The following is a 72,089-nucleotide window of genomic DNA, read 5'->3' as shown; positions in this document are numbered from 1 at the left end:
ATCGGAAGGATAGGCTTACATCTTGGCAGACAACACAGTCCACTCCTTTCGATTAGCACCAACAGGGCAGCCCAGCGCAGCTTCCTCTCTCTGACCGATGAATCAACAGCAACCGTGTTTTCACCATCTTTAAGTAAGTCATATATTAGAGCTCTTAAAAACTGTAAAGAAGCCATTTTGAATCTCAGTCAACCATATAAATAGCATTATGGTTCTCTTATGAAAGAGTCATTAACAGTAATATAAATCTGCACACCTTGAGACACTCAAGAGACGTTACTCCATGCGTTATCGTAATGTCTGATGCTCACAAAAGTCACACCAAAACCTTTCCTTCACTTTCCGGTTAAATACTTAGAACGAACCCTCAATTCTTCCGTCCGAAGTTTCATTTGATGCAGATCTCCGTGCTAGTCTACTCTCTGCGAGCCTTTTCACCTCTCAGTTTTTACAATCTCCCCCCCCCCCCCCCCCAAGGTAACACAAAGACGATTTCTTGAAGCCTCAGGATGTGTCCCATCAATCTATCCTTTATTTTAATCGAGTTGTACCATATATATTTATTCTCGTTAGTTCGCTGCAGTACCTTTTCCTTAGTTACTCGATCCACCCAAGTATTCTACATTACATTTATACCTTAAGAATTAGTTGCCTTGTTCCACCAATTTGTTCTTTCACAAAGGTTAACGGGATTGTATTACAAGTTTTATCGAATAAAACTCTCTCATAGGTAACACAGTCGTCTGCAATACGCCTGAGTTTGCAACAAATACTATCAGCTCATAATGGTCCTATCACACTCTCATAGCGCTTATAGGAAATGACTTCTCTATCTGTCGTTAATTTCCATTTAGAATTAAATGCTGTCAAGAAATTCCGTCGGTCTGAATTCTGAAAAGATGTCCCGTGCAAACGTATCTACTTTAGCAGCCGCCCTGTGGTATTAAAGTAGGTTGTCACAAGTCGAGAAAAACACAACCCATCTCGTTGCTAACTATAAATCTAAGTGTGAGCCATATCAGGACTCTCAATGAAAAAAATGCCCTTGTTTGTTCCGCAAACTAAATAGCGCATTCCACTCTCTATTTTTGGTTTATTTTGCTGATGAGTCTATAAACAAAGGGTCCACCTCTGCACTGTGGTGAATACGCTGTAGGATTTCTGGAGCAAAAGTGCTGTGTGTCACCGACGTACGTTTTTCGTGGACTGCTTCTCCTGGATCAGATATAAGCTCTACGGGCAACTGTATTGCGTGGGTCGTAAATACTGCCGTGCACTCTGAGTCAGATGTTGATCCAGTTGTTGATTGACAGCTGTTGGTCGATATGATACCGATTTACGATGTACATTTTCTGTGACTCGAAATCCTCGCCAAAGCCTTGAGATATCTCAATGGAGCATGAAGTTGCAAACTCTGAGAGACTTTACGCAACTCGAAAAAGACGGAAGCGCAGTCTCGATTACTGATAAATAAAGGGTTCATTGCAGTACTTTTCATCACCTTTATCTATTCGAGCCGGCCGCTGTGGTGGAGCGGTCTAGGCCCTTCAGTCCGGAACCGCGCTGCTGCTACGGTCGCAGGTTCGAATCCTGCCTCGGGCATGGATGTGTGTGATGTCCTTAGGTTAGTTAGGTTTAAGTAGTTCTAATTCTAGGGGACTGATGACCTCAGATGTTAAGTCACATAGTGCTTAGATCCATTTGAACCATTTGTCTATTCGAAACAGGAAGAACTGTTCTGCTGCATCAAAACCAGAAGTCCTTTCTATATAGTCAGGAAATGAGCTTTGGGATCACATGCGGACACACCCCGACGCCCGCGGGACAGGATGTGGCACGTACGTCACAGTACGTGACACTGCAAGTCTTCCGAGTGTCAGCAGCCGTATCCGGCGGGGAGCGAGTAATTATTTCAGACGAGGGTAAGACAACTTGACTGCGCCTTTAAATGCGTGCAAGCTCTCAACAGAACACGACAAAGTTAAGCGGGGTTCCATGTTCAACAATGTACGACGAATAGTGTGCTTCGAAACACTAGCGCGTGCACCAGCACAGTGTTCTTTCGGCAGAGATGCTACAGATCAACATCTATCCTACTTTTCAGAGCAGACAAGCCTCCGAACCCCAGATTCTGTTAATAGTCGTGGACTTCCAACCATTTAGCGCCTAGTGGTTATTTCACTGTCGCTGTACATGTTTCCGTAGATGCTCATGACAATAGCACATGAACACCGACCAGTTTCTCCGTTTACGAGACACTCCTTCACAAGGCCTGCGTAATAATAACCTGCCCTTTGTCAGAATCGTTTATCTCAATGGAATTCGCCATCTGTGGCTAGCATCTTCGCTAGGGTGATGATATCATACAAAGAGTAGAGTATTTTCCTACATGGTTCTACATCTACATCTACATTTATACTCCGCAAGCCACCCAACGGTGTGTGGTGGAGGGCACTTTACGTGCCACTGTCATTACCTCCCTTTCCTGTTCCAGTCGCGTATGGTTCGCGGGAAGAACGACTGTCTGAAAGCCTCCGTGCGCGCTCTAATCTCTCTAATTTTACATTCGTGATCTCCTCGGGAGGTATAAGTAGGGGGAAGCAATATATTCGATACCTCATCCAGAAACGCACTCTCTCGAAACCTGGCGAGCAAGCTACACCTCGATGCAGAGCGCCTCTCTTGCAGAGTCTGCCACTTGAGTTTATTAAACATCTCCGTAACGCTATCACGGTTACCAAATAACCCTGTGACGAAACGCGCCGCTCTTCTTTGGATCTTCTCTATCTCCTCCGTCAAACCGATATGGTACGGATCCCACACTGATGAGCAATACTCAAGTATAGGTCGAACGAGTGTTTTGTAAGCCACCTCCTTTGTTGATGGACTACATTTTCTAAGCACTCTCCCAATGAATCTCAACCTAGTACCCGCCTTACCAACAATTAATTTTATATGATCATTCCACTTCAAATCGTTCCGCACGCATACTCCCAGATATTTTACAGAAATAACTGCTACCAGTGTTTGTTCCGCTATCATATAATCATACAATAAAGGATCCTTCTTTCTATGTATTCGTAATACATTACATTTGTCTATGTTAAGGGTCAGCTGCCACTCCCTGCACCAAGTGCCTATCCGCTGCAGATCTTCCTGCATTTCGCTACAATTTTCTAATGCTGCAACTTCTCTGTATACTACAGCATCATCCGCGAAAAGCCGCATGGAACTTCCGACACTATCTACTAGGTCATTTATATATATTGTGAAAAGCAATGGTCCCATAACACTCCCCTGTGGCACGCCAGAGGTTACTTTAACGTCTGTAGACGTCTCTCCATTGAGAACAACATGCTGTGTTCTGTTTGCTAAAAACTCTTCAATCCAGCCACACAGCTGGTCTGATATTCCGTAGGCTCTTACTTTGTTTATCAGGCGACAGTGAGGAACTGTATCGAACGCCTTCCGGAAGTCAAGAAAAATAGCATCTACCTGGGAGCCTGTATCTAATATTTTCTGGGTCTAATGAACAAATAAAGCGAGTTGGGTCTCACACGATCGCTGTTTCCGGAATCCATGTTGATTCCTACATAGTAGATTCTGGATTTCCAAAAACGACATGATACTCGAGCAAAAAACATGTTCTAAAATTCTACAACAGATCGACGTCAGAGATATAGGTCTATAGTTTTGCGCATCTGCTCGACGACCCTTCTTGAAGACTGGGACTACCTGTGCTCTTTTCCAATCATTTGGAACCCTCCGTTCCTCTAGAGACTTGCGGTACACGGCTGTTAGAAGGGGGGCAAGTTCTTTCGCGTACTCTGTGTAGAATCGAATTGGTATCCCGTCAGGTCCAATGGACTTTCCTCTATTGAGTGATTCCAGTTGCTTTTCTATTCCTTGGACACTTATTTCGATGTCAGCCATTTTTTCGTTTGTGCGAGGATTTAGAGAAGGAACTGCAGTGCGGTCTTCCTTTGTGAAACAGCTTTGGAAAAAGGTGTTTAGTATTTCAGCTTTACGCGTGTCATCCTCTGTTTCAATGCCATCATCATCCCGGAGTGTCTGGATATGCTGTTTCGAGCCACTTACTGATTTAACGTAAGACCAGAACTTTCTAGGATTTTCTGTCAAGTCGGTACATAGAATTTTACTTTCGAATTCATTGAACGCTTCACGCATAGCCCTCCTTACGCTAACTTTGACATCGTTTAGCTTCTGTTTGTCTGAGAGGTTTTGGCTGCGTTTAAACTTGGAGTGAAGCTCTCTTTGCTTACGCAGTAGTGTCCTAACTTTGTTGTTGTACCACGGTGGGTTTTTCCCGTCCCTCACAGTTTTACTCGACACGTACCTGTCTAAAACGCATCATTTACAGCGATATAGCCTCTACGATTCACTGAAGCAGCTATCCGGCAATAAGGGGGTGGGGGGGGGGGGGGGGCGCTTGTATTTGCAGAGAAAGGTTAACACCACTACGACGTTTCATAGTCGCAACTTGATTTTTTCGAGATGGTAATTTCAAATACACTGACATAAAGAATAGCAACACCGAAGGATAACTAATGTAGAATAATGCAACTTTGGGAAAACATTTGTACGGGGTAACATATTTAAGTGATCATCATTGGAAAATCACAGGCTAATTAAGCGTTAGGTAGGCCTTTGAAAATGTGAAATGCTGGTACATTAATAAGCGGCGAAACCGCCGTAATGTTGAGTGTAAGCATGCAAACGTGTATGCATTGTGTTGTAAGAATGCCAAATGTGAGTCTGTAGGAAGGAGTTCCATGCCCATTGCACTTGGTCAGTCAGTACATGGTCGGTTATTGCTCTTTGTGGATGACACTGGAACTCTTGTCCAATGAAGGCTCACATGTGCTCAATTGGAGAAATATCAGGTAATCGAGCAGGCCAAGGCAACATGTCGACACTCTATAGAGCATGTTGAGCAACAGCAGCAGTATGTGGGCGAACGTTATCCTGCTGGAAAACACCTCCTGGAATTCTGTTCATGAGTGGCAGCTCAACAGATCGAATCACCAGATTGACGTACAAATTTGTGGTCGGTTTCGTGGGATAACCATGAGAGTGCTTCTGACGTATACGAAACTGTAGCCGAGACTATAACTCCAGGTGTACTTCCAGTGTGTCGACCAAGCAGACACGTTGGTTACAGGCCGTTAACTGTCCTCCTTCTAACCAACACACGGCAATCACTGGCACCGAGGCAGAACCAGGTTTCATCAGAAAACACAACAGATCTCCACCCGGACATCCGATGAACTCTCGCTTGACGCCACAGATGTCGCAAATGGTGGTGCTCTGAGGCCTGTGGAATGCACGCCAGAGGGCATCTGGCTCGGAGATGTCCTCGAAGTAACAGTTTTGTAACAGTTTGTTGTGTCGTTGTGGTGCCAACTGCTGCTCAAATTGCTGATGCAGATGCAAAAGATGCACCAAAGGCATACGCCGAATGCTGTGGTTTTCCCTCTCGGTTGTGCCACACGGCTATCCGGACCCCAGTGTTTTGCGACCATACATTCTTGTGATCATCGTTTCCAGCTATGATGTATAGTGGCTACATTCCTACCAAGTCTTCTACATCTACATCTACATCCATACTCCACAAGCCACCTGACGGTGTGTGGTGGAGGGTACTTTGAGTATCTCTATCGGTTCTACCTTCTATTCCAGTCTCGTATTGTTCGTGGAAAGAAAGATTGTCGGTATGCCTCTGTGTGGGCTCTAATGTCTCTGATTTTATCCTCATGGTCTCTTCGCGAGATATACGTAGGAGGGAGCAATATACTGCATGACTCCTCGGTAAAGGTATGTTCTCGAAACTTCAACAAAAGCCCGTACCGAGCTACTGAGCGTCTCTCCTGCAGAGTCTTCCACTGGAGTTTATCTATCATCGCCGTAAAGCTTTCGCCTTACTAAATGATCCTGTAACGAAGCGCGCTGCTCTCCGTTGGATCTTCTCTATCTCTTCTATCAACCCTATCTGGTACGGATCCCACACTGGTGAGCAATATTCAAGCAGTGGGCAAACAAGTGTATTGTAACCTACTTCCTTTGTTTTCGGATTGCATTAACTTAGGATTCTTCCAATGAATCTCAGTCTGGCATCTGCTTTACGACGATCAACTTTATATGATCATTCCATTTTAAATCACTGCTAATGCCTACTCCCAGATAATTTATGGAATTAACTGCTTCCAGTTGCTGACCTGCTATATTGTGATAAAGGATCTTTCTTTCTATGTATTCGCAGCACATTACACTTGTCTACATTGAGATTCAATTGCCATTCGCTGCACTATGCGTCAATTTGTTGCAGATCCTCTTGCATTTCTGTAGAATTTTCCATTGTTACAACCTCTCGATATACCACAGCATCATCCGCAAATAGCCTCAGTGAACTTCCGATGTCATCCACAAGGTCTTTTATGTATATTGTGAATAGCAACGGTCCTACGACACTCCCCTGCCGCACACCTGAAATCACTCTTACTTCGGAAGACTTCTCTCCATTGAGAGTGACATGCTGCGTTCTGTCATCTAAGAACTCTTCAATCCAATCAAACAATTGGTCTGATAGTCCATATGCTCTTACTTTGTTCATTAAACGACTGTGGGGAACTGTGTCGAACGCCTTGCGGAAGTCAAGAAACACGGCATCTACCTGGGAACCTGTGTCTATGGCCCTGTCGAGTCTCGTGGACGAATAGCGTGAGCTGGGTTTCACACGATCGTCTTTTTCGAAACTCATGCTGATTCCTACAGAGTAGATTTCTAGTCTCCAGAAAAGTCGTTATACTCGAACATAATACGTGTTCCAAAATTCTGCAACTGTTCGACGTTAAGAGATATAGGTCTATAGTTCTGCACATCTATTCGACGTCCCTTCTTGAAAACGGGGATGACCTGTGCCCTTTTCCAATTCTTTGGAACGCTACGCTTTACCTACGGTACACCGCTGCAAGAAGGGGGTCAAGTTCCTCCGCGTACTCTGTGTAAAATCGAACTGGTATCCCATCAGGTCCAGCGGCCTTTCCTCTTTTGAGTGATTTTAATTGTTTCTCTATCCCTCTGTCGTCTATTTCGATATCTACCATTTTGTCATCTGTGCGACAATCTAGAGAAGGAATTACCGTGCAGTCTTCCTCTGTGAAACAGCTTTGGTAAACGATATTTAGTATTTCAGCCTTTAGTCTGTCATCCTCTGTTTCAGTACCATTTTGGTCACAGAGTGTCTGGACATTTTGTTTTGATCCACCTACCGCTTAGGCATAAGACCAAAATTTCCTAGGATTTTCTGTCAAGTCAGTGTCGCAGAAGGAACAGCTTCTCGTAGCCCTAATAAACGGCCTCGTTGAAACATAGTGAGGTGCTGATAACGGCGTCTCTGTTGCCTGAAAGGCATTCTTGGCTAACGTCGACTCATTACGTCCAGTCTCAAAGGTAACTAACGTTCACGACCATTACAGAGTGTATTTAAAGTAAACCTGAGTGCCGGCCGGAGTGGCCGTACGGTTCTAGGCGCTACAGTCTGGAACCGCGAGACCTCTACGGTCGCAGGTTCGAATCCTGCCTCGGGCATGGATGTGTGTGTTGTCCTTAGGTTAGTTAGGTTTAAGTAGTTCTAAGTTCTAGGGGACTGATAACCTCAGAAGTTGAGTCCCATAGTGCTCAGAGCCATTTGAACCACTTAAACCTGATTTGCATCTACAATATGGCCGTACTAGTGCCGCCCTTATGTGACTGGCGTAATATTTGAATAGATATCATCTTTCTGGTATAGAAACATGCCTATCAACTTTGTTTATCAGAGCAGGAATATTATCCAATGACTATGGCCCACCAATGGTAGCCATATGAATTTTAAACAATACTATCACTTCTCCAACACGAACCCGTGAAAACTCCCCCTGTTGTGTGCGTACTGTAAGACCTTCGGTACACACACCATCAGATTATTTGACTTGTCGCTTTAACGAAGTAGGCGAGTGTCAGCAATATGTCTCGTGGTCTTATCGTGGCGTGTTTACCTTCTGCCGTTAGGTCAGACGATAGAAATGCCACTTGCACGCTTAGAGTAGCAGATTGACGGTGACCAACTTTAAACAGAACTTGATTAATTTTCACACACATTTATTAAAATAATAAAAATCATAGATACTACGTAACTTGAGTCTGGATGCTGTTTACAATTGACAATCTATAGTTCCTTTGGTCTTGGTACGTTAATCTTATTCTCACATATCTCTGATACGTGACAAAACGTCTAGTCATTTCTCTTCATGGCTATGTACAGGAATATGATAATCTTATTAGGCGCAGGCTGAAACTTGACTTTAGACTTGTACAGACAAATGCAGACTCACTAATCGGAGGTCTGTACACTCGTTATAATACCTCGCGCGTTCAGGTATCACTGCGTGAGTGTGATCCGTGAGGAGAAAAGGTTCTACGTTAGCGGTAATCTCATTGGCTGCGTGACATATTAATACGCGGATCGGCGGAAGCAGAATTTGACAGCGCCATCTCATAGTGCGGAGACGAACGAGCGCTGCGCCTGCGCTGTTGTGCTTAGCGGGGCGCGCTCTAGTGGGAAAGTTGTGTACGCGACGACTACGCGGAACTATGTACACAACACCCCCTTTATAAGATGACGCGACACTCGTCTCTGACAGTGTTCTAGCAGTAGTGGACACCAGAAGTCCTTGAGGAAGATCCCAGCAGAGGGGTCGAAACGTCGATCATTTTAGAAGAAACATGACGCGGCCTAATAGAAGATTTTAACTTCGGTGATAACGGCCACGAAAGCCTGCAGACGTTCATAACTTTGTTTATGTCGCACATTTGTGCGATTTTTGTGTTATTTTCTTCTCCGTCGCCGTTTATGGACTACGCCCTTCCTTTTCTTTTTTTATTTTCATTTTTTTCGCTTTAGTTCTTTGCATCTGCTCGGGGCGGACATCGTAAGACAGCCATTTAAGTTCGTTGTCCCTCTGTTAACTTAGATTTTTTATTACAGAGGGCACATGACCCTCTCACCGAACACGCTGTGCTACCGTGCCGGCAGCCCTCGTATATTGCACAGTTCTGTTCTGTGTCGATAGCTTGTGTGCTGGACGTTTCAGTGCGGCGGTGGCACGGCTATCTGACAAGCACGAAAGCGAGCGTGGGTCACCGCTGCCGCGATCGCAATGTGAGTGCGCCTTTGAGGCCGCGTAACGGTGCGGCAGGCGTCCAGAGGACTCGTAGGCGGCGCCAGGATCGATCTGGCCGGCCGCGGGCGCAGGCGATCTGTAAAGTTTTAATTAAAAGGCGAGTTTTAATGAGGGCGGCGCTCTCGACACGGGCGATTTGCAGCGCGCTTTGCGCGGTGCAGTGCGGCCGGCGGACGGTAGGCGCCCGGCCGCCCGCTGGCGGAGCGCGCGTCACGGGCGAGCCGGCCGGAGCCGCGGCAGCGGCGCATGAATCAATAACGCGCGCCCAGGCCGCGCCGCGCAGCCCGGAGCGCGCCGAGGCGCCGCCTGTCCTGTCGTGTCGCGTCGTGTCGCGCCCTGTTGTGTTCTGTTGTGTTGCGTTGTGTACCGTTGTGTTGCGCTGTTTGCTGCCGTCGAGAGCGCCGTGCTCGCGGCCGCCCGTGACAGACAGCTTTTCATGTCGGCCGGCCCCTGCACGCCCTGCCGCCAGCGCAACTGTCGTTAGTCCTCGGCCGCAGGAAAGGCTGTTGACGTCACTGCCGCTGTACAAGCTTCTGGCAAATTAAATTTCTATCCGGACGTCCGAGGCGCGTGTCGATCGGGCGCGCATAGTGCTGTCAGGTTCCCCACCGACGCGCCGGCGCGGTTAGCGGCCGGAGGTGTCGGCGAGTACAGATTCCGAAATAGGGTTTCCTCTCCCAGAGACAATATACATACGTATTTCACTTTCTTAGAAAAAAAAAACTTGAGTTTTATGGAATTGATGGCCTTGTAAGCAGGTGGTTTAATTTATTTTTGAGAAACAGAATGCCAAAAGTTGTTTCGAGTACACTACTGGCCACTATAATTGCTGCACCACGAAGATGACGTGCTACAGACGCGAAATTTAACCGACAGGCAGAAGATGCTGTGATATGCAAATGATTAGCTTTCCAGAGCATTCACACAAGGTTGCCACCGGTGGCGACACCTACAACGTGCTGACACGACGAAAGTTTCCGAACGATTTCTCATACACAAACAGCAGTTGACCGGCGTTGCCTGGTGAAACGTTGTGGTGATGCCTCGTGTAAGGAGGAGAAATGCGTACCATCACGTTTCCGACTCTGGTAAAGGTCGGAGTGTAGCCTATCGCGATTGCGGTTTATCGTATCGTGACTTTGCTGCTTGCGTTGGTCGAGATCCAATGACTGTTAGCAGAATACGGAATCGGTGGGTTCAGGAGGGTAATACGGAACGCCGTGCTGGATCCCAACGGCGTCGTATCACTAGCAGTCGAGATGACAAGCATCTTATCCGCATGGCTGTAACGGATCGTGCAGCCACGTCTCGATCCCTGAGGCAACAGATGGGGACGTATGCAAGACAACAACCATCTGCACGAACAGTTCGACGACGTTTGCAGCAGCTCGGAGACCATGGCTGCGGTTACCCTTGACGCTGCATCACAGACAGGAGCGCCTGGGTGCACCAATGGCAAAACATCATTTTTTTCGGATGAATCCAGGTTCTGTTGACAGCATCATGATGGTCGCATCGGTGTTTGGCGACATCGCGGTGAACGCACATTGCACGCGTGTACTCGTCATCGCCATACTGGCGTATCACCCGGCGTGACGGTATGGGGTGCCACTGGTTACACGTCTCGGTCATCTCTTGTTCGCATTGACGGCACTTTGAACAGTGGACGTTACGTTTCAGATGTGTTACGACCCGTGGCTCTACCGTTCATTCGATCCCTGCTAAACCCTACATTTCAGCAGGATAATGCACGACCGCATGTTGTAGGTCCTGTACGGGCGTTTCTGGATACAGATAATGTTCGACTGCTGCCCTGGCCAGCACATTCTCCAGATCGCTCACCAACTGAAAACGTCTAGTCAATGGTGGCCGAGTAACTGGCTCGTCACAATACGCCAGTCACTACTCTTGATGAAATGTGTTATCGTGTTGAAGCTGCATGGGCAGCTGTACCTGTACACGCCATCCAAGCTCTGTCTGACTCAATGGCCAGGCGTATCAAGGCCGTTCTTACGGCCAGAGGTGGCTGTTCTGGGTACTGATTTCTCAGGATCTATGCACCCAAATTGCGTGAAAACGTAATTACATGTCAGTTCTAGTATAATATATTTGTCCAATGAATACCCGTTTATCATCTGCATTTCTTCTTGGTGTAGCAATTTTAATGGCCAGTAGTGTAATTCAGACAATGTTCGAAGGAGAGAAAATTTCAGTGACTGGGGAGAATTAAAGAATGGTGCCGTACAGAGTTCCATAATGCACCCACACCCATTTCTGATACATGTGATTGACCTTCCATTTAGCATTTATCGAGAGGCATTGGCACGTTTTGCAAACGAGACTAGTGTTGTATTAAATCACATGAGAGAGAAAGCAAATCGTTGATGACGTTTCTCAAAGAACTGTTGATTAGTTTACTCGTCTTGAGTACTAAGGGGGCGATCTGTAGTAATCACGAGAAAATTTGTACTTCTTAGCGAAGATCGCTTGTAAACAACCTTTGTTGTTGATTACTGGTGTCGGTGCCGACGGCCGTGCCACGTTGGTAACACCGGTTCCCGCACGATCACCGAAGTTAAAGAACGTTGGGGCTCCCGGTAAAAGGTATTACACGTCTCCTATACCAGCCGTACAAGTACGCTTTCTAAAACACTGCCAGATGTCTGAAGGACGAGATAAGTGATGCAACGGCAAGTCAAGGCCAAAAACACAATATACAGAGTAATTCGCCAAATGTCGAGCCCTTGCTGCAGTGAAGCGCAGAGTAATGTGCGAGGAAACCAGTTTTTGGGAATACTCCGTATATCGCGGTTTTAACTTCGACTTGCCGATGCTTCGCTCATCTCGTCCCTCACATACCTGGTAATTTTTTAGAAAAAGTTCTTGTACAGGTGGTATATGAGACATTTAGTAAACTTTTATCGGGATCTGAAGACAGTAACCAACAATAAACATTCTTTTCAAGCGATATTGGCTAAGAAGTTCATCTTCTCTCAAGTAGTTGTTAAGCTGTTCTCCGAAAAAGAACTCTCTCTAAATTTTAAGAAAACGCACTATATTCAGTACTTGTACAACAAACGCGACATACCAACAGCTGATGTATACTTGAACAGAATTCAGTAAGCTGCGTGGAATGTGCAAATTTTTGGATATACATATTGATGAAAACTTGAACTGGTGGAAGCATATTACTGAGTTGCTCAAACAATTAAGTTCAGCTACTTTCGACCCTCGTGCAATTGCTAGTCTTGGAAACAATCGAATCCACTTCCTAACAATTTTACTCATTTACTCTCGATCACATATTGTGAAATATTTTTCTGGAGTAACACATCATTAACAAAATAAGTATTAATTGTAAGTTGCGAAATTCGTCATCAGTAATCCATCACAATTTAAGAAGATTAATAACGTCCATACCTACAGGAACAAAAAAAAAGTTTATTATCCATTATTAAGCCGGCCGGGGTGGCCGAGCGGTTCTAGGCGCTAAAGTCTGGAACCGCGCGACCGCTACGGTCGCAGGTTCGAATCCTGCCTCGGGCATTGATGTGTGTGATGTCCTTAGGTTAGTTAGGTTTAAGTAGTTCTAAGTTCTAAGGGACTGATGACCTCAGAAGTTTAGTCCCATAGTGCTCAGAGCCATTTGAACCATTTGAACCCATTATTAAAGCTGGCAGTGACACAGAAAGAAGTTCAGTAAGCATCAACAAAAGTTTTTGAGCGCTTTAACATAACATGAGATCTCTGACACATAGCAAAGCAAGTTTTGAATCTAACCTAAAATAATTTAGATACGATACAATATTGCAGTGTTATTCTGATTTACACTGCAAGGTTTCTTCGCACATGCATGCCTATCCGAAGGAACCTTGCTCGTAAATCGGAATAACACAGACACTGCAGTACCGTATTTATCAGCCAACACCGTGCAAGTGACTTTCAACTGAAATGTCTCCCCTTACGGGAATATACATAACAGATGTACGAGAACAGTTTGTAGAAACATGGTTGACCATATGAAAGTTTGGATCTGGTCGTGAATCGTGCTCTGCTAGTCAAGTGATAGCAAGTGATAAGGCGACCGCTCGCGATAAGCGGGAAATCTGGGTTAGAATCCCAGTCCAGCACAAACTTTCATTGTCGTCATTCATCTACATCTACATCCATACTCCACAAGCTACCTGACGGTGTGTGGCGGAGGGTACCTTGAGTACCTCTATCGTTTCTCCTTTCTGTTCCAGTCTCGTATTCTTCGTAGAAAGAAAGATTGTCGGTATGCCTCTGTGTGGGCTCTAATCTCTCACATTTTATCGTCATGGTCTCTTCGCGAGATATAAGTAGGAGGGAGCAATATACTGCTTGACTCCTCGGTGAAGGTATGTTCTCGAAACTTCAACGAAAGCCCGTACCGAGCTACTGAGCGTCTCTCCTGCAGAGTCTTCCACTGGAGTTTATCTATCAACTCCGTAACGCTTCCACGATTACTAAATGATCCTGTAACGAAGCGCGCTGCTCTCCGTTAGATCTTCTCTATCTCTTCTACCAACCCTATCTAGTACGGATCCCACACCGGTGAGCAGTATTGGAGTAGTGGGCGAACGAGTGTACTGTAATCTACTTCCTTTGTTTTCGGACTGCATTTCCTTAGGATTCTTCCAATGAGTCTCAGTCTGGCATCTGCTTTACCGATGATTAATTTTATATGGTCATTCCATTTTAGATCACTCGTAATGCCTACTCCCAGGTAATTTATGGATTTAAGTGCTTCCAGTTGCTGACCTGCTACGTTGTAGCTACATGATAAAGGGTCTTTCTTTCTATGAATGCACAGCACATTACACTTGTCTACATTGAGATTCAATTGCCATTCCCTGCACCATGCGTCAATTCGTTGCAAGGTCATTTATATATATTGTGAATAGCAACGGCCCTGCAACACTGCGGCACACCTGAAATCACTCTTACTTCGGAAGACTTCTCTCCATTGGGAATGACATGCTGCGTTCTGCTCATTATACAGTCGATGGTCGTCCGTATTCGCAGCTGTGAATTCAGTTAATGTATAAAATAATTTGTTCTGGGAAATCATTCTATTTCAGAGACGAATTTTTACTTAAAATATAGTTGACTGTTGTAAAGAGTCTTGGCATGAAAAGGCCTGAAAATATATTACTTATCATGTATACAAATCCTGTAAACTGACTTGCTCCACATAAGTTGAATAAATAAGTCGTTCAAAAGATCTATGGAACGTGTAAGTATGTGACCAACTAACTAACCACTATAGTATCAGAAGCTTACATATTTTCAGGAACAGAGGGAAAAGGGAAGGTAAAACGTTGAAGAGTCACTTTAAACGATCGACTAAATATCCTCACAACAGGACGGTATTTACAGAAGACGGCCCCCTAGGCCTGAGACTTTTTGGCTCCTCTCATCCTCCCTACTACTCGCTTTTTCTTTTTCTTTTTTGTTTTTCACTCTTGGTCACTTTTGTTTTTGCAGGCTGTCTCCTCTATGTCTTTGTTTCGAAATGTTGCAACTTCCGTGCTACCTACACAGGCCCCGGTGTTGACTGCTTCTCCACCATCAATATAAAAAGTTTCACACTGCTAACTCTACTACCACTGTCGCCACATACTTGGCCGCTGTCAAAGCTTTCATTAAATGGCATTAAAATTTCACCTTGATCTATTAATACGGGAAGTAAATATCCTGAATCACTCCGTGATAGTTGTGGATACTTTGTAAATCAAACCGTTTAGGTCACTTAATATATTCCTCCATTTATAATGTCGGTTCGACTACTGCCGTCATCAGATCAAAACTTAAAACTTTTGAAACAATTTTCAGTGTCAGTATCAATAAAAACTACGTCTAAGCGGAGCGTCGGTTGTCAACTGCCGCAGTTGGCGCTTGCTTAGGAAAACGATTTATTAATACTGACACTGAACGTTGTTTCAAGAGCTCTGAGCTCTGATCTGATGACGGCAAAAGGTGAAAAGTTATAAATAAAGACATGCGTTAAACGGCCTAAAAGTAAAAAAGTTCACCTTTCTTGCTAACATTACCATGACCGACATGGCGGTTCCATTTCACATGTTTACTCTTAAATAATATCAGCCAAATCTTTAAGCTTTTTTCGTTCAATAGTTCGTTTTCCATTCTGAGCAACACCTAAGCTTCCTCACGTCGCTCATCATGATGGTTACTCTACTTTTTTTTAAAAAATAATAATAGCTGACACTCGCAATGGTGACAACTGACAACGAACAAAATGTCAACGTTTACACAATAACAAAGCGGTAGGCTTGGAAGAGAGAAATATTTTAGGTTTGCCGTTACCCGCGCAACCAACAATGCGAGCTCGAAATGTATTCTAAAATTCTACAACAAACGGACGTCAGCGATATAGGCCTACAGTTTTTGCTCTGGGATGTGCGACGAACACCTGCAGACATGTACGCTACATATGTCGAGCAAATCATCGATTTCATTGTGTGTATATACAAACAAATTCATCTGCAAGGTGTTACAAAAGTATTCCATACCGTGAGAGGCAGTGGTACGGACCAAAACAAGACAAAAATGTCCAGTAAACATGCATACTTTATGAGCTATGAGAACTTTTTCATCTTCGCTACTATGTCGGACACCCCTTGTAGTGAAAAAAATGCTCATAGTTTGAGCCAATCTTTACTGGACACTTTTCATTGATTTGTCCATACTACCACCTCTTAAAATACTGAATACTGTTCTTGACACCCAGTAGTCGATCATATTGTGCAAGGACATCAATAATAATTGCCACTCCTCAGTTCTGACCAAGGTTTCCGGGTGGTTTCCCTTGGCTGTAAATGAAACGCTCAAACTGGAAATCCTCTTCCAAATATCCCCATACCTTTGCTATACAAGCCGTTCTTCTGGCATTTGACTGAAAAATCCCTGATCTCCAGTGGGTCACTCCTCCAGCAGCCGTTGCATAAAAATAGTTATTAAAGAAAAAAAAACAGCGACAAGTATAAATTGTTGCCATACTGTACCACCGTCTGGTGTTGCATTAAATGGTTATAATTAAATTGCAGCTACTCACGGAGGTCCAGTGTAGGCTGTAACTATCGCAAGGAGGCGAAATTTGGTAGATATTCTAATGCGTTAAAGCGGAACCGATTTACACTGGGAAAAAAAAAAAATTGGGTACCTGCATCTCATCGACGTCTCCGGCGTACTTACTGAACAGATTATGTAAGCGATAGTTTATAACAAAATCAACATTATACCTTTCTCACTTGTTTGACCTTTTCTGTATACGTTTCGTTCGTAATTCATTATGTATGGAAATATTTCTATATGTCTTTCTTGCATACAGACCTCCGGATTGGCACCTGGCGGCGAAACTTGGAACTAATTTTTTCAAGCATAAATGGGGTCTGCATTAACGCATTAGAACATCTATCAAGTTTCGCTGTCATACGATAAACACAACCCACATTGGACCTCTGTGAGTAGATGCGCTTTAATCAAAACCAGCCGGTAGATGTGTGAGAAAACTGTTTACACTAGTTGAAAACGGGTTGATTGGTCGTGTAGCTGGACAGTACCTGCACCCTGGACTCGGTGAGCCCGATGCGCATGGCGATCTCCTCGCGCATGAAGATGTCGGGGTAGTGAGTCTTGGAGAAGCAGCGCTCCAGCTCGTTGAGCTGCGCCGGCGTGAAGCGCGTGCGGTGGCGCTTCTGTTTGGCGGGCTTGTCGCCGTCAGAGGCGGCGGGCGCGCCACTGCCCGGGGGCGGCGCCTGCCCGGGCTGCGACAGGCCCGGGGGCGGCGGGGGTGGCGGCTGTGGAGGCTGCGGGGGCGGCAGGTCGCACAGCGGTCCCAGCCGCGGGTCGCCGCCGCCTCCGCCTCCCTCCTTGAGGTCGTGCTGCGGCTGATGCTGCGGCGGCTGGTGGGGCGGTTGGTGTTGCGGGGGCGGCTGCTGGTGCCGCTTCACGTCATCGCACACCTCCTTCGGACCTGGCGTGCACAAACGGTCACGTCACACCTCTGGTAGGTCTTGACAAGTATACACTTCTGGCCATTAAAACTGCAGCTTCACAAAGGCAGCATGCAATAAACGTTAGACTGGCACGGAATTTACAACATGCTTGGATATGCAAATGATTAACATCTCAACACAACCATACAAAGTAGATAAAGTGACGCTATCTACGCTACGTAACACAATTATAGAGTCGCTTTTCCGAAGCCCGATAGCTGGCTCCCATTGCGACGCAGAAATTGGAAATTTGGGTCAAAGGTGCGTACAGCACTCCTCTATTATGGCGCAAAGCCGTAACGACCTGCGACGTCACCCTTTGGCTCGGCTGCACTTCAGACAGCAAGGTCTGAATCCCAGCATTTTACTGTTTATTTCCTTTCTTTCCTTCCTGGGGGCCATCTGACTTGGCGATACCCTCAACTTGCCATTATAGTGATACAGGCTGCAGGGTGATGCAGCCGCCCGCGGCGCCTTCAAAAACCACAACATACAAAATTTTCATATCCTATCGTCCGCTGTGTGCAGGCTGTTGGTCTTATAGAAAAAAATGATGAGGACTTTGTTTTGTAGGGAATTTAGTGAGACAAGTTTTAGCTGGAGGCCATGGTTTATGAAACGCGTTTGAAGGTCACTTCTGTACATTTTTCTCGACTAATTGGAAAACTATGCCTCTAATGTATCCAACTACAAAATTTAATTGTATTAAGTGGTTTGTCTGTGGCGAGGGAGATATTATGAGGTTGGCGGTGTTTGAGGGCATTGCAGGTTGCATCAAACTCAGCAGCAGAGGCAGCCGAATCACCCATTACATTGTTCGTATGTTGACACTCTTCTTGGTACTGATGGCGATACGAAAGAGCGTAAACACATCTGAATAAAGCTAAAAGGATGAAGCAGTTTTCTTGACCATAGTTAGAAAAAAAAATCAACAGCTCTTTTCTGGTCTCTGTGGCGCAGATGTAATAAAAAAATAGAAATCAAACACTTTGCAGTTTTATATTAAATAGTTCATTATCGTGGAGGCACGAAGAATCTCCATATCGTGGAGGCACGAAAAATCCCTTGAGGTCAACATAACGTGCTGCATTCACAGTTCGGTGCTTACACTTAACATAATCTGTGGAGCAGTTTGACTCTTACCCATTTATCCAAAGAAGAGCAGCACGTTCGTTACAGGTTCTATACGAGACTGGAATAGAAGGGATAACCGATAGAGGTACTCAAAGTACCCTCCACCACACACCGTCAGGTGGCACGCGGAGTGTGGATGTAGATGTAGATGTAGAAGGTATCGACACATGCGAAATGAAGGCCACAGCTCGGAGGGTCATGTCAGGTGCAAGGTGGGTCCGTGATGTAACGTTAGCACCAAATTTCAACACAATCCTGCCCAACACCACCGCGGACGTGTCGCACTATCGAAAGGTCGTCTCATCTCCTCTTACCCAGATTTAACCCCTTCTCTTGACTCCTCTGCGATGGAGGTCCCAAACCGCAGCGCACAGAGTTGAAATCATGTCTTATGAGTGGCTGAGAAAAAGATTTATGACAAATCGCCGCCAAGAATCGACACGAAAAGACTTCAGGGTTTGGAAACAAGGGTGTCAATGAAACCATCCCACCCCTTGGGGCGTTGATTCCCTTACATATAGCGATCCAAAACGACAGTACGCAGTGAGATGAGCAACAAGACGGCGCTCATGACAACCTTTGACACTGCTACATCCCCTGGACGATTCAACCCCTCTCTAAGGACATCGTGGGGCTTCACGCCCATTAAACGTGACCTGACCACTTTGGAGCGTCGCGCGACCGCAGTGTTGGCTCTGGTACACAGCGTGAAACTACTAGGTACCATTCATAGCTATTCGACGAAATTTTAACGTGATCTGAAGTAGTAAAACGTTTCTATATGCATTTTCAGCCCTCCTATTGTGTGATCATGGGGGATACGATATTGGCACACGCTTAAATAAACGGTCAATGGTCTCTTTAAGACTACCAAGTTCGGCAACACCTTCGGTGCCACCCACTTGTTTTTGTTGGTCGCTTTAAAATATAAATATTCTCGTACTGATTCCCAGCCTCTGGCGTAACAGGCATCCCCTTACATTTGGCACGCAGCCAGCAGGCATTAGTTCATCGACGTAGCGCCACTCATCTGAGTGCGTCGAAATGGCTACCTGTACACCGGCGCCTAGGAATCAGTGAATGGGTCTCTGTACAGCGGCAATTACTGTTCGCGTGTGGGACAGACGGCGTCACCGAACTAAAGGATCTTAGAGAAACCCTTTGCCTTTGTATTCACGCAAGTGTTAATGTCAATATCGTCCTCCCTCCTTCCCCCTCTCCTTGATCACGCCGCAGGAGGACTCGAAACAGGAGAGCTGAAAAAGTGTATAAGCACCCTTTACTGCTTCAGATCACGTATAAATTTGGGCAATGTAGATTCTGTATATAAGAAAAGATTATGCACTGGGTATGTAACTCACAAACCGTCTTTGAAAGTTTGTTGTTGTTTAGAGGATCGTGTTGTGCCTAACCCTAGGATGGGAAAACATGTACCATCACATGTCCAGATTCTACAGTTGTATGATTGTGCCCCTTGAACCTATGAATTATTGTTCCACAAGGTTGCTGCTCGCTTGGGTCGGTATCCCATGACTATACGTAGGCTTGCCAGCATTCGTTCTTCCCGCGAACAATTCGCGACTGGAACAGGAACAGGGGGAGTGACACTGATACACAAAGTACCCTCCACCACAAACCGTAAGGTGGTTTGCGGAGTATAAATATTGGTGTAGATCCCGACACCATGAAGTCCTCAAATTGCCGTCGACATCCTTACGTGATACCCGCCCAAAACATGACTGACCCACTTCCATGCTTAACCTGCGGGTCTGCATGCCTGAGACGTGCGTTGGTACCTGGTCGCCTCCACTCACTTCTATTGCGGTCATCAGGCGTCAAACCAATCCTGCACTAGTGGGTGAGCAGGACCCGAAGGCTAGGACTGAAGTTCCACTGCAGGTATTCACTTGCCTATGATCTTCGCGCTACCGCGGAGGTAGAATGTTTGTATTGTTGTTCATTATGGACGCCCACGGCCCAAACTGATCGTGTGCAGAAGATTTCTTATTGCCGGTGTCGCCACACTCTCAGTTGCCTCCAAAAACACGGTGTGCTATTCCGCTGTTTCCATCTCGGGTTATCTACGAGCCATGATTTGTGGACTGTGGTGATAATCTGGTGTTGCTGAGCGCGGACAACTGCTGTGAGGATGAGCTTCAGTTTTCTGTATCACGATAGCTGTTTAAACGCTCGAATGAAGCTGTGGTGAATACTATGTCAGCGGACAACTTCCCGTTCAGTTAAAGTTTATTCCCGCAAAGTGACAATGTACGCACGGTTCATTCTTGACAGGGTGAAAGCTGTACGTGGTTGACATTGTCCAGTTCACGACTGAAGACACCGCCACTCTACTGAGCTGCGCTGACTATAGAGATCTTCTTTAACCTTCTGCATGCACAAGATATTGATATAGAGGTTGACAAAAAAAAGTAGAAGCTTGGCAACTAAAAAAGGCGGTACAAAACTTTTTGCACAATTTATACAGAAGGAGTAATGTTTAGAGGTTATTGCGGCGTCATCAGATACAAAGTTCATGGAGAAGATTGTAAGTCTGATCTCAGTCTGTATATCTGATGACTTGCTAATTGGTAAGTCGTTGAAGGTTCACTGGAACAAAAATGAACAGAAAGAGGTATCGAAAGGCGAAAAGACCTCATCGTAGAACGTACCAATAATGGCTGTGTGACAGGAGTGATTCATACCGCCTTATAGACCTTGTTCCCATACCTTTAAAGGAATAACAAAGATCAGTTACTATAGGGAACTACCGATTCAATTGCTTCGCACCATTGTCAATAATACTCCGTGTTGATTATAGACGTGTACAAGATCCACAAGAAGCGTTCTTCTCACGCTGGCTGATCACATTTGTTCATCTACCATCACACGTGTCCCTGCTTGAAACGAATCCACCATACTCACGTCGATACTCGTTACTCGCTAAACCATTTGTGTCGTAACTGCCTTGGTCATTTACTGTAATTTTCCGTTGAGTTAATTGTGAGTTTTTGTACCATTCGCTTCAAACCTTTTACCTCGATATGCTTTTCTCCCAACAAGCAGAAACGCGTTCTTCTTTTTCTTAAATCTTTTCCGTTCACCGTCTTAATCTAGTTTGTAGTTCTATACGATACTTGGTTTCTCATTGACTTATATAAAATGAACAGCCATTCCATATTTCTTTACTTTTATGAATCCACAGCGACGTCTAAATTTTCTGAAAAGATCGGAAGATCACTGCGTCGTTCGTTATTTGATGGACTTCTAGTGGCAGTGGAGTTACCAAATAAGCACATCGAGACTAAAAAGTAAAAGCCACCTTTTCCGGCTGCCGTTTGTGAACGGCCTTTATTGAAACGATTTTACGGTTACGTCACCTTTCAGGGCCGCGCCCCGACTGTCGTATTGTTTGAGCCGTCAGCTAATGGCTGACAGGCGGCGCTTCGCCGCGGATGTCTGTTTACTCTCCGGGCTACCCCAGCGCGCCTGACGGCTATTATTCCGGCCTTTTCCGCTCATTAATTTCCTGCCGGTCAGAGGTGGGTGCTGAGTGCTCCGTAAAAACATACGACCGGCGTGGGGGCGGGTTCACAAAGCGGGAATCTGGCCCCGCCAGCTGCAGAGGTGGACTCTGTGCGTGACCAGCGCCGAGGTCACGTGACACTGACTTCGTCACGACGCTGCGGGAGCCTGTGTTGCCTTCAAGGCTGAATGAGGCATCGGGGTGAGCGGTGGGCAACCACAACTTTCGCGACCCGGGGGACATCCACAATGCTTGTAATCGTCTGAACCCTGACCAACAAAAGCACTGAAGAAGGCGGGTTACTCGTCATTCTGGTGAGCACGCTCTTGAAGGTGCTATGAATACGCATGCAGAAGTAGTAACGAGCCTTACTTGGTTTCCAACTCACAGTGTGCTCTCTTATAATTATAAGACGCGTACTCTGTCTTACCAAAATCATCCGAACACGCATACGAGGTGCGACAATAAAGTAATGTGACTGATGTGGAAAAAAATGTTGCTTACTGTTTTAGTCAAGTTTAGTGTTGTCTCCTTCAAAGTAATTCCTTTCTCATTGCACACACTTTTTCCAGCGCTTCTCCCATTGATGGTAACATTTCTGGAAGTCATCTTTTGTAATATCCTCCATGACCCTCGTGACAGCTTTTTGGACATCTTGTGTTGTTTGAAAATGGTGTCCCTTGACCGCCGTTTTGACTCTTGGAAATAGAAAAAAAGTCGCACGGAGCGATATCTGGTGATTAAGGTGGCTGTGGTAGTACTGAAATATGTTTTGAGGTTAAAAATTGGGTTTACTGACAGAGCAGTATGGGATGGCACATTATCATGATGCAGAATCCAATTATCAGTAATGTTGGCACGGACACGAAGAACTCTTTTATGAAGTCTTTCTAAAATTTCTTTGTAGTAATATTGGTTAACGGTTTGTCCAGGAGGCACCCACTCTTTATGAAGAATTCCCTTGGCATCAAAGAAGCACACAAGCATGCATTTCACTTTTGACTTTGACATGCGAGCTTTTTTTTTGGTCTGGGTGATCCCTTTGAGCGCCATTGCGAACTTTGGCGATTTGTCTCTCGATCGTACTGAAAAAAAAAAAAACTTTCATCACCAGTGATAACACGGCTCAACAATTCTGGATTGATTTCCGTTTGCTCTAACAGATCGGCTGCCACATTTTTCCGTGTTTCTCGCCATTTTGGTGTGATTGCACATATCTTCAGTTATTCTTAGACGAACCGTTTCTCGATTGATGTTCAGTTCTTCCGCAATCATTTTCACGGATAATCTTCTGTCAGATCGTACGAGTTCACGCCCCCTGGCCAAGTTGACATCCGTCCGTGAGGTTGATTGTCGTCCACTGGGGTCTTCATCTTCAACATTCGTTCTGCCTTCACTAAACATTTTATGCCAACGAAAAGAAATGGTTCAAATGGCTCTGAGCACTATGGGACTTAACATCTATGGCCATCAGTCCCCTAGAACTTAGAACTACTTAAACCTAACTAACCTATGGACAGCACACAACACCCAGTCATCACGAGGCAGAGAAATATGCCAACGAAAAACTTGAGCTCTTGACATAACTTCCTCTGAAGCTTACCGTAAGTTGTCGTCGCGTTTTCACCCAATTTAACGTAAAAAGAAATGGCATACCATTGCGCAATATTATCCGGTTCCATTTCCGTGACGGGAGACACAAACACGTGTTAACCTATTACAGCACAACTCACGACTGAGCAGTTGCATCAATGTGCCGCTTGGACTAGAATAAGCTTATAGACCAACGTCAAAGATATTGTGCCTACGCAAGCCTGCAGGGTTGCCACATCTTGCAAAGAAAATCAGTCTCATTTCTTTATTGTCGCACCTCGTATGTAAAAAAATGGCTCTGAGCACTATGGGACTTAACTTCTGAGGTCATCAGTCCCCTAGAACATAGAACTACTTAAACCTAACTAACATAAGAACATCACACATATCCATACCCGAGGCAGGATTCAAACCTGCGACCGTAGCGGTCACGCGGTAACAGACTGTAGCACCTAGAACCGCTCGGCCACCTCGGACGGCCCCTAGTATGTAATGCAGATATGACCACTAGATATCACGAGAGGCAGACCTGCCAGTACAAAAGGAAACGGGATGTATTGTGTTGTCAGTAGAGAAGTAGTAACAGCAAAGTGGGACGTTCAGTAGCGCACTAGTCATTGGATGCTACCCGAGTAACAAATCCATCATGGACATTTCAACCTATCTAAAGCAGCCGAGTTAACTACTGATGATTCCCTCGTGAAGTGGAAATGCGAAGGAATAACCATAGCTAAACCAAGGCCACGCAGACCTCTTGTACTGACGGTCGGTGACCTTGAAATCACCGGAAAGAACAATTCGTGAATTCCGAAGTGCTATCAGCAGCCCTTCTGGCACAATGACTGCAATTAGGCGTTAAAAAAGAATGGGGTACAAAGGCCTAGCAACATCACGTAAGATGCACACTTTTGTAGTGAGTGCTGAGAGACATTTGAAGTGATGTACACATGTAAGTCACTGAACAGTGGATGGCTGGAAACGAATGGTTTGGAGTGATCAATCACTATATACTCCGTGGCAATCCGACCGAAGGGTTTGGGTCTGCCGAATGCTTGGAGAAAATCACGTGTTCTCATGTGTTCCCTGACTGCAATTAACGGAACTAAGTGCAGACGATAACAATACATTTTACAGGATCGTGTAATGCGTACAGTAAACGTACAGTTCGGAGACTGCTTGTATCAGCATGACGATGCCCCGTGGCATAAAGCAGCACTTGTGAGGAAATCGTTTGTGAACAATAACATTCCGGAAATGGACTGGTCGCCCAGTGGCCTACGTGAACCCAGTGAACACGTTTGGGTTGCTTTAGATGGTCGATGTCACTCCAGACCCCAACGTACAACATCGTTCTCTGGTTTCAGCTATTAAGGAATATTGGGCTGCCGTTCATCCACCAGTATTCAACCTCATTGAAAGTGTTCCCAGCAGAGTTCAAGACGTCATAAAGGCGAAGTGTGGACGGACACACAGCATATTAATGTCGTCTAATAGGTATCCGGATATTTTTGATCAGATTTTGTAGTTTAGGAATACGGGTAATAAACGTAGGCGAAATTTTAATTGGTAGGGTTACTTACCAGGAAATTCTCAACTCAATAAGTAGGATTTGCATCTGTCCACATATGCGTGTTCTCGTAATTTACTATGCTGCTACCTACACCACCGAATACCACATAGTGCTCGTTACAAGTAAAACGACCCATATCTCAACAGATATTGGTTTCTGGCACACACTTACAGGAACTTTTTTTCTTGCATTGAGCAATAATACCCCTTGCAGAAATATGTGACGTCTTTTTTTAACCATCCTGTATTTTGAAATAAATTGAAAAGTGCCTTGAACTGTTATTATTCAGTCACCATTAGTAAGTACATACTTATAATAACGACATTACCCATGATCGTATTGGTTATGGATATGTGGTCATTGTTAGGGGCAAATATACCCTATGTATGTGTGTAGTTCGATTGTCGAAAATCAGTGAAACTGTCACAACAATCTACCAATGGAGAGGTTACAGAATGTACTAATAGGCCTATGATGCGCTTAATCCGCAATATGTGAAGGGCGTAATTGATGCCGGAGGTGATTTTATGGAGTCTAGAGGGTGTTTCTCGTTTCATGACTTGGGATCATTCGTTAAGGCTGTAGTGGAAATGAACCAGGATATATTTCTTGGTGTTATGATCAGACGAAACTACAATCGGCCGGCCATAACTATAGATGCTTTGATTACTCTGGGAAATGGCTTATCAGAACTACAACAAATGAATTATTAGTTCACATTATTACATAAATGATAAAAAGATTTACTTAATTTGATTCAATCCGTTGCCATAGGATCGTGTGGGTGGAACAGTGGTTAGCATATTGGACTTTCATTCGACAGAACGACGGTTCAAATTCGCTTTTGGCCATACAGGTTCAGATTTTTAGTGATTTCCCTCAATCGCTCCAGGCAAATGCTAGGATCGTTCCTTTGAAAGGGCACGGCCGTTTCCTTTCCAACCCTTGATACAACCCTAGCTTTCGCTCTGGCTCTAATGACCTCACTGTCAACTGGACTGTAAACACAATCTTCCTTTTTCTTTCCCACAGGAGTGCTTGATAATTTACTTATGTTACTGACTGTTGAAGACTCACTTGATGGACTAATTAATAATCGGTTTTCTTAAAGTACAATGTTAAAAATTTACAAAAATACATTGTGAGAATGTCAGGTCACATACGAGGGTCACTACAAAAGAAATGCACACTATTTTTGTAAAAATACAGTTTTCATTCTGCATGTGTGAAAATTTTACAGTGTGTAGATACATCCTTCCCGCTTGTTTTAAAACTTAGTTCAACCTGTTCCCGTGAGTGGCACCATCACAGCATGTCTTCAAGACGGCTGCTACACTTGACGTTCGTCAGAAGCAACGTGCTGTCATAGAATTCCTGTGCTGTGAAAACGAAACAGTGGGAAACATCCACAAGAGGTTGAAAAATGTGTATGGAGATGCTGCTGTCGATCGCAGTACAGTTAGTCGGTGGGCAAGCTGGTTATGTGACGAAAGCAGGCACCGCAATATTTAGGATTGTCCTCGCAGCGGCAGGCCTCGTACTGCACACACTCCAGACAATGTGCAGAGAGTTAACGAATTGCTGAATGCTGACAGACGCATCACCGTGAACGAATTGTCACGCTACGTTGGAATAGGGGAAGGAAGTGTTTGCAGAATACTGAAAGTGTTGGCGTTAAAAAAGGTTTGTGGCAGGTGGGTTCCCAGGATGTTGACAGTGGCTCACAAAGAAACAAGAAAGACGGTTTGCAGCGATCTTTTGGAACAGTGTGAGAATGGTGGAGACGAATTTCTTAGAAGAATTGTGACAGGGGATGAAACATGGCTCCATCATTTTTCACCAGAGACGAAGAGGCAATCAATAGAGTGGCACCATGCAAATTCACCCAAGAAAAAATTCAAAACCACACCTTCTGCTGGAAAAGTTGCGGCTACGGTGTTTTTCGATTCCGAAGGACTCTTGCTTGTGGACATCATGCCAAGTGGAACCACCATACATCCTGATGCATATGTGACAACACTGAAGAACCTTCAAGCTCGACTGAGTCGTGTTCGACCGCATCGGCAAAAGCAGGATGTTTTGCTGTTGCACGACAATGCACGACCACATGTCAGTCAAAAAACCATGGAAGCGATCACAAAACTCGGATGGACAACACTGAAACACCCGCCTTACAGTCCTGACCTGGCTCCATGTGACTATCATCTCTTTGGGAAACTGAAAGACTCCCTTCGAGGAACAAGGTTTGAAGATGATGACTCCCTCGTGCACGCTGCCAAACAGTGACTCCAACAGGTTGGTCCAGAATTTTACCGTGCGGGTTTACAGGCGCTGTTTCCAAGATGGCGTGAGGCAGTTGAGACGGATGGAAATCATGTGGAGAAATGAAAATATTGTTCCTAAAGGATGTATCTGTTGTTGTTGTTGTTGTTGTTGTGGTCTTCAGTCCTGAGACTGGTTTGATGCAGCTCTCCATGCTACTCTATCCTGTGCAAGCTTCTTCATCTCCCAGTACCTACTGCAGCCTACATCCTTCTGAATCTGCTTAGTGTATTCATCTCTTGGTCTCCCTCTACGATTTTTACCCTCCACGCTGCCCTCCAGTACCAAAATGGTGATTCCTTGATGCCTCAGAACATGTCATACCAACCGATCCCCTCTTCTAGTCAAGTTGTGCCACGAACTCCTCTTCTCCCCAATTCTACTCAATACCTCCTCATTAGTTATGTGATCTACCCATGTAATCTTCAGCATTCTTCAGTAGCAGCACATTTCGAAAGCTTCTATTCTCTTCTTGTCCAAACTATTTATCGTCCATGTTTCACTTCCATACATGGCTACACTCCATACAAATACTTTCAGAAACGACGTCCTGACACTTAAATCAATACTCGATGTTAACAAATTTCTCCTCCTCAGAAACGCTTTCCTTGCCATTGCCAGTCTACATTTTATATCCTCTCTACTTCGACCATCATCAGTTATTTTTCTCCCCAAATAGCAAAACTCCTTTATTACTTTAAGTGTCTCATTTCCTAATCTAATTCCCTCAGCATCACCCGATTTAATTCGACTACATTCCATGTATCTACACATTGTAAAATTTTCAAACATGTATAATAATAAAAGATGGATTAAAAAAAATAAAGTACATTTCTTTTGGAGTGACCCTCTTAATTCACCAGCAGATCGTGATCTACAAGCCGAATAGGGAAAGAAATATTGGAAACGTCGAAAAATATGGGAAAGATTTTGCGTGTGAGTTCAGCACAGCCAGCAGCATAACCTCAAAAGGACGACGGGGACGATGATCGTCGCAGAAATCATCCCTCACAGTTTACTCGCATTCCCCGCTGGCGTTGGCTGGCCAGGCTGTGTGTGGTAGCGCCACTCCGCCACTCGGCCAGTGGGCGCCCGAGGCCGTCCTTGGCCGCCGTTGTTCCCGGCGCGGCAGTAGCTGGTTGAACTGCCTGCTGTGCCCTCGGCGCCCCGCCGCCGCTTGTTCGCTCTTCTCATTATCGTGTCTCCGACCGACATTCGGGCGCCCGGTCGCTTTTTCCCACCTCCAAAAGCGGACGCTGCCATTCCTCGCCCTCGCTTCGAGCTCTACAGCTATTTTAATACACCCACTTTTCACCCGACCGACGCTCCTCTAGCACCTTTTTCGAACGTTCACAACTGGTTTCTGCGAGGAACTGATTACTCGCTAACGGTAACAGCTAACTATGTGTTCGCTCTCGTAACAAAGCCATGAAGTACAGTCCATTCACAATCGACAGGGGATCTCAAGTTGATTCCGTGTTTCTAGATTTCCGGAAAGCTTTTGACACCGTTCCTTACAAGCGACTTCTCATCAAGCTGCGGGTATCGTCTCAGTTGTGTGACTGGATTCGTGATTTCCTGTCAGGAAGGTCGCAGTTCGTAGTAATAGACGGCAAATCATCGAGTAAAACTGAAGTGATATCAGGTGTTCCCCAGGGAAGTGTCCTGGGACCTCTGCTGTACCTGATCTATATAAATGACCTGGGTGACAATCGAGCAGTTCTCTTAGGTTGTTCGCAGATGATGCTGTAATTTACCGTCTAGTAAGGTCATCCGAAGACCAGTATCAGTTGCAAAGCGACTTAGAAAAGATTGCTGTATGGTGTGGCAGGTGGCAGTTGACGTTAAATAACAAAAAGTATGAGGTGATCCACATGAGTTCCAAAAGAAATCCGTCGGATTTCGATTACTCGATAAATAGTACAATTCTCAAGGCTGTCAATTCAACTAAGTACCTGGGTGTTAAAATTACGAACAACTTCAGTTGGAAAGACCACATAGATAATATTGTGGGGAAGGCGAGCCAAAGGTTGGGTTTCATTGGCAGGACACTTAGAAGATGCAAGTCCACTAAGGAGACAGCTTACACTACACTCGTTCGTCCTCTGCTAGAATATTGCTGCGCGGTGTGGGATCCTTACCAGGTGGGATTGACGGAGGACATCGAAATGGTGCAAAAAAGGGCAGCTCGTTTTGTCTTATCACGTAATAGGGGAGAGAGTGTGGCAGATATGATACGCGAGTTGGGATGGAAGTCATTAAAGCAAAGACGATTTTCGTCGCGGCGAGATCTATTTACAAAATTTCAGTCACCAACTTTCTCTTCCGAATGCGAAAATATTTTGTTGAGCCCAACCTACATAGGTAGGAATGATCATCAAAATAAAATAAGAGAAATCAGAGCTCGAACAGAAAGGTTTAGGTGTTCGTTTTTCCCGCGCGCCGTTCGGGAGTGGAATGGTAGAGAAATAGTATGATTGTGGTTCGATGAACCCTCTGCCAAGCACTTAAATGTGAATTGCGCAGTAATCATGTAGATGTAGATGTAGATGTGAAGTGTGATGCGATAATTCGTATTCTGCGTATGGAGCGGAACGATTCGAACTCAATTCGTGAAAGTGTACGGCAAAAATGAGGCATCATACCGAACAGTCGTTAGGTGGCACGGTCGTTTCCAGTGTGGTAACAAAAAAAATCATGACGAAGAACGAGATAACAGACCGCCTGTCTCTGAAAAACTGAGAATCGCAAGAGAACGCCCTGTTGCCCGAAGACCAGCGTATGAGGTAACAAAAGTCATGGGATACCGATATGCACATATACCGACGGCGGTAGTATCCCCTAAACAACGTATAAAACGACAGGGCATTGGAGGAGCTGTCATTTGTATTCAAATGGTTCATGTGAAAAGAGGTTACCGACGTGATTAGGCCGCACGACGGGAACTGACAGACTTTGAACGCATGGTACATTCCATTTCGGAAATCTTTAGAGATTACAGTATTCTGTTACCCACATGTCAAGACTGTGCCGCGAATACCAAACTTCAGGCATTACCTCTCACCACGGACTATGCAGTCGCCGACCGCCTTCACTTAGGCCGGTATTACACTATCAAATTTCTTTGTCAAAGATGTGATCAAATATTCCACCAAATATATTTGACAAAGATCTTTGACGTAGCGCTAGAAGGGGTATTACACTGTCATCAAATGTTTAGTCAAAGTTCAAGATGGCTGACAATAACAACTTGTTATTAACCGCAGCAGTTGCATGTAACACAATTGCACTGTGTCCACATGCGCAAGAGAAGTGGGGGAAAGAAAGGAAACATACCTGGGTGAAGCCGTGGGTTTTACGACGACACGATAAAAGCATTCAACAAAACTTGTTACGTGAGCTTATAGTGGAAGACGTCATCTCGTACATCAATTACTTAAGAATGGATGAGCATACGTTTCTGTATGTGCTCAGTGAAGTGTATCCTCATATCACAAAGCACAATATTCACTTAAGAACTGCTACATCTGAAGAAGACAGGCTCACTGTAACACTCCGATTACTTTCTGCAAGAAATGGTTAGGTTAGGTTAGGTTAGGTTAGGTTAGGTTAGGTTAGGTTAGGTCAGGTCAGGTCAGGTCAGGTCAGGTCAGGTTTCCAATCTTCTTAATCTATTTTTTATTCAGGGTGCCTCACGTTGTAAAGCGCCTCATCAGCTTCATACATCTCTACTGATTTTGTAGTTGTCGGCACACACCTATTGTATTTACCGGCAATGTTTATAAAAACACTACAGACGACAGAACGCTGCAGCGATGCTAGCGCTCCATGTGGTAACATGTCACATAGCAGTAAACAGAAGACAAGCGACTTCTTTGACCAAATCTACAGCGAGGCTCCAGATTTGACTAAATATTAGACGACATTTGTCAAAGTTCCATATTACACCATTAAATATCTTTCACAAAGATTTTTGACGAAGATATTTGACAAAAAAAAATTGATAGTGTAATACCGGCGTTAACGAAGGAGGGCAGAGGCGATTGCGTGGAGTTGTCAGTGCTAACAGACAGGCAACACTGCGGAAATAACTGCAGTAATTAACGTGGAACGCACGACTAACGAATGCCTGAGGCATTGCGGCGGTATGTATCGTTAATGGCATATGCCAGCAGACGACCGCCGCGCGTACCTTTCCTAACATCACGACATCGCCTGTAGTTCCTCTCCTGGACTTGTAATCCTAGATGACTGGTAAACCGTGGCCTGGTCACACGGGCCCTGATTTCGATCGGTAAGAGCTGATAGTACGGTGCGCTTGTGGCGCAGAGCCCACACAGCCATGAACCCACGTTGTCAACAGGACGCTGTGCAAGCTAGTGTTGGCTCCATAATGATGTGGGCTGTGTTAACATCAAATGGAGTGGATTCTCCAGCCCAACTGAACCGATCATAGACTATAAATGGTCATGTTTGGCTTTTGCAGACCGTTTGCAGCCATTCATAGAGTTCATGTTTCCAAACATTTCACCAGGCTACAATTGTTCGCGACTGGTTTGTAGAACATTCTGGACAGTTCGAGCGAATGATCTGCCCACCCAGATTGCCCATCGTCAATCCCACCGAACATTTATGGGACATAATCGAGAGGCCAATTCGTGCACAAAATCCTGCACTGGTAACACCTTCGCAATTATGGACGGCTATAGAGGCAGTATGGCTCAGTGTTCCTGCAGGGACTTCCAACAACTTGTTGAGTCCATGCTACGTCGAGTTGCTGCATTACACCGGGCAAAAAGAGGCCCGACACGATATTTTGATGTATCCCATCAGTTTTGTCACTTCAGTGATAGTGGGAAAAGTTGGTTAGTTGATTGATTTGGAGGGGGGGGGGGGGGACCAAACAGAGAGGTCATCGGTCCCGTCGGATTAGGGAAGGACGGGAAAGGAAGTCGTGGCATAGGTCATCTCTGCTGCCTTCTTGGAGTGCTCACACTGCCCGCCGAACCGAAGCAGCACCAAATAAGTTGCAGCTGTGTGAGGTCAATCCAGGTGACTACTTCAGCCGCTTAACCATCGTGTGCTAGTGGAGTGTTTGTCATTAAGACCCCTAGGCAAAGAAGGAAAGCACGTCGTTTTACCAACGTCGAAATCGTGATGCTGCGGTATCTTCCAAAGATCGCCGTGAACTCGCATCTACGCCACAGAAGTTAGTGGTGTCTCGTTGCAATCCACACCGACGAATGGGAGACGCTGGCCGAGCTGTGACCCGCCACCAGTCCCGCAACGCCACTGCACGGAGGCCTCTGGACAGCCGAGCACAAGAAGGCTCTGGTCCATTTCGCGACCTCCGATCAAGCAGACAACATCGACTAGTTAGGACATACAGCTGACTCATGTCGTAGAATTTACTGTCGTTATGAACCTTGTGAAGATTTTACCTCAAGAGAAGTGTTCTGTAAATGTGGGCATCGGGTGATCATTTAATATTCAAAGAAAACTGTAAATATTTGTCACAATTCTGTGGCAATGGAGTGTATAAAGTAAGTAAATCTTATTATCATTCTTGTAATGCACTGAACTAATATTTCATATATTATGGTTCCGACCAAACATCTCCCACAGCAATCAAAATAACATAAATACATAGTTTCGCCAGGTCATAACAGATGCTAACAGTTCTTTTAGACGTCATGGAACGGTGCTATGCCTGTAAGGCACAATGCTTCACAGGAGCACACTGCCGAAACCTACTGACAAAGTAGAGGGACACTGTTTAGATGAAACGTCACACATGTTGCTTCTAAAGGCCCCAAACTGTGCCTCACCTCTGTGTTCTCTTGGCATGGTGTTACCGGTTTCCTAGCGTCGTTTAATAACACATGTTCTCTTCACTCCTTTGCTTACCTGGCGTACTAGACCACCATTACTCAATATGCTAGTGCGTTGGGCCATGTTACATGGCAACAGGAGACGCTGGAATATTAAAAACAATTTACTTACCACACAAAAGGATCGCTTCTACGCTCTATCACCTAGAACGTAGTGATAGAAAGTTCTAATGACTTTCATGATCAAGTCCTAATCGTGGAGCTGCACTTTGGATGACGTGAAATTTCGATAGTCCTGCCATGAGGCACGTTGAATCTTGTTTACCAGTAATGATTAATACATTTATTCCTTTAAAATGGCGCAATATCAGTCTGCTACATTTATTTTCAATCACAATAACAAAATAACTAGAGAGACAAAACAATCTTATAAATAATTTAATTCTTAACGAATAAACCTGTATACTTTCCATCCTTTCATTAATTATCTGTATTTGTCCTCTCTTTCTTTTTGTTATAACCGTTATTACTTCTCCGATGTATAAATTGAACAACAGAGGCTAAAGACTGCTCTCCTGTCTTACTCCATTTTTATTCAAAGCACTTCGTTCTTGGTCTTCCACTCTTAGTCTTCCCTATTGGTTCTTGTGCAGCTGCATATTCGCTGTATTTTCCTATAGCTTACTAGTATTTTTGTCACAATTTGGAACATCTTGCACCATTTTACATTGTCGAACGCTTTTCACAGATAAAAAAAATCATAGATGTGTCTTGATTCTTCTTACGTCTTGGGTCCATTATCAAGTGCAATGTTAGAACTGACTCACTGGTGTCTTTACCATTCCCCGAGCCAATCTGAAGGTAATCTGACAGATCCACAATCATCAATACAATTTATTGCATCCATACTTCTATACTTATTACAAAAGCGTTTGGCTGTTTCTGTCGAAGTTCCACATCTTCCCACAAGCCACTGGATCGATTTCAACCAAACTTGGTATACGTATTACTTACAGTCCGGAAAGAAATACTGTCAACTTCCTACTGATACGGGGGCGATGACACGGAGAGAGAAAGGGGGGTGGAAGAGATAGTGGATGTGAGGAGAAAATAGTGGTGACGGGGGGGGGGGGATGGACTTATGGAAGATAAGAAATGGTTCAAATGGCTCTGAGCACTATGCGATTTAACTTCTGAGGTGATCAGTCGCCTAGAACTTAGAACTAATTAAACCTAACTAACTTAAGGACATCACACACATCCATGCCCGAGGCAGGATTCGAACCTGCGACAGTAGCGGTCGCTCGGCTCCAGACTGTAGCGCCTAGAACCGCACGGCCACTACGGCCGGCAAGGAGGGGATCGACAGAGCGGCAAAGAGAGGATGGGCGGAGAGGGGAGGAGCAGATGGACAGAGAGAGGGGAGAGATGAACAGAGAGAGTGATAGAGTAGCAGAAGAACAGAGAGAGGGGAGTAGGAAGTGAACAGAGAGTAAGGCGGGACGAGATGGGATGGGCAGCGATAGGGAGAAGGAGGAGATGGACTTACAGAGCTGGAATAAATTTATACCCGGGCAACGGCGGGTACTCAGCTAGCTATTAATAATAGTCCGAGCGAACTGACACAGTGGTATCACACTAGAGTCGTATTTGGAGGGATGTTAGTTCAAATCCCCGTCCACATAGCTTTACATGATTGTCCTGAACCTCCTAAGGTAAATAATGGGTTGTTTTCTTTGATAAGACACGGCGGTTTGCTTTCCGATCCGTCCTCAATCTTAGCTTGTGTACATCTCTAATAACCTCGTCGTTGACGTGACAGTAAACCCTAATGTTACTTCCTTCGTTTTGTAATAATGAGTTCTGAAGATGACTGCTATTTAAAATTGAAACTGTTCATCGTTTAAGGTTGCACAGTGATTGTGTCAGATAATAAAAACGTTTTTAAAAATGTGAAACATCATTTCTGCCGACTGGATTTAGGCCGACGAACATGTTACTCTCTCATCGTAGGAAAGATGAAATATACAGAGATGACACAGTGGTTCCCTCTTACAAGGACACGAGAAGACAGTGACTTAGTTGAAGTAAGAATACCAGCATCGATTTCAGTAGTTTACGCCATTTTATCGAAACGAACCAAGAGTAGATTGGTGCTTCACGACCAGTGCTGTAAAGACTCCTTTGTAAATACCTCAGGCGTCATAAAACACCTGGAAATCCTACTCCTTACCATCCCACATCTAACTGATCCCATATCCTCAGTAACGCCAAACATTTGCGGCGTCTATACCAATTCATCCCTCATTCTCTCCACCTCGATACCTTACATCACAAATATTTCAACATGGTTCTCCTCCAAGCCCAAAATCCGTTATGGAGCTCACTGTAAGTCATAGTACATTTCTCATTCACTCAGTTTTTGGCCAACACCTTATTAGTTTCCGTTTCTTTTCACATTTTGATGAAACCCAACTCCACAAATTCAGTTGGAGTCCAGTCCGTAACTTCATTTATTAGTCCTGCTGACAGCGCACCTAACGTAGGCAATGAAATAAGAAACAAAATGACAATGGCAGAGTGAGTGAACCTGTACCTGAAAAACAGTTCGTCTTTTATACTAGTCTATCGGTCTATTTTATTCCGCAGTTCTTGATCGCGTCAAGTTGTAAATTTCACTCACCAGATAAGGAACACAGAATTTTGGTAAGATACGATACACTTATATTTTGTTTCACAGTTTCGTCTTGGCGCTGATGTACGTGATCAGCCTGACCGAGTTCAGAAGCCTTAGAAGGCTAAGACGTGCCACATATTTGTGGAATGTTCACCGAACCGGTCTGAAACAGTGGCGGCGCAGAGGGATGGTATATTATTTTGTTGGATTTAGAAGCATTCAGAGGATTGGGGGCACATCATATGCCAGAAGGTTCCCATGTCAATCTCATGTGACGGCCGATGATAGATGTACGGGGAGTCCCATTTCTTACCATGGGAACATTTCCCATACAGGAATGTCAACATCGATCTGAGCGGTACCCCATATATTAAAAACGATCCATTACTGCATGAGATTTTCGATGTCTTGTACCTATTCCAACCTGCACGAGGGGTCATAAATTCAAGTGAAGACACTCTGTGCCTCTAGCATGCTGTATGTCTGTGCACTGTATGGTTATAGAATTTTTCTCGCATGAAATATTTAAAATTGACACAGATTGTCTTCTCCATTCTTGACGTTTCGATCTTAAGCTCAGTCGCTAATGATCTCTAAGTCTACAGGATTTCTTTTTCTTTGTCTTCTTTTTCGTTTCCTGATTCAGAAATAATCCTGCTTTTTTTTCCCACTCACTTCCGTAGGATATTGTCGCATATCATCCGTGACTGGAGTATGGTAGTGAATTCTTGGTAGTGTGTGCTGCACTGCGCCATACGGATGAACAATACGTACCTGAAGAGCGTACTCAGTCTAACTCTTGCAACAAACGGAGCTAAATGAGGGCTACCATTATTATTAACAACTTGTTCACCGTACTGTTCGGTCAGCTGAATCTAAATCCTCACAACAGTCCCTTGCACGTCTTTTATGGAGTGCTTTGTACCGTTACAATAGCTACCTGTCGTCTAAATGCTTTAGTCTTGTGTCTTTGTAACATACCACTTCCAGGCAGTGTAGGTTTTCCAGTTTGCAGGGGACGGGAGCTATTCTCGGTCCTGGATGTAACGGGCTTGTCTTCTCTAAACCCGCCTTAATTGGTGGCGATCTGGATCGACTCTGCTGTTTTCAAAGGCCAGAGATTTCCACAGGATGGCCGGAATCACGTAACACCCTGTGGGAAAGAAACTTCCAGGAGGGTTGCCTGGAAGCAGCACGTTACAGCAAAACTTTAGCGGTAAATGGCCAAACCAAAGAGCATACATTCCGCTCTGGAGATAGAGTGGCCGAAAGGCCTGTCAGTTAAAATAATTTCATGGAGTGGTTTGGAGCCATCGAAATGGGAAATCAGCCAGCAGCCCTAGCTAGGACTGGATGTCGTGGGCCCTCTGGGGCGGAGCCGCGGTTTTAAAATTGTTGCGTGTATGGAATCGGGAGTCAGTGATCCGCAGTGATCTACAAAGTTTTTCTTTCTGCTGCGGAAAATTGGAAGAGTTGGTTAATGCGGTTCCTGTGCATGGATGTCGATGACTCGGGTGTTTCCAAGTTTTGCAAGAAAGGACGTGAATTAACATTTCCGCAACCATTTTTTATGGAATGGAAGATATATTGACTTGTTTTAATTAATTGTCGTAGTCAGAACTAACAATGGCTCTGAGCACTATGGGACTTAACGTCTGAGGTCATCAGTCCCGTAGAACTTAGAACTACTTAAACCAAACTAACCTAAGGACATCAAACACATCCATGCCCGAAGTAGGATTCGTACCTGTGACCGTAGCGGTCGCACGGTTCCAGACTGAAGCGCCTAGAACCGCTCGGCCACTCCGGCCGGCTTCACATTTCGGTGCGGAAAGAGGTCGAACATATTGGCTTATTAATAAATTTATTAAATAATATTTTTTTAAATTAAAAATTTTAATACTTACACCGCAATTTTCAGTATGCAATTAAAGCACGATGACTGTTTTCTACAACCATATTCTTATATGTAAACAAATGGAGGAAATGTAGTCGACGAACATTTTGTACACTGAATTCTATAAAAGTTAAATAAATTATATTGGGTTGGTGCATAAATTCGTAGAGTTTTTCCATAAGTTCGCAACTGATACACATAATAGAGATTTTTGTCATCAATAATATATCCTCCTTCACTATTTACAACGGTCTGCTAACGCTGGGGTAAATTTTAGATTCCGTGACTGTAGAAATCACATAGTTTTGAGTGAATAAATCGTCGAGCCAGGTTAAGAGCGCGTTTTCATTCGGAACGAAAGTTCCACTATGGTGGCGCCGGCCGCTGGAGCCGAGCGATTCTAGACGCTTCAGTCTGGAACCGCGATACCGCTACGGTCTCAGGTTCGAATCCTGCCTCGGACATGGATGTGTGTGCTGTCTTTAGGTTTAAGTAGTTCTAAGTTCTAGGGGACTGATGACCTCAGATGTTCAGTCCCATAGTGCGAAGAGCCATTTGAACTATTTGAATCCACTAAGGTGGTTCGATAGAGAGCGGAAAAGATGATATTCTGAGGTCGCAAAGTCAGGTGAATAAGATGAATGCGGAACGACTTCCCAGCCCAACTCCTGTAAAGTGTGTTTTTTGTCTAGCAGAATGCAGGTGGGCGTTATCGTGGAGTAGCATTATTTCACGCAGTCTTCCTCGTCGTCGTTCTTGGATTGCGTCTGCACGATGTCTCAGAATCAGTTGTTGACAATAAACGTCAGTAGTGATGGTTTCACCTCGGGGAAGGAGTTCGTATAATACGTCTCTGCTCTGTTAATGCATGGCATTATCTTTTGTGGATGCGCGCAGGTCTTTATACGAGGAGTTGCTGCTTTGTTTGGGCTCAAACATTCATTTATTTTCCTTATGTTAGCATGCGGACACCATTTATTGTCACCAGCAACAATAGAGAACAGGAATGGTCGGTGTTGTTCGCGAGCCAATTGATGAACAGCAAGCAGAGCTGCACGTATGGCAACCCGCTGATTTTTGTGATGTTGGCTTAGAGCGTGCGGTACCCATATTCCCTACTTTTGAATCTTCCCCACTGCGTGCATATGTCGCACGATGGTGAAATGATCGCAGTTCATCATATTTACCAGTTCTCGTCTCACTGATGTGGATCATTGCGGATTAATGCATTTAAACGATCTTCATCAAACCCTGAATCTTTCTGAACGTGGAGAATCACTAATGTCAAAACGATCGTCCTTAAAACGAGAAAACCATTTTCTTGCCGTTCTCTCTCCAATGCCATTTCGCATTATCCTCATACACGGTGCAGATGTTTCTGGCTGCCTCCGCTGACGTCATCTCTCTCTCAAACTCAAACTGAAGAATCTTGGAATTGTCCTATTTCTCCAAATGGCACTCCACATTCTAACGTCCAAAGCTCCACTCACTATCTCCAGATGACAAAATGGCAATATACAAACTCAGACAGCAACAGTAAACCACCAATAAAAAATTATAATCATAAATAAACCCATAGCAACAGAAATACCAACATGCAAAACAAAGAAGCTGCGAACCTATGCACCAATCTAATATATGGAGAGTTGACTCCAATAGTAAAAGTGACCATGTAACAAACCCACTTGATGGTGTTGTATAAGTAATATGTTACTGCTTTTAAGATGACATACGGTTCAAATCGGAAAGAAGTCGGTGATCATGCATAGAACAAAGGTCACTCTAGTAAATTTTAAAATTATAAAAATAACGAGGTAATGAAGTTAAATACGAGTCAGCGAAGCTGTGTCACATAGTTAACTGGCAACATGCCGTATTTTGTGGACTGGCAAGACAGCCAATCCACTAGGACGGGAGGCCGAAGGGCACGCGTTTAAACTCACGCAGGCTGGCGTGAGGTCTGGAAAATGATAAGGAATTGAGACTAGCAAAAACGGTACGTAGTTTCTGGAATACTTAACTTTAATCCATAATTGGTGAACATCGGTCTGACGGTACATGCATCACAAGATAAATAGCAAATGATAATGGCGCCTTGCTAGGTCGTAGCAAATGACGTAGCTGAAGGCTATGCTAACTATCGTCTCGGCAAATGAGAGCGTAATTTGTCAGTGAACCATCGCTAGCAAAGTCGGCTGTACAACTGGGGCGAGTGCTAGGACGTCTCTCTAGACCTGCCGTGTGGCGGCGCTCGGTCTGCAATCACTGATAGTGGCGACACGCGGGTCCGACGTATACTACCGGACCGCGGCCGATTTAAAGGCTACCACCTAGCAAGTGTGGTGTCTGGCGGTGACACCACACCGTATGTAAAAGACAAATCCTACATAATTGTCAAAAATCCAGAAAATTTCCACCTACGTATTGTCGGCCCATAACACGAATGCGTTTCATTGCAAGACTACAGCTATTGATGATGTTTCCCAGTGCATGTTCTCTGCTTTTCTACAGTGTGAACAGTACGTTATCTTAAATCCAGTTACATATTAGTTACACAGCACTTTTAAATGGATTTATTACATCTTCACTTCTACTACTGGAGTTACCACTCATTATACAATTTGTTCAGCTGTTATCCTTTGTTTTGCACACTACTATATTGTTTAAAATTTTCTTATGCTACTTCTTCATCCATTTCTTTACAGATCTGAAGATGGTTGTAGGAGACAACCGAAACTAGTCAACTTGCTTTAACTGTGTGCCGAACATTTCGGTCTACGCATTAAAAGCTTTTACATTGAACTTTTTTTATTTATAAATTACATTAAGGCCGACGTCTCGTCCTTGACAGTGTCAGGCTCTATTCAAAAGGCGACTGCATAAAACCTACAAAACGTACGGAAAAGTTTGTAACAGTCACTACATGTGCTCAATATGGACACCATCGACGACGCAGCAAACGTCAAAGAGCAGTAGTAAACTGTGACCTATTAAGAATCGAAATCTGAATCAGTCTGAACTGCGAGGTAACAACGTGCACTACTTTGAACTAGAATGTGGCTATACCTAGTCACATGATCAAGTTGGTTCCCACTGTTACCGGGTATATGGTTCGTTTTGTCGAGTAATAATGTGTATTGCTGGATCTTATATGACCGCTTCTGATACTAAAATCAAAATTCATAAACAAAGCCAAGTTCTTGTGAGCGGAGCGCTGAATAAACGCCAAGAACAATAACCAGCCATAACTGCTGGAGAGCTTCTGTAAAGTTTGGAAGGTGGGAGACGAGATACCGGCAGAAGTAAAGCTGTGAGGACCGGCCGTGAGTCGTGCTTCGGTAGCTCAGATGGTAGAGCACATGCCCGCGAAAGGCAAACGTCCCGAGATCGAGTCTCGGTCGGGCACACAGTTTTAATCTGCCAGGAAGTTTCATATCAGCGTACACTCCGCTGCAGAGTGAAAATCTCATTCTGGAAATATCCCCCAGGCTGTGGCTAAGCCATGTCTCCGCAGTATTCTTTCTTTCAGGAGTGCTAGTTCTACAAGGTTCGCAGGAAAGCTTCTGTAAAGTTTGGAAGGTAGGAGACGAGATACTGGCAGTAGTAAAGCTGTGAGGACCGCGCGTGAGTCGTGCTTCGGTAGCTCAGATGGTAGAGCACTTGCCCGCGAAAAGCAAAGTTCCCGAGTTCGATTCTCGGTCGGGCACACAGTTTTAATCTGCCAGGAAGTTTCATATCAGCGCACACTCCGCTGCAGAGTGAAAATCTCATTCTGGAAACATTCCCCAGGCTGTGGCTAAGCCATGTCTCCGCAGTATCCTTTCTTTCAGGAGTGCTACTTCTGAACGGTTCGAAGGAGAGCTGTAAAAGTTTGGAAGGTAGGAGACGAGATACTGGCAGAAGTAAAGCTGTGAGGACCGGGCGTGCTAGTTCTGCAAGGTTCGCAGGAGAGCTTCTGTAAAGTTTGGAAGGTAGGAGACGAGATACCGGCAGAAGTAACGCTGTGAGGATCGGGCGTGAGTCGTGCTTCGGTAGCTCAGATGGTAGAGCACTTGCCCGCGAAAGGCAAAGGTCCCGAGTTCGAGTCTCGGTCGGGCACACAGTTTTAATCCGGCAGGAAGTTTCAAGGATTATGTAGTTCTAAGTTCTAGGGGACTGATGACATCAGAAGTTAAGTCCCATAGTCCTCAGAGCCAGCCGGCCGCGGTGGTCTCGCGGTTAAGGCGCTCAGTCCGGAACCGCGCGACTGCTACGGTCGCAGGTTCGAATCCTGCCTCGGGCATGGATGTGTGTGATGTCCTTAGGTTAGTTAGGTTTAAGTAGTTCTAAGTTCTAGGGGACTGATGACCACAGAAGTTAAGTCCCATAGTGTTTAGAGCCAGCCCTCAGAGCCATTTGAACCATTTGATTATTCAAAACTACCTCCACAGTTTCAGAAGACTACTGTTGGTTGGTTGGTTGATTCGGAGGAGGAGATCAAACAGCGAGGTCATCGCTTCCATCGGATTAGCGAAGTATGGGGAAGGATTTCGGCTGTGTCCTTTCAAAGGAAGGATCCCGATATTTGGCTGAAGCAATTTCGGGAAATCACGTAGAACCTAACTCAAAATGGCCGGACACGGGTTTGAAACGTCGTCCTCCCGAAAGCGTCCCCAGGATACTAACCACTGCGCCACCTTGCTCAGTAAGACGACTGTGAGAAAACTACAGGCCACACAGAAAGACATATCAGCGGACATAGCATGTCTTCAAGTTTCGATTTATTTTATGCGCTTTGGCGTAGTTGTATAGCGCAGCAGTAGGGGGCAAGCGTATCAGAACATACACACAAACCATCTGCTCCACTGTGTCGCATCGCATTAGTTCGCACCTGGAGCTAGGCAATCCAATTAACAGATCTGCAATGTGAGCTGCTGTCGTTGCACCTTACCAACCAGCACAACAGCAGCACATATCAACGATTGTTATCCCGCTAGTGGTGCCCGTATTGAGAATTTATAATGCGAGATAAAAACTTGGGGTGATGCTCAATCCACTCATATGTGTCTGTTTTCTGTAATTCTTATAGTTCTCGCGCAGTCGTGTTCTGAAACCTTGGGGGTACTTGCGTATAACCCTTACTTGCAACATTTTTGTCGTCTTTATTTGGTAGCTGTTGCCTCGTACAGTGGCAGGTCGATGACTGGAGTGGCAGGAGGGGCAGGTGCATTAATACGGCGGGTAGTAGCAGCAGTAGCAACAGTAGCGGCAGCCGGAGGCAACAGGAGCGACCGCAACGAGACACGGAGCGGCCGTTGTCGGGCGGCACGCGCGCGTGTGGCGTGCATGTTTCATGCGCGACACCGGCGCTCTGTAGGCGCAGCGCCACACCTGGAGGCGGACGCCGCGCTCCGCAATTACCCGGCGCTGCAGCTGGAGCTGGAGCTGGAGCTGCCGAGTAGCGGACTCGTCCGCCCGCTCCTCGCGCTGCACTTCGCCTAATGGCCGGCGGGCCGTGTTCTTTTTAGACGCCCGCTTTACGGCTGCACTCTCCTCTTCGCCGGCCTCGGCTCCTGCTCTCCGCAGAGCAAGTGGATGTCGGCTCGAAAGCCCGTCTGCTGAACAACCACGAGAACCGACATCTACACTACTGGCCAATAAAATCGCTACACCAAGAAGAAATGCAGATGATAAACGTATTCATTGGAAAACTATATTATACTACAACTGGCATGTGATTACATTTTCACGCAATTTGGGTGCATAGACCCTGATAAAATCGGTACCCAGAAAAACAACCTCTGGTCGTAATAACGGCCTTGATACGCCTGGGCATTGAGCCAAACAGAGCTTGGATGGCGTGTAAAGGTACAGCTGCCCATGCAGCTTCAACACGATATCACAGTTCACCAAGAGTAGTGACTCCCGTATTGTGACGAGCCAGTTACTCGGCCACCATTGACCAGACGTTTTCAGTTGGTGAGAGATCTGGAGAATGTGCTGGCCAGGGCAGCAGTCGCACATTTTCTGTATCCAGAAAGGCCCGTACAGGACCTGCAACATGCGGTCGTACATTATCCTGCTGAAATGTAGGGTATCGCAGGGATCGAATGAAGGGTAGAGCCACTGGTCGTAACACATCTAAAATGTAACGTCCACTGTTCAAAGTGCCGTCGATGTGAACAAGAGGTGACCGAGACGTGTACCCAATTGCACCCCATACCATCACGCCGGGTGATACGCCAGTATGGCGATGACGATACACGCTTCCAATGTGCGTTCACCGCGATGTCGCCAAACACGGATGCGACCATCATGATGCTGTCAACAGAACCTGGATTCACCCGAAAAAAGACGTTTTGCCATTAGTGGACCCAGGTTTGTCGTTGAGTACACCATCGCAGGCGCTTCTGTCTGTGATGCAGCGTCAAGGGTAACCGCAGCCATGGTATTCGAGCTGATAGTCCATGCTGCTACAAACGTCATCGAACTGTTCGTGCAGATGTTTGTTGTCTTGCAAACGTCCCCATCTGTTGTCTGAGGGATTGAGACGTGGCTTCACGATCCGTTACAGCCATGCGGATAAGATGCCTGTCATCTCGACTGCTAGTGATACGAGGCCGTTGGAATCCAGCACGGCGTTCCGTATTACCCTGATGAACCCACCGATTTCATATTCTGCTAACAGTCAATGGATGTCGACCAACGCGAGCAGCTATGTCGCTATACGATAAGCTGCAATCGCGATAGGCTACAATCCGACCTTTATCAAAGTCGGAAACGTGATGGTACGCATTTCTCCTCCTTACACGAGGCATCACAACAACGTTTCACCAGGCAACGCCGGTCAACTGCTGTTTGTGTATGAGAAAAAAAAAAAAATTGTTCAAATGGCTCTGAGCACTATGGGACTTAAGATCTATGGTCATCAGTCCCCTTGAACTAAGAACTACTTAAACCTAACTAACCTAAGGACATCACACAACACCCAGTCATCACGAGGCAGAGAAAACCCCTGACCCCGCCGGGAATCGAACCTGGGAACCTGGCCGCGGGAAGCGAGAACGCTTCCGCACGACCACGAGCTGCGGACTGCGTATGAGAAATCGGTTGGAAACTTCCCTCATGTCAGCAAGTCGTAGGTGTCACCACCGGCGCCAACCTTGCGTGAATCCTCTGAAAAGCTGATCATTTGCATATCACTGTGTCTTATTCCGTAGCAATTTTAATGGCGAGTAGTGTAGTATAATATTCTTGCAATGTTGGCTCGCATTGGTACGGTTTCCCCTAAAGCCTGACAGATGCAAGGTTTTTCATGAAGGATAACATAAGTTTACGAACGAAGTAAGTTGAGAGCGCGCCATGAAAGGCTACAGCAGGTGGTCTCTTTATTCCGGTTTGTAATTCCTGGAGATGGTGAGATGGCGAGTGGGGGAGAGGGGGGGAGAGGGTACAGTTCGTAGTTGGGAGACATGTAGGGGGATGTATAGGAGACGATGTGCCCACTCCCTAACAAGACTATGACCAGGAACTTACCACAACAAAAACAGCTACAAATAATACACTGTAATTCTTCAAGCTTTCCCGGTGAGGCGTTGTCATGATGATTAATCGGGTTTCTGCCGGTTATTCGGGTCTTTCCTGCACGATATTTCAACTGCGTGACTCGCAGTCTTCTTCAGGTGCTGTCTGATATTGATTCCAGTGTGGAACGAGTCTGGTATTTACGCCTACGTTGTGCTAGGCGCTACCTCTGCCGTCCGCGCCGTGTCTGGCGCTCTGTCCGTGGTGTGCGCCGACCAATAGCAACGGCTGTAGCATTTTCTTCTAGCAATTGATCTTCTGAAGACGCAACGTAGACAACATTTAGACCCCAAGGGACACAAGTATAAGGATGGAATTAGAGACGACAGCTTAGTACATGTAACTGAGGACGTACATGAAATGGCACTTCAGACAACCGACAAAGTATCTGAGGACGCTCTTCCGAGTCTCAGGCGACGATTTGAACACAATCGGCCTGAAAATGACGCTCCAGCCGCTCCTGGGGGGCAAGAACTTAGGACGGAAAGCCTAACACGACTGAGCACGGTAATAGGACGTCCTAATTCATAGGAGGACTTAAATGACGACAATCGAAAGATAAAACGTCTAGCACAGCTTGGACGCCATTCAGAACTCAGCTATATTGTCAACGGATAATAACCACAAAGTGCGCGCACAGCGTTCGAACAGTCGCGGCTAGAAGAAAATGCTACAGCCGTTGCTATTGGTCGGCGCACACCACGGACAGAGAGCCAGACGCGGCGCGGACCGCAGAGGAAACGCCTAGCACAACGTAGGCATAAATACCGGACTCGTTCCACACTGGAATCAGTATCAGACAGCACCTGAAGAAGACTGCGAGTCACGCAGTTGAAATATCGTGCAGGAAAGAGGTGAATAACCGGCAGAAACCCGATTAATCAACATGACAAATAATACACTGCCAGAAAAAATGTACCCCCTTTCAGAGGTTTCGAATACAGTTAATATTTATTGTTGTAACAGTGCATATGGAATACATGAAATGATTACATTTACAGATCAGTAGCACAAGCCGTTCTGAGATACCAAGTATCGACCTATGCTGAAACACTCATACTAGAACGTGGTGCAGTTTCCATGGGCGGCGTCGCAGGAGCTGTCTCTGGCATCCAGTCGATCGTACAGATGGCCAGCGCTGTCCTAGAACACATTATGCCACGTCTGCTCGACCTGTCCTCTCAGTTCCGTAAGAGATGTTGGTTAACGAGTCGCACGAGTCATTTCGCGTCCCATCAGACTGGAGACAAGTCTCGACATCGTGTTGGCCAGGGAAGATGTTGCATGTCTTGCACAGCACGTTGTATTTCATGGAGAGTGTGTGGGTGAGCATTTCCTGTTGTAACACGACATCACCCTCCTGTTGAAATAACGGCAAAAGAATGGGTCTAACAATATTTTGCACGCGCCGAGCGTTTTTTAGCGTTCCCTCCAGAAAGATCAAGGATAAACGAGAGCTGTAGCTTATCGCACCCAACACCATTAGGCCTCAGCGTGTCTTGGACGAAAGCACTTTCCGAGACAGCGCTCACCAGCCTACGTCGTATGCGAAAACGACCATCACGCGCATACAGGCAGAATCTGCCTTTATCGCTGAAGACCTCGACGCGCCTTTCCCTCTTCCAAATGATCATCTGACGGCATCAGAACAACAGCAGTGCACGTCGATGCTGTGGCATGAGTGGATGATAGTCTTGAGATGTCTGGGCCCGCAGTTCAATTGCGAATAAGCGGTTCGCAACAGTTCGTATTGACATATCTGGGCTTACAAGCCCTCTGATATGTGCTGTGGTAACTGTACGCACATCCACTGCTGCCCTTACAATACGATGATCCCGTCGGGCATCTGTGCTGCGTGTACATCCAGACCCTTTTCTACGTGTGTGAGAATGTTCACATAGCCACTGACATTAGGCTCGTTGCACAAGTGACGCAGCACGTCCGATCTGTGTGGCAGGACCATCCCGCCACCCAGATGACCCTTTCAAACTCGCTCAGTCGGCTGTAGGAAGCACGAGTGCGTCTCCGTGGCTGCTGTGGTAGCTACGCCACTACCCTATCCTCTAGGTGGCATATGCCGTCATTGGATCAAAATCGAGTGGTCTTTTCGGGATTACTAATTCTTTTTGTGGAAGTGTAGAAGTTAATTCAACATTGTGAGTAACATTTTCGTTAAAAAACTGACGAAGCGAACAAAATCCGTACTTTGTTTATTTAGCAAGGGCGGCCGCAGAAATTTATCCAGGTTGGAGTACGGGGCTGTGTGTGTGTGTGTGGGGGGGGGGGGTGTTATGGGGGGGCTGAGACTTTAAAGCTACCATTTTTTACATAAATGAGTTTTTCAGGTCCGAGAACCACTAAATTTCATATAGCTATATGGAGAGCTCTATAGAGATGTTAGGCGAAATCGCAGCAAATATCTTCTAGAGATGCATAATAACTCCGTAATTAACGAAAAGTCTGTACTCGAGATTTCAGGCGTGGGGGGAGGGGGAGGGGAAAGAGGAGGGGGGTGGCCCCATCATGGTCTCCAACTCCCCTTGTAGATGGCTGTGGTACTCAGTGGACAACATAGATACACCAAAACGGAACTGGTGCACTGTATGTTTACTTAGAGTTACAGTAAATGTTACCTTAAAGTGTATCACAAGATTGTTTAATACAGATGACACTGTGTAATATTTAAAATAATCAACAGAGATATTTATAGTTTAAGTCGTGAAGCAGTAGATTAAGCAGTTCATACGTCCTTATCTTTGCTTCGTTGCAATCTTTGAAATCAGTTACTTACTGAAAAACTTGCCTACAACTCTAAACCTAACTCGTACAAAAATATATTTTTGTGAAACAAGAGAAACGGCATTTCGTTTAGTTTGTACAACATACAATGTTTCACCAAGAACAGACACATGAATCAGTTAAAATAATACTTTTAGATTCTCTTCTTCACTGTCCAATTGACATCCACTGCTTGATAAAGGGATGCTTTAGACTTTTCCTTATACTGCAGCCTTCAGAAATTTGCGTATACGTTGCTCTCGGGTAGTTTCAGTTATCTCCCCCCTTCCTTCCATTAGGTCACCGTATCAGTCTTTCCTTATTTCTTAGAGCCCATCATGGTATTTCCTTGGTTCACCGTCTGGCTACAAGTCCCGCACACTTACATTTCTTTCCACTGCATTGATAATTATGCCTTCATCTCCAATCTGTTCCCTGTTCTCTCTTTCTTTTTTATTCTTGTCCCTCTTAGTACTTCCCATCACCAGTATCTCTCCATTGTTTGCTGAGAAGTCCCCAGATTTTACTTTGTTGTCGTTAAAAGTCCATGTCTCATTTACTAAAGCCAAAGCTGGTAGTTACGCACTGTTTTACACACCTGAAAGGCCATTTCTCATTCCTCACATCCAGCCGTAGTACTCACATTTGTCATCATCCAGTCAAATAGCATTTTGTTCGACGCTATGAACAAATGTTGAAAGCATATTTCAATAAAACTGACGTGGGAACATTTTGACGACAGTTTGCTGGCAATTATCCATTATTACCAGTAAAAGCCTTAGCAATTCCGCCTCTATTTACAGGTCTGAAAGCAGTGGCAGAGAGGTAAACAAAAGAGAGATACTAAATGAAACTGGAGTATCACGCTGAACAGTGGTAGACAATAAATTACGGGTAAAAACGTTTAAAACTATGTGGTATTAACCTCCTCATTGACTCATTATTTCAAAGCTTAACAAAACACTTTTCACAATCACGTCACTTTTATTTGTTTGAACACTGCAGAAATATTACGTATATTTCGTGACTTAAAAAGAAGGATATAGTACTAAACATTGTTTGGGGTATTGGATGATATTTCCCATCGTTCACGAGCAGGGTTTGAGAAAGGTTGGAAACCACTATTTCGTTGAAAACTCCTGAAATACCAGATACAGAATATTCGCAATTATTTCCACATGTCGCAGACACTGAACGCTGCAGCTATTCAACGTATTCAGTGCGACTGTTGGCAATCGAGTTACAGCTAGCGTCGTTAAGTACGTGACATATCATATGGATTAGCTTGCAGCTGTTGCTGTACAACATCTAATTTCATGGGGCCGATTCCGTTCGCGCTGTGCAACAGACAACAGCCTCGGAACGATGTGTTCAGCATGATTCAATGTTGATAGCTTACTAGGTCTTGTAAAACTACAGCGCAAGTTCAAATAGATTTTGAATAAGTTTTATCCTTAATTTTATATCAGTTTTCAAATATGAAATCCTGGATAACGCTCTCTAACTTGCAAAACTTGGATAATGAGGTGGTAGACCTTCAAAAGTGCAATGGAGTTATTTTCTGTAACGCATTTCTAATTGCCACAGATTGAATATTACGTATACTAGCTGCCTAAACAAAGACCACCCGTGAAACAAATTTTGCCTTGTACGCTCGATTCGCGGGGGGCAAGTGTGCTTGCCATCTGTTATAGATATCACTTGAAAATTACCAAAAATGAGCTGTGGTAGACTTAAACATTAATAAACTACTGCCCAAACAGCGTCTTAGAATACGTGACAGGGCGTCGTTACTTTATTTTTAAATGGTTCAAATGGCTCTGAGCACTATGGGTTTCAACTTCTGAGGTCATTAGTCCCCTAGAACTTAGAACTAGTTGAACCTAACTAACCTAAGGACATCACACACATCCATTCCCGAGGCAGGATTCGAACCTGCGACCGTAGCGGTCTCGTGGTTCCAGACTGCAGCTCCTAGAACCGCACGGCCACCAATTTTTAAATATTTTACGAAAGATAGCAGGTGTTTGCATTGCAAACCGAAGAGAAGTTTTATTTTCAAAAAAAAACTTTATAGGAAAACGGGGTTACGTGCCATGAGACCAACTTGTGTCGGCATGGATGAACAAAAGCAGGTGGCTAGATGGGATGGAAAAAGAAAATTCTCTACTTTCTAAAATAAGCGTACGAAAAATCTAAGAAAATGAAAGCTATAATTTTTGAAAATAATATAGAAAGAAGTGGTAGACACATATGGAGAGTATAACCCATCAATATAGCTGATACATGAGTCCAAAAATGACTTAAATAGCCAACTATGTCTATAAAGGAAGTTACAAAATGTTTACAATGCCTTTTATGAGGAAGAGATATCGTAAGCCAATTCCACTCACAGACGGAAAATTGGTAACTGGATATCTCTATTCATGCGCACACATTGGCTCTAATAGTTCACAAAGGAATGGAAAAATCCCAAAGCAAATTGCCATACACGAGAAATTACGTTGAAGATACACAATTGGAAATATATGCTTGAAACACGAGAACTGTGGCCGAGCGGTTCTAAGCGCTTCAGTCTGGAACCGCGCTGCTGGTACGGTCGCAGATTCGAATCCTGCCTCGGGAATGGATGTGTGTACGAAACAGCGTGCTGAAGAACCGAAACACCACCATCTTTCTCCAGAATGTCTAAATTACACCAAAGCAGGATCCTGGAGTAAGTGTGAAACTGCCTCCAATCAGAGGATTTGGTACAAATATCTTTGGCTGCCTTCCCTCTCATTGGTTTTTGTATCCAAAGTTGATTGGCTGACTAAGATATGACACGTCGAGCGGTGCAGAGATCCTTGCCGTTTTCTTATCGACTCGTAGATGTGCTAACCATTGCAAAAAAGTTACTTATACAGGGGGAACTTGCATCGTGCGTACGGCTTTTGAAGAAGGCTGGAGTAAATGGCACCAATATATTTGAAAGGGAGAAATTTGATGGCAGCCTTACTTTGTTCGTATATATATATGATCCATTTTCACTTCGACTGCTTCATGAAGAGGAAAGTGACGATTTTAGGGAGATTGATAAGCGAACATTTGTATCAAATACATTTTATAAAACTGACCATTTGTTTCTTATGAGGAATGGACAGTGTTAAAAGAAAGACATATATTTTAGAAGAATTTCTTGCCACACTACAAGCGTTATAGGATCCACCAGGACTATAGCAGTTTACGCCAAATAGAGTCTTATCAACCCATACACGAGAGGGTTCTCATTGATGAACTTTTCAGCAGCCGAATCACTGCTTTACCGCTTTATTGGAATAAACATGTAAAGGCCTCTTTACTCGCCTGACATTACACTCCGAAAAATAGAAAACTTTTGTGAAATTATTTCTCTAAAAGTAAGAAAAAATACATTACAGAAACATTTGATGCGCCTTTTTAATGATACTCGAAATAATGTACAGCGACCGATATGCTCATACGGTGGCGATGAGAGACCACTGAGTGAAGTTCAATCACACAAATATTTTATAGTGTTCTATAAAATTCCAAGATTGTAAATTAAACATTCAACTTTAAATTCCCAATAGTTACATCATTTGCTGTATACGTTATCGAACATCTTCAAAGATGTATCAAAAGTTCTCTAATCTATTTTATTACTTAATTTCAGACAAGTCATTTCACAAAACATTTGCTAATTTTTTCATTTTTTTAAATTTTCAGGTATTTCTCATAAAGCAAAAACTGTAATACATTTATATATCGATCGGTAATCTACAAGCGTTAAAAGAGTATAGATCAAGAGGAAGCATAAAGGTTTCAATTTATGCTGTAATTTGATTTTTTAAACGTCGCTAACATAGTATCAACTATTCAGTAAATTCTTCTGTTTTCCCTCAAATCACTAATTAAGTTTTTCTGAGATACCTCGAATACTTTCAAGAAATTAAATCTTTCTCTACAAAACTAGATTTTACGCTGGTCAGTTTTTTACCCCATTTGTCCAATTCATACTCTTCGTTTGGCTGCAAAAATTCGGATAAAAATCTGTTTTGTAATTTATAGGGAGGCTTGTTTGAGCGGAGCTCAAACATTTGACAAAAAAAAGAAGAAGTGGGGCACAATAAAGGACATTCTATTCCATGAAAATAAAACAACAATGAATGACTTGAAGAGTTATCCAACAAGGGAACCGTGTGCAAAGGGCAACGACAATTTTTTCCCTTTCGTTTGCACATTTTCATTGTTGTTTACTCATTCACAGTTGAATGCACGCAGGCGACTGTGTTGGAGGGAAAGGATTCATGTTTCAGTGCTCGAATGGAATAGTTTACGATCTTACGTAGCTCGGATGGCTTCAAACTTTGTACTGACAGCTCAATAAAGATGGGCAAGATGAGCGGTAGAAGAGCATCTCATCGCGGTCATATCATGGGTGCCCTTTGTATGGAGCAGTTTGTCTCCGAAGTAGTAGAGACACTGAGCTTTTTATGTGTCATCAGTAATGGTGTGCGTTAAGAGGAAACACACCACATGTTGACGGCAGGTATCGCTGTTAACTATTGCAAAACGTTGTAGCGTACAGGGGAGCTACTTTGCAGCGCACGTATGTCACATAAATTATAATGTACGCCTTTCGAAGCCTAGTCTAATGAATGACAGTATGAAAGTGTGTCGAAAACCGCATAAGAGGATGCAACCATTCAGGCATGTGATGAAGTTACTCTCGAATGGGGGCTATTCACACGGGATGAGATGCGCCCTCTGATACACCTATCATTGTCTCTCACAGGTGATCGACATGGAAACCTATTCTAACATTCAGGGCGGCGGTTTGTTAGACCATGTCGACCTGGAGGAGAGCTGTACCTATAGCACAGCAGTGCAATAAAATATTGCCCCCAACAAGCACTTTTGGGCCGTCATCGAGCGAGGCACTTACCCTTGGACTCATCTCTGACCAACCTTCGTTGAAATGTGTGCGCTGGCTGCGTGATCGTGGATCAGTACGTAACCTCAAGGTTTTCGATCTCCATTGGAGTCCATGCATCGTCGTAACGCAACAGAAAGGAAGATGAACTTCATAAAATATAGATACCATCTTTGCACAAAGAGAGGAATTCTAACGATAAGCTTCTTGACTCCTGATTGGGCACCAGACCCTTGATTAGTTTAAAGAGCAACCGCCCGTTTGCATTAATCCATGTGAGTACTAATAATTGTCCAACAACCAGGTGTTTCACGAATAATGGTTGAAGCTTCGACCAAACGTTGAACCAGCTGCTCTGGAGCGTCTCTCGAGTCTCATACACCAAATACTTCAGTTTCTCCCACGAAAAGAAATCCAAAGGAGTGAAGTCGGGAGAACTCACGGTACTCACCTACCAATCCCAATCCAACAATTAGGGAAAGCATTGTAGAAACCTTGTTTGTCGTCAACAGTAAAGTGTGGTTGGGGCTACATCCCGATGGAACTACGAGGGGCGTTCAATAAGTAATGCAACACATTTTTTCTGAGAGCAGGTTGGTTTTATTCTGGATTCCAATACCCTTTATTATTCCTCACTCTTTTAGCAACAAAACACGTTCAATGCGATGGTCTTACGCCATCTTACTGGAAGGGCCTGTATGTCCGCATGATACCACTCCACTCGTCGACATCGGAGCCAACGTCTTGCTACATCAGTAACATCCCCATCATCCACGTGCTGTCTCCCGCAGAGTGCATCTTCATTGGCCAAACAGATGGAAGCCTGAAGCTGCGAGATAAGGCTGTAAGGTGGGTAAGGAAAAACAGTCCAATGAAGTTTTGTGAGCTCCTCTCAGGTGCGCAGACTTGTGAGCCCTTGAGTGTCATGGAGAAAGAGAAGTTCGTTTTGTCGACGAACACGCTGAAGTAGTTTCTTCATTTCCTGAGGGTAGCACAATACACTTCAGAGTTGATCATTGGACCATGAGGAGGAAAATGAAACAGAATAACACCTTCAAAGTTCCAGAAGACCGTCGCCAAGACTTCACCGGCTGAGGGTGCAGCTTTGAACATATTTTTCGGAGTAGAGGTGGTCTGGCACCACTCCATGGATTGCCGTTTCGTTTCCGGTTCGAAGTGATAAACCCACGTTTCCTCGCCTTTGACGATGTTCTACAAAAATTTGTCAAGATCAGTCTCGTAACGCGCGAGGAACTGCACAAACGTGGTCCTTAGTTGCTCCTTATCGTCTTCTGTTAGGCGGCGAGAAACCAGCTTGGGACACATCTTTGAGTAGTCTACTGGTGGACGAGTGTATTAGCACGTCCAGTTGAGCAGGGAGGTGTTTGTTAGTGATCCATAGATCATCTCGAATGAGAGTGTCCACACGTTCCAACACTGCAGGAGCCACAGCTGTGTGCGGCCGGTCGGCAAGCGGAAGATCGGACGCGTTTGCGCGACGTTGTTGCGATGATGACAGACTCCTCGACCAACTTTTCAGCGTGCTTTTGTTCACTGACAAATCTCCGTAAACATTCTGCAAGCGCCTATGAATATCTGCAATGCTCTGCTTCTCCACTAAAAGAAACTCAATGAAGCTCTCTGCTTGGAACACACCTCCGTTACAGACGCCATTTTGAAAGCTGCGTATAGCGTCGCCACCTATTGGAACCGCATAAAAGTGAAGCAGAAACGGTCCACAATGTCCCACAACAAATACCGTTCTTTTCAGCCGAAAGTAACCTAGAAAAAAAATTGTTGCATTACTAATTGAACACTCCTCGTATAATCGTTGTTTAATTGCTAGTAGTGTACTCTCCAACATTTCCATCAGTACTTCACGGAGAAAGACACGGGAATTATCTCTACTGAGCGTGTTAAGCAGAAGATGGACCATTTATGGTAAATCTCTGTTGATGCCGAAACTCATGAGTTATCTTACGATTTCCAACTTCCAAATATGACTACTGTGGCTGTGGAATATTCCTTCCCTTACGAAGGCGGCCTCGTCTTCAAACAAAAAACACGTTTAGGAAGGCAGGGCTGTTTACGATTTAGTGCAGTTCTCATAGGCAGAGCTCCACCCCCTGGGAAAAGTCAGCAGCTGACAGGTCTTGTACTGTATAATACTTGAACGGACGTTCCACACATTGGCGTTGGGAGGTTTCTGATTCCTTGGATATTGATCGTCTGCTAATGCTGGGGCATTCCTCAGTTCTCTGTAATATAGCTTCCTCAGACGGACCAGTTCGGACACTACCAGTTTCCCGTCGGTCTGGTCTAAGGAATCCTGTTTCGTGAAGACCGCCATCAAATTTTGCAAACTTGACATGATTTGGTAACTTCTTCCCTGGAAATCATTCGGCATACGGGCGCCTTGCAGCTTGATCGTTGCATCGTGAAATACATGTCAGCTAACTCAGTTAGTGTGTCATCCTCCATAAAGCATCTTTAAACATCACTAGAAAATTTCATGTAAAAACAACACAACATAAACAATAATAATGCAGTTGTTTACCGAGAGACGTGGACACTGCTAGCAGTAACGAAAACTTACCCTTCTTAGTAGTAAGATGTAATCGTGTTGCAAATCAGATTCCAGCGCCAACGTGTTTGATACGAAACGCCAAAACAGTGGTGAACTTTGGCCCAAGGGAAGACCACTGTCCTGCTCTTCAATGTCCCCTAGCGGAGAAATGGTGCACATGTGACATTTGTGTCATATAACAAAATTGGTTGTTTTTATTCCTCTAATAATTCTACGAATTCATATTCGCAGTTTTTTTACACACTTTACACGTCTAGTACATCCAGTAGCTCCGCTAATATATACTTTTTTTAATTTATTTTCTTGCCTGTAAAAATTTTTCGCTTTACGTTTCCATCTAGCGCCGTTTCCGTAGGCATCAGTAGATAATTCATAACTGACCTCTTTCCTGCTAGGGACACTAGACAGATCTTCTCGTTATTCAACCCATTCCATTATTTTTCCGTATCGTATATTATTGTCCTATTTAATTTATTCCATAGAGACTCATTTCAAATGTTTCTAGTTTCGGCCTTTTCATTGACTTCCAGACAGTGTTGTCCTCCTAACGTATCATTCAGGAGTTTCTTTCTCAATTCAATATTAATGCTTAGCAGCAGAGCTCTTTTGCTGGAAAACATTTTTCTTCCTAGGCTTATTTGCTACTGATACTTTTCTTCGCTCAGTCATTTTGTGTAATAACTGTTAACAGGAAAAGTGTTTCACTTACTAGAATAGCTGTTTCGCAAAATTACTGTTTACAAATTAAAAATCTTCTTCCACACTACGTCACTTCCATTGATATGTTGTTTAACATGGCTCTTATTCTGAGCAAAATTTGGCGACAATTACATTCAACGTGTCTTTCTTACTATCAGCCAGAGAAGCCATTTCGTGTGTAAACTTTAGCAGTGTATCTGTTCCTTTACCAGTTCCATTTTTCTACCGGAGTTTATTTTCGTATGCTTTATTGCATCCTATGTAATAAGTGACAAATAACGACAAAAACCTGCTGAAAGAAATGAAAAGTGGTCAAAAAGTTCTGAACTCGTATCCAGAGTTCGAATCCAATCCTTCGTACTAGGTAACAGGTTCAAGTTCTATATGACATTATAAAATCGCTTCGGACAGAGCGGACGTGATACCTTTAATAATATATTAGCCGATTTGCTGTTCTTGCGTGCTTTAAAAAGTTATTTAATGCCCAGTCTTTTATGTCATTGAGATAAACAGTCGTCATGATCCTCGCCAACGCCCCCCCCCCCCCCCCTCTCTCCACTCCGTTACATCAACACATCCACGTTCACAAGCAACGGTGAATGGACAGAGGTTTGAAACTTCTGTTGTTGACTATATAATTTATTTGCGTACATACGAAAGTGCCCTCTGAAAATCGTGTTCCACAGAACTGTTGCCGCTCGCAGCTGTTTCGGTGTACTGAAGAATCGGCACTATCAATTAAGCAATTAACATCTCTGTTCATTAATTAATCTCCTTCAAAGGACGAACTGTCAAGAAAGTACGGCTATAAAATTATAGTGGACGAAGAATAGTGCACGAACCCTTGTCCTGTGTCTTACGTCAAAGCTGAAAACTATCAAGGGCTACTTTCCTTAGCAGCTGCCGCCGTTCATGCATGACGATACAGGACTTAAATTTTCCATGCAATTGATTGGATTCTATTAATAAACTACTGTTAAAGCTGTAATGAACATGCAGTGATGTACTCTCAATTCCTACGTGTGATAAAAGTGTTAGTCTAAGGTCTGAATAGTGATTTGTAACATAAACCGACAATAATTAGGATTTCTAATCACTCTTTTCTAAATATTATTTTTAACGAGTCGTCGTGTTTCTCATCAAATATTTATTAATGCTATTTGTGAGCCACACGTAAGACTAACGGTGAAGTAATTCCAATATTTCAGTATGTGGTATCGAGAAGTGTTCTACAGTGTTCTCATAAGGTTGTATGATATTTTCCACTTTAGCGTATCAGTTGTCAGAACGACATGTATTCAGCACCTTAGCTGACGTGTGAAAGATTACTTGTGAAGCAATAGCGATAACGTTAAAATGAAGATTATTACCGACAGCAAAATGTTTCGTTCACTGCCTTGTATTTGTAAGAGAACGGAACGAGTAACTATCATATGAGACACTAATTCATTTGAGATGCAGAAGGCTATTGTGAAAAGATTGTTAGCGAGACTGGTTCCGAGAAAGAAATACTCTGCCACCAATATGATGGTTTCATTAGGTCACAATCGTGTATATTACGTTGTCTGAAATGCGATGAGCATATATTTTTTGTTTCTCATCAGTCGATCAAAACGACGTTTGATAATTGTGTAGTTCGAAGGATCAGTCTGTGATCGAACTCACTGTGCTGTAATGGCAAAAGAATTTCCTTGTATTACTCCGAACATATGATTCAACAAAAACTGGAAAACATATGTACGTACTTACTTTGACTTTGAAAGCACTTTTGGGTTAGTTCTTACATGTTTTTTCGAGCATCACAAGTAATGTTTCCAATTTTACCTATATATGTTATGATACATTTAACAATTGCTCTTATGTTGCAAACACACTCGAATATGGCCTAAGTGTCGAAACTGCACTCGTGCATTGAAAAGTAAAATAAATCATCCCAATCAACGGTGGAAAGATGATGTGATTTAAAAAAGATATTTATTGGGTATCCATCTAGCAGAAACAATAAGTTAGCTAATTCTTCGTCACCATATCAAGCAGTTATGTCTTAAGCGAGCGAGAATAAGAAACTGTTAACATAAGAGTGTGATGTGTGTAGAGCCTGTTAAGTTGTGAAATAACTATCGCTAAATGGATCTGATACCTGTTGCCTCGGCCTTACTCTGGTTCTTCTATTTGAGAAACCAGTTTATGCAGTAGCAAATCCAGGTGAAGCATACTGCAACTGCGACCGAAATGTCGATTTCATCCGTTTAGCGGTAGTTATTGTACATGACACCGCTCTGCACCCACAAAACTTTCGGCTGCACAAGCCTTCACACTTACTTTATGTGTCAAGTTCTTCTCTCTACGGTTTGTTTTATTGAAAATAAACGTGAAAGGAGTTAAGGGCATTTATGACCTCTCAGAATAAACGAAATGGTAATATACTTTCACTTGTAATTTTCACCACCTGCTAAATGTAGTCTCATAAGTGATGCAACACTTTTTCGCCTCAAAGCAAGATGGTTTTATTCATGAATTAAATGCTTTCCACATCTACATCCATATCTGCATACATACTCCGGAAACCGCCTTAGGTTGCATGACGGAGAGTACCTTTTACCGATTTGGAACTGCGTCAGGTCTGTGTCTTTTAGCCGTTCTCCTTGTTCGCTGTCCGTCTTCGTCCCTTCACCGCGTATGTTCCTGTTTCTATGCGTTTGGGCGCTGATGACCACGCTGTTTAGCGCCCGAAAACCTCAAACCACACACACACACTCTACTAGTCATCTCGTTTCCTGTCCCAATCGCAAACAGAGCGAGGGAAAAATGACTGCCTAAATGCCTCCGTATGAGACCTAATTTCTTGCATTCTTATCTCATGATCCTTACACGAAATAATCAATGGTAGCGGCAGAATTTTTCTGCAGTGGATCGCAAATGCCGATTCTGTAAATTTCCGCAATAAAGCCTTGCGAAGAGAGCGAAGCCTACCCTGTAAGGGATTCCCATTTGAGTTCACGAAGCATGCTGATCGAACCTACCGGTAACAAATATAGCATCACGCTTCTGAACTGCTTCGATTTCTTGCTTTGATCTGACCTGCTGTGGCTCCCAAACACTCGAACAATACTCAAGAATGGGTTGCATTAGCGTTCTATACCCCGTCTCCTTTATGGATGAGCTACATGTTCCCAAAATTCTCCCAATAAAAAGAACTCGCGCATTCGCCTGCTCTATTACCAACATGACTAGCTCATTCCGTTTCATACTGCTTTGTAACGTTACACGCTTGGATTTTTAATCGATGTGGTTGTGTCACGTTGCACCCTAATAATGCTGATTTCAATGTTACAGTTTTGTTTCTCCTACTCATCCGCTTTAACTTACATTTTTCTACATTTTCTGTTACTCACACCAACTAGAAATTTTCTATAAGTCATCTTGTATACTCTTACAGTCATTCAAGGACGACACCTTCCCACACGCCACAGCGCCACCAACACACAGCCGTAAATTGCTGCTCACCTTGTCCATCAGGTCATTTATGTATATATCAATAGAGAACAAAAGTGGTCCTATCACTCTTCCCTGGGGCACTTCTGACGATACCCTTGTCTGTGATGAACACTGGCATTCAAGGGCAGCGTACTGGGTTCTGTTAATTAAGAAGCCTTCGAGCCACTCACATATCTGGGCAACTAAACCGAATGCTCGGACCTTCGTCAGCTTTGTGCAATGGCGCATCGTGTCAAACGCTTTCCGAAAATCTAGGTACATGGAATCTGCCTGTAGCACTCCGTCCGTGATTTGTACATCATGTGAGAAAAGGACAAGGCAACTTTTGCACGAGCGATACTTTCTGAATCCGTGCTGATTTGTGGACAGAAAGCATTTCCGTTTCAAAGAAATTTATTATATTCGAACTCAGAATGTCTTACTATTCTGCAGCAGACCAATGTTACGGGTTTTAGTCTGTAATTATGAAGCTCAATTCTTTTATCTATCTTATATACAAGAGCCATCTCGTCTTTTTCGCTGGGCGAGAGATTCGCGGTAAAAGCAGGCCAAGTATGACGCCAATGCAACAAAGCACTCTTAGTAAAACCGGATTGGTGTTGCATCTGGACCTGGCGACTTTCTTATTTCCAAGTCTTTTAGTTGCTTCTCTTCGTCACTGATGCCGATTTCTATGTGCTCCATGCGAGAGTCAAACGACGGTACTTTTTCATGATCCTCCCGCGTGAATGATTTCTTAAACGTGAAATTTAAAACTTCGGCTTTCCTTGTGCTGTCTTCTGTTGCGCTCCAGACTGGCCGACGAGTGATTGCGTAGAAAGCTTCCACGCGCTTAGTGGTCCAACATCTGGGGTTCTCGGCAAGATCTTTCGCTAAGGTATGACTGTGGAAGTCACATTTACCTTTTCACAAATGCACGAATTTCTACTGACTTTCACCTGTCAACATTTGCACGCTCTTTCTTGAACTATCAGTACAATAATCTCTGTTTCCTCAGCATTTTTCGAATTTGATTGTTAAAGCATCCTTAATCAACTTACTCGGCGCGATTTACAACCAGTTTAAATCTTGCCCATAAAACGTCCATATCTGTCACGTTAATTTGTTCCACAATTCTTTGGCTGTAAAACCCTAGTTTTCAACGTAATCCGTTTAATTCTATGGGCTTACGCCACCTTAATGTGGGAGCCTGTATGTCCCACAGGTCTGCGCCTCAATCAGGCTCTTGCCGCTTCAGTAGCTTCCCCATCATTGCTGCAGTACTTCTGTCGGAGTCCATTTTTCAGTGGCCAAAAGAGATAAAGACAGAAGGTGGAAGATCTGGGCTGTAGGGCGGATCAGGGAAAACAATCCACCAAAGTTTCGTGATCTCCTCTCTGGTGGGCAGACTTGTGTGTGGCCGTGCGCTATCATAGAGTTGAGAAGTGCATTCGAGTTTTTGTAGCCACGAACAAGCTGTAATATTTTTTCAGCTTCCTAACAGTCTCACAATAGACATCGCAGTTGATCTTTTCACCATGACGGGCGATATCTGGCAGAACAACCCCCCTGTGTCCCAGAAGACTGTAGCCATGGCTTTACTACTGAGGGTACTCTTTTGAATTTATTCTTCGAAGGAGGTTTGCGTGGTGCCACACAAAGTGGTGAACTCATGTCTCATCGCATGTGCAAATTTTTTCAGTAAATCTTATCCACTAGTTTTAAAACGAGCAAACAGTTCGGCACATTTGAATCTTTCCTCTTTATGCTTTTCAGTTAGGCACAAACTTTTGAAAACTGTAACTGGTGGACATGTGTATCAGCACTACCATCAGAGGCAAGTTGAGCTCTGAGTTGCTTGATTGTTGTTCGTCGATCACCTCAAAGAAGAGTGTGAGCACGTTACAACATTGCAGGCGTGCGGCTGTGTGTGGTCGGCCTACGCGTGGAGGATCACACAGATTTCCTTCTCCTTGTTCTATCGATGGCAGACGCTTCGGCCAGCGACTTAGTGCGTGTTTATCCACTGCCCAATGTCCTTAGACGTTTTTCTATTCTCAGACTGTTAGGAAACTGAAAAAAAAATCATTACAGCCTGATCGTGTCCACAAAAACGCGAATGCAGTTCTCCACCACATGACAGCGGAAGGCCACACAAAAGTCTGCGCACTCGTGAAGAGATCGCAAAACGTTGGTGGATCGTTCTTCTGGTTTTCTGCCAAAAGAAAATCAATAACTACACTTTGGTTGAAATGCATCTCACAAGGGGACATTAACAGGTATAAATAAACGGTATTGAAGAAACTTGGCGCGTACATAGAGAGGTCAAAATAATGCAATATACAATTTTTCGTTTTCACACAATTTCACTTTTAAGGGGTAATTTGGCATTTTAGGTTTAAAAGAAATGTATTCAAAACCATATTATTTGAAATGTAATTAACGCTCTTGAAAACTGTGTAATCACATTTTGTAATAGTTTGAAACTTTTCAAATTACCCCCACCATCATTAATTAATTCTGAAAGAAAACCTTTTTCTACAACATAAATTAAAGAAACTTACACGCCACATCCATCCATGTATAATGAAGCTGGTAGCTGAAATATTACTTTTGGAAAATAAGCTGCGCTCAATATGATGTCGGAATATTTTCAACAAACCTAATTAAAATATCTATACGTTCATTATTATTCTAATTATTTATTTTACTTATTTTTGTTTTATGTTTTAAATTGTTATTTTACGTTTTAAATTCATTTTTTACTTTTTTCTCGTGTATGTAGTTTGTTAATTGAAAATAATAAGTTAGTCATTATTATGATACTAAATCATTAACATAATGATTATCTGTAAGAAAATGCTAAAAACTTAACTTTTTTACGTCATGCGCATAAAATGAATGAAATTACGTAACTTAATACGCACGACGGACATCAGAATATAAAATAAAATTCAGCAGGATTCGCATTCGTGATTTGACTCGGCATATTTCAGTGCACTGGAAAACCTTGGCAAAGAGAACAGATGATGTACTAATGGTTGCAGCTTGATTATATTGTTTCTCAAGTGGAATCTGACACCCATAAACATTCAGCAGGACTAGATCCAAAAATTTTCTCGTGAAGTTCTTCCAATATCTAATGCCATATACGAGTACATCCAATGACTGCAACTGTCCCGTCGAGCCTATTGGGATCACCAGATCAAAAAAATTCTTTGTCGTCAGGTATGATGCTCAAAACGGTTCATTTACAATAAACACCCCAAGAATCTAACAATTATACAGATTTATTTTGCTGCAATGCGAAAGAAAATTTCTGTCAAATATCTTTTGACGAGTGCAGACATTACTTTACCATATTTTGATGCCGTCATAAAAACAGTTGGAGATTCTGAAGGACTTGCTCGAATTCTCGGTCTAAATTTTCTTTTAGTTTCTTTCATAACTTTGAAATGGCTGGTCAGTGTGAAAAAACCGTTTTGAGCGTCCTACCTAAGGACAAGGAAATTGTTCGTCTGGGGATCCCAGAAGGGTCGATGAGACAGGTACAACCGTTGGACTTTGGATGCTGCAAGCAATCTGTGACAGCATTTTCAGCTCTAGTTTTGCTGGTTGAATATGATGTCAGTATCCACTTCAGAAACAATTTAATTAAACAGTGGTCTACAGTACATGATCAGTTCTCTTCACCAAAATTTTCTAATGTATTGAAACACGCCTGGTTGTAATCGAGCTATTTAGAGGATCACCTACTACAGTCTGAAATGCTGCTGAATTTTCTTTCATATTGTGTTGTCAGTCGTATGTATTACGTGAAAGAATTTCTTTCATTTTATGTGCATGATTTACAGGTAATCGTGATTGCAATGATTTTGTATGTTAATAATGAGTTATTTGTTACTTTCAATTAACAAAATACATGTATGTGTAATGGTAAACCAAAAAACATGAATAACAATTTGAAAAACTAAACAAAAATAAGTAAAACAAACAATTAATATAATAATGAACGTTTGGATATTTAAATTAGGTGCGTTGAAAATACTCCAACTGCACATTGTATGCAACTTATTTTTCGCAAATTGTATTTCAGAAATCAGCTTTGTTAGACAGTGAAGGACATGGCGTGAAAGCTTCTTTAATTTATGTTACAACAAAAGTTTCATTTTTTTCAAAATTATTTGAAGGTGGTGAGGTATTTTGTAAAATTTCAAATTATTACAAAAGTTGATTATAGAGTTTCAATGACGTTAATTACATTTCAACTTTTAAATGAAATCCATTTTTTTAATATCTTGGCTTCGAAGATGTTTCTTCTAAACTTCATATGTCAAATTACCTTTCGGGATGTGTTTTACCCCTTAAAAGTGAAATTGGGCAAAAAAGAAATAAATATGTTGCATTAATTTGATCTCTCTTCACACCCGCCAAGTTTCGTCAAGATTGCTTATTTACACCTGCGAATTTTCCCTTCTCGGCCATACAGCTTTGAAAAAGCTGTTATCTACCTGGAGTTGCTGGAAATGTGAGATGATGTTTGAGTGTTTAAGAACGTCGCAAAGAAATATTATTTTTTGAACCAAAATTGGCAGAGAAAAAGGTGTTACATTACTTATTGAACGGCCTCGCAATGTCAAGTCAAAGAGCGTCTTCGCGAGAAAATGTCTTTCGACATCAGCGATCGAGCTGCTTATCTAGTGTAAGAATTTTAACTGGGAAATTGTGGCCATTCCACTAGAGGCAATAGCATGTCTTTGAAAAATTTGCACATTTTCTTGGGACATGACTTTTTTCGATCATAGTTGATCATCTTCAGATCCATGTAGTTCCGTAGGCAAGCCGATGGTCTATATGAAACTAGATACAACGGGTTGCCTACGCAAAATACTTGGATCAGAAGACTTTCACCGGAACTAATCACATCGCAAAGATGAATGTGCAGCTGAGGCGGAAATAAACGATAAAGTTTAAATATAAGCACAGCTGCGGAACCTCTATCGGTGAATCTGTCAAGAACAGTGAGCCGGTCTTTTACTGAACGACAAAGTCTCACCATTGTTGGTGACAGTCAATATGAGGCAACTGTCTAACTTTTGCCAAATCGCATTGCCTGCTGAATTAAAGATGAAACATGAAAAATATGTAATATTCATGATAAGAAGTTTTTGGTATGCAAAGGCGTCCTGTTTATCCAATGACCTTACTGCTGCTACGCTAGAGTCTGCCAGATACTGATAAAAGTGGATGAAAGAGGAAAGTAATGCAAGACAGTGCGACTGTGAGGTGGTTTGTGAGTTTGTGCTGTGTGTGCGCGCGCGTCACTCGACTGGGTGGTCATGCCAAGGAGATGAAGGGACTTGCCTGCGTCGTGAATGGGGCTGAAGCCGTCATCCCGTGGCGACAGCCGGTACCCGTAGAACTGTAACTTGGCCACCTGGTTCTTGGCGCCCGCCCTACGCCACTCTTTGTGCGCTATGCCTGAAGTCCAGTCGGCGCCTCCTGGGGACACAACACGGCTGCCATGTAACACAAGTCGCGCTGCTCGCCGGCGGCTTCGCGGCCTCTTCTGCGTCTTGTGCTGTCTCAAAACCACCGACGACTCGAGAGACAGAAGCGTCTTACATCTGGAAAGGCTCTCTTCCCAGCTGTACTGATATCATCAAGTAAGCGGGATCGAGGAATGCTCACTGTCCTGTGCATGCACACTTGTTGTTCATTACTTGATTTTCACTGAAAGTAATGCATTACAGGAGAACGACAGCTACAATACAATTTTGTTAACACAGATACTCTTCATTTTACAGTGAAGCATCAAAGAAACTGGTACAGGCATGCTTATTAAAATACAGAGACATGTCAACAGGCAGAATACGGCGCTGCGGTCGGCAGCGCCTATACAAGACAATAAGTGTCTGGCGCAGTTGTTACATCGTTACTGCTGCTACAATGGGAGGTTATCAAGATTTAAGTGAGTCTGAACGTGGTGCCATAGTCGGCGCACGAGTGATTGCATACAGCATCTCCGAGGTAGCGAGGAAGTGGGGAGCTTCCCGTACTACCGTTTCACAAGTGTATGGTGTATATCAGGAATCCGATAACACATCAGATCTCCGACATCACTGCGGCCGGAGAAAGATCCTGCAAGAACGGAACCAACGACGGCTAAAGAGAGTCGTTCAACGTGACAGAAGAGCAACCCTTCCATTTTCAACGAAACATCATCTATATGGGCTTCCGGAGCCGAAGGCCCACTCGTGTTCGCTTGATAACTGCAGGACACAAAGCTTTACGCCTCACCTGGGGCCGTCAACACCAACATTGGACTGTTGATGACTGGAAACATGTTGCCTGGTCGGAAGAGTCTCGTTCCAAATCGTATCGAGCGGATGGACGGTTACGGGTACGGAGACAACCTCATGAAACCATGGACCCTGTATGTCAGCAGGGGACTCTTCAAGCTGGTGAAGGCTCTGTAATGGTGTGAGGTATGTGATTGGAGTGATATGGGACCACTGATACGTCTAGATACGACTTTGACAGGTGACATGTACGTAAGCAACCTGTCTAATCACCTGCAAAGGCTCACCGGCCATTTGACCATCTTCTTCAGTGCGGATGCACAAACAGTGCCCGAACTCTTACGGGAATCGGCAGTAAAGCCGCGAGTAATGAGTATGATGGGTAGGGGCACTATGAATATAGTGCGGGACAATCGAATGTGGGTCTCACGGGAGGCGTGCCAGAGATAATTCCCTGCAGTCGCACTATCCTGTGTCCTCGGTGGCTCAGATGGATAGAGCGTCTGCCATGTAAGCAGGAGATCCCGGGTTCGAGTCCCGGTCGAAGCAAACGTTTTCAACTGTCCCCGTTGACTTATATCTACGCCTGTATGCAGCTAACGGTATTCATTTCATTGTAATTTCATGTATCCATTGATGTCCATTGTGCGTTCCGACGGACTTGGGCAATTCCAGCAGAACAATGCGACACGTCAGACGTCCAGAATTGCTAAAGAGTGTCTCCAGGAACAGTCTTCTGGGTTTAAACACTTCCGCTGGTCACCGATCTTCCCAGAAATGAACATTTTTGAGCATACCTGGGATACCTTGCAACGTGCTGTTCAGAAGAGATCTCCACCCCATCGTACTCTTACGGATTTATGGACAACCATGCAAGATTCATGATGCCGGAGGTGCTACTTTAGACATTATTGGAGTTCATGACACTTCGTGTTGCGGCACTTCTGCGTGCTCGCCGGGGCTCTACACGATATTAGGCACGTGTGCCAGTTTCTTTGGTTCTTCAGTGTACTTACAACAGGTACTGTTTTCAGAATGAATTTTCAATCTGCAGCTGAGTGTGCGCTGATTCGAAATTTCGTGTCAAATTCGAACTGTGCGCCAGACTGCGCCTGTAATCGAGGACCTTTCCTGAATTTACCAGGGAATTTCAAATCAGCGTACACTACACCGCTGAGTACAACCTCATTCAGGGAACAGCCCACAGTCTGTGGCGAGCCATTTCTCCACAGTACCTTTCTTTTGAGACTGCTTTTCGCGCAAGGTATGCAGGAGAACTTCTGTGAAGTTTGGAGATGAATTACTGGTCGAAGTAGAATGGTGAGGACACTCGGGGAATTGTTACTGGATAGAGCAGTTTGTAAGGGTGTTTCCCAATAAAAGGCAAACGTTCCGGTTTAGCATACAGTTTTAAACTGCCAGGAAGTTTCAGTCCTAATTTCATTTCATTTCCCCACGTCATTCTCATATCTTATCAATGAAGAATGAGGAACTTAGGATAGTGAAGAACTTGGGTTTAACTTTGGATGAGCTTTTCAATAGAGCAGAAAATACTGTTGCGACGTATGGGAAGACTTCTGGTTGCCCCTGTGCTTCAAAAATTTCGCAACATTGTGACATTAATGTCACATATATTGTATCATTCTCTGCCGCTATTTCATCAGTATTATTTTGTGAGTACTGGACCTGAGAGCTGTTTGCTTAGAAGAAAAGCTTTGCTTCATGCTGTTGTGGACAGAGATGGCGCCATGGCCTGTAGGTGGCGGGTGCCATACCTCTACAGCCATCTCTAGAGAATAATTGTGTTCGACATTTTTGCTTTTCCTGCATGGAAATTAAAGGCCATTGTGTCAGAACACTGTCCGACCAGTGGATGTTCTGGAAAACTACTGCAGATACACGTGTGGGACACATTTTATTAGTTTCACCAGACCAAAAACAACAAAATAAATGGAAATCGTGCTTTTCTTTAACGCCGTACAGTTTTGCGATGGCTTCAAATTAGCGAAGTTGCTACATTTCAGACGAAATCTTTTGTTAGCCGTAACTCCGTAACTAAACATTTGCGGACCTATGTTTATATGATTTTTTTCTTTAGTTTTACTTGTAGAATAACATATTAAAATATTTGTGTATCTTTGTAAATCATCCTGTATGAACAATTACTGTATGCCTTCCATGTGCAATCTCTGCGGGAGCTGAACCTAGGTGATCCTGATTTTCAACGCCGTGGGACTTTCTACGACTGCTGCTGAATCAACGCAGTTTCCTATTTCACGTCGTCATTTCCATATTCTATCATCTTCAGTCAACCACAGCAACTAACTGACAATGTTTACAGTCCACGCCAGCGCGCTGCGGGATTGCGTTCGTTGCACACGGCATCAACGACGTTGTCATATCTCACAAACGAAGCGTTTCCTGCAATAAGTTGTAATTAATTTTTTAGTTTATCTTTTGGTGTAGTTTGAAGTCAACAATTACGTATCACCCTGTACATTTGCCTTACGGCATCATCTTTTCGCAGCGACACTTTCAATCTCGCAGCGGGCAGTGATCACAATGTTTTGGCATTTAAACATTCTGCTTAGAGTATAAGATTTATTCGTCTATATATTTGAAAGTTTTAATTTTGGACGACTGAAGAAATAAGAAACTGGAGATATGAATATTTGCAGACCTTTTCGTAAAGTACGTAGTAATAATCAATTGTGACGAGTTGAAACTGTCTTTTGAAACTGGTGCTGAACTGGACTATTCATTTCCAGAATCATCGCATTGTTTGCTCCGTTAAACAGCAAAAATATTTCGGGAATATTGCTGAGGAATACGAATCTTGAGCATATTAGACGAACTTTGTGTGCATGCAGCATTTAATGACTAATCGATGCTTTGAGCCAGTCCATGGGGCGTTCTCAGATAGCACAACTGGTAGCACTGTGCCCCCGAGTTCAGCGTGCTCGACGTCTGGCTCAATTCAGCACTTAACTTGCCACAGTTCCATTAACAGGCAAAAATCTCAGATACAGAAACGTTCTACATCCGGTGAAAGAAGAATGGAAAAGTAGAATTTGACATTTCGTCGGCAGCGTGGTCGTTAGAAACGAAGCACAGGTTCAGATTAAGGCATGATGGGGAAAGAAATCTTCAAAGGAATCATCCCGGAACTTGTCTGAAACGAGTTGTGGAACTTATGGAGAATCTAAATCTGTCCGGACGGGGATTTGTCCGTCGTCCTCCTGAATGAGAATTCAGTGTCCTAACCACTGCGCAACCTCCCTCGATAAAATCAGATGAAAGAATGTACTATAACTGTAAGCAGCTACTGTAAGTCAGTCTGCAGTGTTCGGAATTCACTGCCCATCAAAATAACAAAAAAGTTATTTTGTGACTGATGGCAGTTTTCTGTTATCACTAAACTGCGAAACACAGTCTCTGCTTCTCAGTAGCTTTCCTTCATTTCGTTATGACCGGATGTAGTGAATAGTCATTGTTGCGAGCTGCTGTTAATTTGACTAGATAAGTAGAATAAGTTGCTGGGGGTATGATGTGACCGCATCACACAGTTTACGTTATGAAATCTGTAATTTTAAACACTTTATATTTTGTATTAGTTGAGAAATATCACTAGGAATGGCTAACAAGGACAGAGGAAGATTTTGAGGCTACTGTAACGCAATGGCTACGTTAGATGGAAGATAATAAAGACAGTGATGCTGAAGCTGCCAAACGAAAGTGCTACTGAACGCAACAATCAACGCGATACTGAATCTGAACTGCGTGTGTATCAGATGGCGATGAATGTGAACGAATTATTGAAAGAACAAAACACTTTCTGTAGCCTCAACCGATATAACTCGATCAGCTTCGAGTGCGTAGATGAATGAAAATTTGCTCAATTTGAGGGTCTGTAAAATTACCTTAAATTTAAGCTTACATGATTAATCTTTGTTTCGTGTCATATTATGAACACTAATGCACATAAATACACTGTTTTCAATCAACAAAGATACGATTTAAAGTTTTTTTCAGTATTTAACAGATACATTGCAATTTGTAGCTGGTTCACAAGCCAGATATTAATTTTTAAACAGGTTATTGTTAGCTTTTGATTTTGTAAAGCTGTTTTGAGATCAATAAACACTGAATAACGGTGGGAATAGCCTGTATTCGTTACGTTATATATCTGCCCGAAGCCTGTCTAGAAAGTGCAGTAAGAGTCTGGGGTATGTGAATATCCCGTTACACAGTTTATTTCATAATACATTTACGACACTGACTGAGCGTTAAGATAAATGTAATTACATGATACAAAGGTTTAGCTAACGTGAAGTGCAAGCATCCATAGGAGTAAACGGGAAAACTGTATTTTTCGTTCCTCGTCGTTGATACATCTGTCCTTATTTAAGCGGTGTAATGACATGTAGCGATATCCTCTTCTTTATCGAACTTTTCTGGAAAAAGCAGGGGTACCAGTGTCGAAGGAAAATGACGCAATATGGGCAGTGCATTACAGCCACCAGTTACAAATCAGAGGGAGCCGGGATGCACTGGTGTAATTGTATTTCAATTACTTCTTAATGAATTGCTTCCAGGTTACGACACTGACTGAGCGTTAAGATAAATGTAATTACATGATACAAAGGTTTAGCTAACGTGAAGTGCAAGCATCCATAGGAGTAAACGGGAAAACTGTATTTTTCGTTCCTCGTCGTTGATACATCTGTCCTTATTTAAGCGGTGTAATGACATGTAGCGATATCCTCTTCTTTATCGAACTTTTCTGGAAAAAGCAGGGGTACCAGTGTCGAAGGAAAATGACGCAATATGGGCAGTGCATTACAGCCACCAGTTACAAATCAGAGGGAGCCGGGATGCACTGGTGTAATTGTATTTCAATTACTTCTTAATGAATTGCTTCCAGGTTCTAGAGTTAGCTGGAACTGACCTACATAACGGACCGCAGCACAAGCTAAGCGAATTGGTTGAACGCTTTAATACACATTTATCTGTAAATTGTAGTTTGTACGACCACACATTGCACATTCAAGCTGCCTCTTGGTGACACATGGATTGTGCATTACCACTGCTAAAATATTGGTTGCATTCATTAGTTGCTGTTCTGTGTCGTATCTGTATTTTATTTTTCAGAGTTCCAGTTTATTAACCCATTTTTAGAATTGATTTGCAAAATCAGTTTGTGGGGAACGTCACGACAGGATACTATTTAGATTACAGCTGCATTGTGACCTAACAGAATGACGACATTTGCTACCGAATTTTTCTATTTTGGTATCTTTGTGTATCAAGCAAGGAGTACACAATGAATAATGTGAGAGACCGCCACCATACAGGAACAACCATTCGCAGGCGTATCTTAGCTCCAAGCAGCGGCATCCAAGTGGCACTCACAAGCATGGACCTGTTCCTGCTTCCGCACTACTTCCCTCAGGGCGTCGTGTACGTCTGCTGATACTGTGGACAGCCGACATAAGGCATAAGGAGCATTGTCAGCCGTGGACTACATTGTTTCCGCCTGGTATGGGCATACACGGAAATCCTTCGGCCGACAGGCACCAAAACACATGTCGTGTACACTCCAATAGTTCCGCACCAGCAATGAGATAGTTCAATTCAGTGCTTGCAGTCAGATCTGTACAACACTCTGAAGACAACCTTCCGACTTAGCAGTCGATATTTTAAGAGAACCTGGACCACTGACAGAGTGTCTGCACAATCTCAGTCGGTTAAAGTGACCACATTACAGGCTGCAATGAGACGACAAAGTTATTTGAATTTCTTTGTATTACATTTAGAAGATCAAGTGCCACGCATTGAAATGCACCAAAGTTAAATACCATTTTGTAAGATGCCCTTAATAAATGTTATATATTATTTCTTGTTGCGTTGCCAAATTTCTGT

General features: G+C 43.8%; 1 protein-coding gene across 1 annotated transcript; it reads right to left on the bottom strand.

Annotated features, from left to right (window-relative positions):
• Nucleotides 1–16,804: 16,804 nt before the first annotated feature.
• Nucleotides 16,805–66,461, bottom strand: LOC124798894 (retinal homeobox protein Rx2-like). Its single transcript, XM_047262425.1, has 5 exons — nt 66,455–66,461; nt 65,230–65,367; nt 43,199–43,425; nt 17,085–17,188; nt 16,805–17,024 (listed from the first exon to the last, which is right to left on the bottom strand). Exons 1-5 carry the CDS (start codon nt 66,459–66,461, stop codon nt 16,805–16,807), a joined length of 696 nt encoding a protein of 231 aa, XP_047118381.1.
• Between the last annotated feature and the right edge of the window lie 5,628 nt (nt 66,462–72,089).

This window comes from Schistocerca piceifrons, chromosome 5 (assembly GCF_021461385.2).
Source record: "Schistocerca piceifrons isolate TAMUIC-IGC-003096 chromosome 5, iqSchPice1.1, whole genome shotgun sequence".
NCBI lineage: Eukaryota > Metazoa > Arthropoda > Insecta > Orthoptera > Acrididae > Schistocerca > Schistocerca piceifrons.
This window is presented reverse-complemented; position numbering and strand designations above follow the sequence as displayed.

Coding starts and splice junctions, on each gene's coding strand:
- LOC124798894 (XM_047262425.1), bottom strand. Junction 17,189..43,198: donor AGCGCGGCGTCCGCCTCCAG/GTGTGGCGCTGC, acceptor CCGCCCCACCAG/CCGCCGCAGCATCAGCCGCA. Junction 17,025..17,084: donor CCGCCCCCGCAGCCTCCACA/GCCGCCACCCCC, acceptor GCCCCCGGGCAG/TGGCGCGCCCGCCGCCTCTG.